This window comes from Procambarus clarkii, chromosome 4 (genome assembly GCF_040958095.1).
Source record: "Procambarus clarkii isolate CNS0578487 chromosome 4, FALCON_Pclarkii_2.0, whole genome shotgun sequence".
NCBI lineage: Eukaryota > Metazoa > Arthropoda > Malacostraca > Decapoda > Cambaridae > Procambarus > Procambarus clarkii.
The window spans coordinates 45,419,473-45,491,561 of NC_091153.1; the positions used below are offsets into that span (position 1 = coordinate 45,419,473).

Below are 72,089 nucleotides of genomic sequence, written 5' to 3' on the forward strand. Positions count from 1 at the left end.
TCCTTAGTCAGATGGTGATTGAGGGCCTTCTTCCTCTCCCACTTCCCTCTGACGTTTTCCTGGAACTCATCAGACCCTGTGTTGACTCTAACTCATTCTCTTTCAACTGTAAATACTTTTCTCAAACTTTTGGTGTCACTATGGGTTCTCCTCTCTCCCCTGTTCTTGCCAATCTCTACATGGAATACTTTGAAACGGTTCTTCTTCCCACTATTGATACTCGTCCTTTTCTCTGGGTTTGCTATGTTGATGACATTTTTGCTTTATGGACTCATAACCTTAGTCTTTTCCAGCCTTTCCTCTCCTCTCTTAATCAGATTCCTTCCATACATTTCAATGTTGGACCGGAATTTAATTCCCTCCTTCCTTTTCTTGACGTTCATGTTCACAGCTCTGTGTCTGGGTTCTCTTTCTCTGTCTACCACAAACCTATGCATAGTGGCATGTACATTCACTTTTTGTCCGACCATCCTCCTCCTGTTAAGAAAAGTGTCCTCGTCTCTCTTTCTCCGCGCTCTAAGCATCAGCAACCCTCAGTTTCTTGATTCTGAAATTTTCTTTATCTACCAATCCTTCCCTCGCCTTGGTTACCCTTTACATGTTATCAACTGTGCCTATTCTCAAGCTAAACGAAATTTCTTTCATCCAAAACCTGCTTCCAGACCTTTTAGCACTGTGCTCTGCCCTCCCTTCATGTCTGAACTCAAAACTCTAATACCTTTCGTCCTCTTGGCATAAAGCTCGCCCTTCGACACACTAACACTCTTCGTAGTAATCTGGTTCACACTTCACTTCTAATGCTGCTGGTGTCTACTCAATGTCCTGTTTGTCTTGTCCTCTCCAATGCTTTGGTGAAACTGGCCGCACACTTAAGGAACTCGATGACAAACTTAACACTTCTTTTAAGTCTGCAGACACTAACAATGCTCTCATCTGTCATGTTATGGATGCTGGTCATCCTATCGATTGGTCTTCCTCTAAAATAATCTTTCCTGCCTCAATACAGACACAGTCTTATTGATTCTGCTCCGATACACAACCTACCCAACATGAACCATTGTCCTGGCTTTGTTGCTGTTGACTAACCTTTCACAGTACATGCTCAAATGTTCTAAACTTTCTAACAAATGTGACCTAACATCAGCCTACCCCTCATTTTTTTCTTCTGTTTCTCATGTTCTCATTCTTACTCCTATTATTACACTATTACACCTTACCTTCCATACCTTTTGCCTTAAGATTAACTTCCTAAGATTTCCATCTCCTCACTACTTTTATACTTATTGCCCTTGCCTCCCTCATCTCACCCCATTCACAGTTACAGCCAGTAAATCCACTACGGGCTCACCATAGCCCATGCTACTTGAAACTTGTTTCCAGTAGCTGAATCTTAAACAATAAACCTCATTTATGGGCTAGTCATGCCCGTACAACCTCTAGGGTGGCTTAATTTCTATCAATCTTGTCTCATCACAATTTACTTGATAATGGTCCAGGATGGACCAAAACGTCATTATCTCTTCAATTTCTAGTGCGTGTGGTTTGGTAAACATTTTTCATCTGCATGGGTGATAAAATTTAATATATATTTTCTATCATTTGGACTACTGTATCCAAGCATGGAGACCATCTTCAGAAGGACAAATTTCTTAACTTTTATACTTAATACTTAACTTGACCTTAATATATAAATAATTTGAGAATTTATATTAAAGAGAACACCATGATTCTTAAAAAAATGAGATTAAATTATTATCAAAAGAAGGCACCAAACTAGGAAGGCTAATTATAGAAAACTAATTTAGTAGGGTAAACTACTACCCACAGGATGGTTATAATAATGCCAAGTCTCAAGGGACATGAAGCTCTAGTATTCATTCACTGTAGACTTACACCGAGGCCACTACCCCTCTCAAGGCCTTATTACTGACCCCGCCCAGGATGCAACCCCACAACAAGCTAACTCTTAGTACTTCCTTACTGCATTTAAAAGAGCAGCATTAGCTGAAAGGAAATGTGGCCATTCTTGTCCCGTCCAGGATTAGAACCTAGAAGTCACGATTGGCCATCTAGAACGAATCTGATTCTACAACCGGGAATGGGAACCAATACTTTTCACAGGATGGTTATGGTGTCCACAACACTCCCTAACCCCACTCCCAAGGGATGGAAATATAGACCCTTACACCCACAGGATTGTTTGGTTCAATACTTTATATACAAAAAGTACATTGGGTTTACAAGTACATAAATGTTTTTACATTCTTTTAAAGCCACTAACATGCATAGTGTTTTGGGCAGGTCCTTAATTTAACATGATTAAGTTGGTGATGTTTAGCAAAACTAATTTACAGGTATATTAAGTAGTTTATAGATTAATAGGTACAGTAAATTAAAATTTGAGGGTTAACAAGTGCATTGTAGCATAAATTTAGCATTTATAGGTGTAGTCGAGTAAAATGTGCATTAGTACAAGTGATACAAGGTGATATCAGTGATTACAATCATAGTTTTATGTTATGGCTTTGGTACATATTTGTGAATATCACCAGCACATACTATCAGGAAATATCAATTACCAGAACAATTACAGTTCGTGCATCTTTGGAATGGTCAGTTATTCGACCTTGTGGAACAGAGCACAGGACAGCAGGGAGACCTTGTGGGATTGAGCAGTGCTCAAAATTTAGCCAAATCATTTGCTTTTGAGGAAATTTGAGCCACAATATTGCTAGGAAATAAAATCAACTTTAGGCAAAGTTAAATTATTATTAAATTTAGTTTAACCAGTTTAGGTCTTGGGGAAAAATGTAGACATCCCCTGAAGGAAGACTTGCGATGAGAGGAGACAAACTTAATTAATCAGGTCCTCAGAAGACGAAGATCACCACCAGGGCACCGTCTGACTGCAGTGGTCCCCAGACACCACACCCACTAGTATTGTCAAGCAAAAGCAATCTGGAATCTGAAAAAGTAAAACCAATTTAAGACTCAAAAGTGTGCTTTAGACTTAACCTTTGTGCAAGAATATGGTTACTAAAGCAAACCAAGGTAAAAATTATGAAGTTACCATCTTTGAAATAATTACACTAAAGTTAAAATGTTCTCTTCAAAATTAAATTGAGATTATCTCTCAAGTTACTACTATTCAAGATTTTAAAACCATTTGTTAAGCTTCAGGCTAGAGGTTTGAGAACCTTAATGTTTGTAGATTACTTGCAAAATCAGAGGCTGAAACTATTTGGGAGAGGGGGGGAGGGGGCCAAGCAAAAATCTTATACAAGCATTAATGCTACAACTTTGTAGCAACAGTGACTGCCAGGAATAGTCTTATACTAAAGTAAAACTATCAACCGTTTACATTAAAAAGACTTGGTATTAACATTGTCCTTTAATCGACTAATACACGGTCAGTGTGCATGGCTATGCTGTAAATTACCAAACAAGTTTTTGAACTCTTAGAACAATCCACTGTTGGAAAGTGTCCCGAGATTAGCCTCTGAATTTTACTCGAGATGCGTTTGTTAAGCTCCCGATTGCCTTGTGTAGAACCCCCGAGTGGGGGGGGGGTTAACAACTGTACCACTACGAACCGGTAGTTAACTATCTGGTGCAGTGACCAGGACAAATTATTACATTAACTTTTTATATTATAGAACTTAAACTAAACTGAAATCAAATTAGATCTGAAATGCTACTTCAAGGCAATTTTACGATTAACAAAATTATATAAATAGTCACTGCTTTTCCCAAAAGCGGTGAAGTTCTGCAGGGAACGAAAACGTATTACCATGATTTTGTGTCTAACCTACTAAGTAGCGCGCGCATCGAGTGGGGTACTTAAACGCACGCACGCGCGCGCGGACTCTGCGACCTCTTGCTTGCCTCCTCGCCAGTACACTACAAAACGCTGGTGTTGTGTTTCCACACATCAGCATTAAGGTATAACCTTCATACAAACTGCGCCTTTCATAAAGGAGCATCACCATTGAGTGCCAAGTGCCCACGAAATTCTTCACAATCTGCACTTGTCACGAAGAAGGTGAAACTCCTAAGTGTCCAGGGTGTGGGAAGAGCTTCAGTCAGCTTGGAGGTATGAAGACTCGCATGTCGGTGCATTCGGGTGACAAACCTCACGAGTGTCCTGAGTGTGGGAGGAGATTCAGTCAGCGTGGAAATATGAAGACTCATGTTAGTGCATTCGGGGGAGACACCTTATAAGGAGACACCTTCAGCAGTCTCCGTGGTGTAGTGGTAAGACACTCGCCTGGCGCTCCGCGAGCGCTATGTCATGGGTTCGTATCCTGGCTGGGGAGGATTTACTGGGCGCAATTCCTTAACTGTAGCCTCTGTTTAACGCAACAGTAAAATGTGTACTTTGATGAAAAAACGATTCTTCGCGGCAGGGGATCGTATTCCAGGGACCGTAGGATTAAGGACTTGCCCGAAACGCTACACGTACTAGTGGCTGTACAAGAATGTAACAACTCTTGTATATATATCAAAAAAAAAAAAAAAAAAAAAAAAAATAAGTGCCTAGAGTGTGGGAAGAGGTTCAGGCATCTTCGAAGTATGACCACTCATATTTTATTACATTCGGCTCTAGCCTGCTGAATTTTAGTCATTAAAAAACTAATTAGTTACGAATTTGTAGTTTTAAAGTCTATTAACCCCCACTGTACACTTTGAAGAAATTAGCAATATATTTAACCGCATATTTAAGGTGGAAGCCAGACGTTAAGGGGCTAGCCTCTCGCATGATACGAGTAGAGGAACGAGATAGGCCAGTTTGGTCAGCTATAGTGCCACACGCAGTATTATGCGTACTTAACCCAAACTTTCGATTCAAGATAATTCTGAAATGATTGTAGTTCCCCCTCCCCCCACACTTGGTTCCCGGACGGGGAACCAAGGGAAAGGGAGGGAGACGCAACAAGGCAAAAGGGCAGCAGGGGGCGGGGGAAGGAGGAGGGGGGCACGCGGCAAAGGGGCGGGGGAAGGAGGAGGGGGGCACGCGGCAAAGGAGCGGGGGAAGGAGGAGGGGGGCACGCGGCAAAGGGGCGGGAGAAGGAGGAGGGGGGCACGCGGCAAAGGGGCGGGAGAAGGAGGAGGGGGGCACGCGGCAAAGGGGCGGGAGAAGGAGGAGGGGGGCACGCGGCAAAGGGGCGGGAGAAGGAGGAGGGGGGCACGCGGCAAAGGGGCGGGAGGAGGGGGGCACGCGGCAAAGGGGCGGGGAAAGGAGGGGGCACGCGGCAAAGGGGTCGGGGGTGAGAGGGAGGTTCCTCACCATACAGCGAATCTCAAAAGAGACGAAGCTAGAACTGTATACCAAAAGTGAGGTAAACCACACTGAAGTGCATTTTGTCACATCGTTCCTTTTATAACCAGCAGCCCACCAAACCCGGCCGCTGATTGGTTGACATTCACCCTAAAACTCACCCCATTGGTTAAAATTTTGCGAGTCTGAAGTGGCAATTAACAATGGCCAACAGCCACTCCTTCACTTCCCCAAATACGAACGAGTCTCTAATGAACCAATAATGATCCCCAGCTTGAATGTTTGAAGTTGTTAATTTCAAAATCTAATTCACAAACCAAATACAACATTCTATTGTAAATGTTGCAACAGAACAACATTTGCAATAGGCAGTGAAGTAGTAATCATCCGTCAGTCAAGAACTGTTAATGGCCGCTCCACAACTACAATATACAATATATACAATAACACACTAACAAACCCAACACCCAAAGTTCCTGACACAACACTGGATGATGTTAAATATTTGCTTTCAATTGACTTAAGATATTACTCGTTATTGACAAATAAAATGATTTTAAGTTATTGAAGTGTGGACTTTCATGCTTTATTATAACTATTAACGTCCAGAATGACATTGTTCAGAATATTATTTTTCACGAGTGACGTCCACCACCACCAACAGATGGTAGTGGACCTGGGGTTCACTATGGGGTCCATTATGGGGTCCACTATGGGGTCCACTACCACCAACAAGTGGTAGTGGACCCCCCATAAACATCGTGTCCTCCCTGACAGCACTCGGTACCCTTACTTAAATCTTTGAATATATTAGATATTAAGTCACTGCACATCCTCTCAAGTGTACTCTATATATTTAAAACTGAACTGTAATGCCAATCCCGACTTTAAACGCTACCTACAAGGTTGTAACATAACCCATTGGCACCACACTAGAAACAAATACTTATATGATATTCCAAGAGTACCTGAATAAACATTTGATTATGAATAATTATTATTATTATTCATTATTAAACTTTGCCTCAAGTTAACTAAATTTTCTTTATTTTCTGGGAATATTGCTGCCCTCAGGCTGCTTAGAGGCAATCAGAGATGGTAATTCATTCTCTCCTTACGAGCAAATGATGTGGTTAAATTTTTAGCACTCTGTGCTCAGTCCTACGAGGTCTCCGTGCCGTCCTCTGTGCTCAGTCCCACAAGGTCTCCGTGCCGTCCTCTGTGCTCAGTCCCACAAGGTCTCCGTGCCGTGCTCTGTGCTCAGTCCCACAAGGTCTCCGTGCCGTCCTCTGTGCTCAGTCCCACAAGGTCTCCGTGCCGTCCTCTGTGCTCAGTCCCACAAGGTCTCCGTGCCGTGCTCTGTGCTCAGTCCCACAAGGTCTCCGTGCCGTCCTCTGTGCTCAGTCCCACAAGGTCTCCGTGCCGTCCTTTGTATTCTACAAGGCCGAATTTCTGACCATTCCCAGGATACACAAACTGTATAATAAAGTGATTGCTTTAGTAATTATTAATTAATCATTTTTTGACATATATTACCCAATACCCATCGGCTGTTTGAGGGTGGAGTACAGAGTACACGTGGGGGCTACAGAGTGTATATGGGGGTAAAGAGTACATATGCGGATGCAGAGTACATATGAAGGTAAAAGAGTACATACAGGGTACATATGGGAGAATAGGGTTCACGTGGTGGTACAGAGTGCATGTGCATGTGAGTGCAGAGTGCATCTGGGCTGGTAGTATTGGACCCAATACCCATTCTGTGGATGTTATGGTCCCCATTTCCATCCCGTGTGGGGTTGTGGATCTCATCCCTATCATGTGAACGGTATTGGTCCCCATAACCATCCTGTGGGTGAACAAATCCACAAGGGCCGTGACGAGGATTCGAACCTGCGTCCAGGAGCATTCCAGACACTGCCTTAATCGACTGAGCTACGACAGGGTAAAAAGAGTTGAAACCGAATTTCTACTGAACTTACTGGATTTCGTAGCCTCTCAGAGGCACTAACCAGGGTTTTACACAACTCCCCCCTGCACCCGAGCTATGTCAATAGGCCGTTCTCCCTCTTCGCTCTTACATCATTACAACTGTGGGTGGTTAGTTTAGTGTACCCTACCATATCCGTTTTTTATAATATATAATGTACGATCAATTTTCTTTAATTTGTTTAAAGCATATTCTATTATATATATTATAATTTGGCGCCAAATACAATACAATACAATACAATTTTATTTAGGTAAGGTACATACATACAATAAATATTTACAAGGATTGTTTGACTTATAGGTAGAGCTAGTACATACAATGCCTAAAGCCACTATTACGCAAAGCGTTTCGGGCATGAAATACTTACAGATAATAATTCATGGAATAATTATTATAATTTACTGAGAACTACCAAAATTTCTCAGAACTAAACTACGAGCCTTCAATAGGATATGTACCTGATCTACGATATATGAATAGGATGGAAAATATTACGCCAATTTCTCCTTCAGAAACTTGCGTAAGGAATCATTCAGAACCTTGTATACCACATATGTCAGACCAATACTGGAATATGCAGCTCCAGCCTGGAGTCCACATCTAGGCAAACACAAAACGAAGTTAGAAAAGGTTCACAGGTCTGTCACCAGGCTAGTCCACGAGCAGACAGGTATGACCTACGAGGAAAGATTACTGGAATTAAGCCTCACGACACTGGAAGACAAAAAATTTAGGGAAGACATGATTACTACCTATAAAATTCTCAGAGGAATTGATAGGGTGATAGAGTAGATAAAGACAAACTGTTTAGCATTAGTGGGACACAAACAAGGGGACACAGGTGGAGATTGAGTACCCACATGAGCCACAGGGACGTTAGAAAGAACTTTTTCAGGGTCAGAGTAGTTAACGGATGGAATACATTAGGCAGTGATGTGGTGGAGGCTGACTCCATACACAGTTTCAAACGTAGATATGATAGAGCCCAGTAGGCTCAGGAACCTGTACACCAGTTGATTGACGGTTGAGAGGCGGGACCAAAGAGCCAAAGCTCAACCCCTGCAAGCACAACTAGTTGAGGACATCAGAAGTGGAATGAAAAATTACAATTATCGTTCAAAATTGAGCAAAAAGACTATTTTGCTGCCTACGACAATGGGACGAGTACTATATGGGACGGGTACTATACGGGACGTGAGGAAGGGTTGGTGCCTGGTGATGGCTAATAACTGTAACTCTACCCCAGGGTAAACTGTGAACATTAGCATCATAGGAACTATGAGCATTATGTGACATAAGTACTATGGTATACTGAGAACAGGTTGAGTTGTGAGGACGATATCAAGGTTGACTTCCCGTGAGACACACACTGCGCAGTGCTACAAGTTCTCAAGATTATCGAGACATACTTGAGTTATTCTCCACAAAGATCTTGCCAAATTATTGGGAAGTACATTGTTTCCGGTTCTGCTACTTCATAATTATTATCTGCCCGTCTAATATTATGTATTGTTGAGCTGGTTATGAGGTAGGACAAGACCACCCGGAAAGGGTAAGTCTCCAACATTAATTTAATACTTCTCATTGTCATATAGATGTCGTTTTGCATTGTTAATAAATTATAGCAGAATTGTGGCTCAGTGGACATATTTGGAGTTTGAAATTACGACTTTTTATACCGAAAATATGCCAATTAGTGAAAACGGCGATGGGTCAGATTTTGGCCAAATCCCCCTACAGTTTTTAAAATACGATGTCTATTGGAAATATGACTCTTGATCTTTATTTTTTTTAATTCATATTTACAATGGACATCGTATTTTGAAAATTGCAGGGAGATTTGTGCAAAAATATGACCAATCGCCGGATTTGACTAATTTGCATATTTTCGGTATAAAAAGTCGTAATTTAAAACTCCAAATATGTACAAATCACTCTAAATTAATGCTATTTTGTTGTTGGTTGAGGAAGCTATAGGAAGCTATAGGAAGCTTTGGGTTATTATAGGGAGCCGGAGGAGAAGGGAGCATCAGCTGGGCCTCTCTCACATGTAAACAAACCCAGCTGATCCACTTGTGTAAATATTGCTCAAATATTTATGCGTTATTCCCCTCTAAACTTAAATACACACACCTTTTACGCATTATATTACAAGTACAAGTTAACGTAATATCTATAACTATATATATATATATATATATATATATATATATATATATATATATATATATATATATGTGTGTGTAAAGTTAGCAGGTTATTGTTGTTGTAGATTGTGGTTGTGTTGTGAGGACCGTGAAGGTGGCCAGTGTCCCCCAGACCTGCCCTGCTGTACCTCCTGCTGTACCTGCTGCTGACTTCCTGCTGACCTCGTGACCTGCTGCTGCATGTGGTTGTTTGGGTAAGGCTTCCTCGTGTATAAGGTGTTCGTGTTGGTTACACGGGCAGGCCTTAAGACGAAGTCTGGGTCGGTCACCTTGACCTTTCCTCCTCTAATGTTATTCAGCTATATTGTTCATATTTAATATTCAGCTGTATTGTTCATATGCAATATTCACCTATATTGTTCATATTCAATATTCATCTATATTGTACTAAATCATTGTTGTTAATAAGGTTCGTAGGTTTGCTAATGAAAAATTAAAGTACAGTACAGTACTAAATACAGTACAATTTATAAGTTATTGCACTAAGCGCATTTTCTTACACCTTATGCCGCTGTTCACCTTGGCAGTATATAGGTACCTAGGAGTTAGGCAACTGTTGTGGGCTGTTTATTGTCCCTAATACAGTAATGGGACAATAAAATGGGTTGAAACCAGTTGGTTAAGGTTATCACGCATTAAAGGTTTGTGATTCTATTCACAAGATTACACCGAGTCAACCCATTTCCAACTCCCTCCACACTTTCAAGTACAAACCTAATTTAACATAGCCCCAACCTATCCTACCAGAATTCAATGTAACTTATCAGATAAATGTAATCCAATGGACCTCAATGTAAGCGATTAGATCTTGAAGTATTCTAGCGGACCTCTACATAACCTATCAGGCCTCAATCCAGAAAAGCATGACTTGCTGGAAGGAGCGAGTGGGAAAAAGGGCAACTCATTGTGATGTCCTGCATATCTTTTGAGAGTAAACCATATAAGAGAAAATGATAAGCTTTTCAAGAGTAATTGAGAAACTACTTGAAAAATTGTCTGAATAAGGAATTTTTGTTTAACATAAGGACTGTTGGAAATGGCCTGCAGACTTAGGGAAGCACTATGTTGTTTCAATGCAGGATAAACAAATATCGTTACACTGCTCATACAATGTGAATTATATTGTCTAGCATCCAAATAGTGCAGTTTATCATGTGTATGTATGGAAATAGTACAACACCCATGTTATCTTGGTTATTTTGAGATGATTTCGGGGCTTAGCGTCCCTGCGACCCAGTCCTCAACCAGGCCTCCTTTTTGTTACCCCCCCCCCCCCAGGAAGCCACCCGTAGCAGCTGTCTGACTCCCAGGTACCTATTTACTGTTAGGTGAACAGGAGCATCAGGGTGAAAGAAACTGCCCATTTATTTCTGCCTCCACCGGGGATCGAACCTGGAACCTTAAAACTATGAATTCTGAGCACTGTTCACTCAGCCGTCAGGTGCCCTGGGTCTGTATGGAAATAGCACAACACCTGTGGTTCTGTGTGTAACATATGACTGTGGGTGTGTGAGAAGAATAAATAAAACACAAAAGAAGTTGGAAGTGGCAAAAAGCTTTTAAAGAAAGCTTTGATCCTTCGTGTTAGGTTTATGTGAAATGAAGATAAAAGGAAATGAAAATGAGTGGAATTGAGTAAATGTTAAAAGAACCCAGATTGAAGAAAATTAAAATGATAAAGAGTATGATTTAATCCTTGGACAGCGGCTATGAAAACATGGCCATATCGCTTATACACAAAAAATATAAGAATTAAAAAATAATAATTTTTCATTCTAGAATTATTAATTTGTGTGCAAAATATAAGAAAAACATGAAAATAAGTGAATATTTATGGTTTTTACTCTAGCTATGTGTGTTATGCCTTGTACAAGTGGATGCAAGAGGTGGCAGTAGCAACGCAGCTCTTTGATTGGCTGCCAGCTGAGCCAGGTGAAGCAGTGCGATCTAATTATAGCCAGTGAAAGCTGTAGTCATCATTGTAGATATTACAGTTTAAATTTTGAGTATCTTATACATAGGATTTTTCCAAGATTGAACAATTTGTATTTGACAGAAACAATTTATTTTTCAGGAGATTCATGCGACCCAACGCTTCAAAAATGGGGGATCCAATGTATCCAATAATTCTATGTCATGGGCCCAATAAGCATGAAATTTTGGTCTGGGGGGCTATGACCCTTGGAGAACTAGCGAACAAGGTCAGTGGAAAGGATAAACTTTGCTGCAAGATGTTTTAATGGGTAACCTTTAATTTAAAAACAAAATTATTAATCAATTTAAAACCAAAACCAAAAAGTACCTAATTTTATCTTCGTAGTTTCCTACACTGAGCGTTAAATTTGCTCTGTATCTAGTGTTACCCAATCTTTATGTACTTAATCCAAACGACTTAATCATTGTGTTCATTGCTGTCTTCTTTTATGTGCTAGCCATATGCTGTATTGTGCCTACTAATTTTTGTTAAACTACCATTCAACCTGTCATTGCAATCAATCTGAGCTACCTATGTGCTTTAATATACCTACAATTTTCTCTCATCTTTTATTCTTTTTCTTGCCATGTAACTATTTCATTTTTATAAATTTTACAAGTATTTCCCTACTTAAAATTTTCTTAGATTAAGGACCTGCCCAAAACGCTGCGCGTACTAGTGGTTTTACAAGAATGTAATTACTATGCTATGTATCCTCACAATCCCAATGTACCTTCTTGTATACAGTATATATAAATAAATAAATAAATAAACCTATATTCTTTCTTGATTTTAGGAACTTTTCTGTAACTAATGGTAATTAATGTTTATGAAATAGGCCATGATAGCCCTAGAGTGCAATAAGTGAAAAGGTGTGTCCCACTTCCAAACTTATAGGTCTTTGCATGTCATATGCTTTCATTAAAGATCACTTTATCAATGTATTTCTTCACCTCTTATATGAATTTTTTTTCCTATTCTTTGTCTTCCACTTCACTTGTGCTGTCTTATCTTTCTATGTTTTTCCTTTCTGCAAAAGCTTACTTTGTGGCATGTGTTTGCTGAGGGCAGTTTTCATACCGTCTTGTTTCTTAGTACAAGCAAGTGGCAATTGCTGTGCTTTCATTGAGTTAATTTTGGTGGTTGAAGACTAGGTAAAGTACCACATTACTAGACAAAAGCAGAAATAGTGTAATAATAATGAATTCAGAAATTACAGTACCTGTAAAGGGTAGTAACTAGTCTGTTGAGCATACCAGGATTGTGCAAACGTGAAAACATTGTAGGAAAGGTACAATATAGAATATTTTTGCTGGTAAAGATAACAATTTATAAGAAAGAACTGTTGAGGTTGTAGTTCTGCTTTTTACTAGTGTTTCTATAATTTCTTGTTCCATTTTGTGCATCTTAAACTGCTTGTCCACACTCAAATGATGTGTGGAAAGGGAAGGGAATTATGAAGGGAAAAGAGCCAAGCCATTACGACTACATAGCACTTGGAAGGGGTCAGGATAAAGATTTGGGATGGGACAGAGGGAAAAGGAATGGTGTCCAACCACTTGGACGGTCGGGGATTGAACGCCGACCTGCATGAAGCGAGACCGTCGCTCTACCGTCCAGCCAAAGTGGTTGAAATGACGTGAGGGTGTTTGGTGTTTTGATGGCTTTCTTTGCTATTCTGTCCATGGCTAATATTCAGGCTCATTTCTTCTGGCTGTCCTCCTGTTGTTGGCCTCTCGGTTCTTATGGGATACCCCTTGGCATGTCCTCTTCCTAGCTCCCATGTATCTAATTCAGCCCTAAATCTTTGCCCTTCTCACTCAATGTCATCATTTTCTCTCTTGAGGCTTTGCCTTTCCTAGAGGATTGGCAGCACGACTTGTACGGGGAATCAGATGGCATCTTTGCTGTTGCATTTGATCATCCATGAGAAATGATCTGAACTTTATCAAGTCAATTCACAATTGACTTGATAATTGATTTCAAAACAATTGAAATTGTTTTCATGTTCTTATTTGTACATTACAAGAATAGTTACACTATACAACATATACAGTATAATATATTTTGGTTCTGAAAAGCTACTGATATTGTGAATGTCCCATATACAGTACAGTACTGTGTATATAGTGGATTCTCTCTCAAGTGGAACAACTAGTTTCGGACTCATCTAGTGTATTATCTGACCCTCGCCATACTTCATAAATATTTGCTAAAATTAATGTTTTTATTAGTGTAAATAATAGGACACACATCCAAATTTTAACAAAACCAAATGAAAAAAAAAGTACTGTACATATCAAATAGAAATCATGTTTTGTTTACATTTTGTTTACCAGCAACACAAATGTTGTCTAGCAGGAATTACCATATTATCTGGATTCCTTATTTAGAGTGTTGCATTCGACACTAACTGGATTAGAATCTTTCTGTTGCATATTTTTTTTATTGGCATGAAATCCACTGTACATTATCATTCCAGTTTATTGAGATGTGACTGTGATACATTTTATCAATATAATATTTGTAGGAATAATCTTTTAATTACCAATAAGGTGTCCAGTGTGCATTTTTCTTTATAATATCGTGCACATCAGTAAAACTTTCTTTAATACTGTATTTCAGATTGATGAAGTTACTCGTATTCCTCATTCCAATCAGAAAATCATATTTAAAGGAAGAAACTTAGCGGATCATGACATTACCTTAGCTACATATGGTATCTCGTCTGGGACTAAGGTGATGGTTCTGGGCAAGAAGTTTGATCCTGAGGAAGATGCCAACTTTCAGGCTGTCGTCCAGGTGAGTCACTCCGTAACTTGCTCAGTTGCTTGACTGTTTTACATTGATATTAAAAATTTTCTTATTTTGCTTCAAATTAAATGTTCACAGAACATTATTTTGCTCAGTATTTTGCAATCTTTTTCAGTTCTTGACAAATCTAGTGAGATGTCCTTTTAATAGTGACCAAACACACAAATAATTGGAAGCTGTTCAGTATTTATGGGGCATTGGTCCATTAATGTATAATGTGTGTGTTAGTTTTTTGTTACATTTAGTGATATGTAAGAGACCATCATTTAATACCATTATTCATGTACTTTATATTAAAAAAAATTGCAATATTAAGTGTTTTGTTTGATTACAAGTGTTTTTTGTAATATGGATAATATGTTTTAGTATGTACTGTGCAACTTCATTCAATATTTCTGAATATATTAATCTGTAGCAAACAGTTTCTATGAGCAGAAACTTGCAGCATGTATGCAGCTTGCTTTGAATATTTAGAGTATTTTTTACATTAGAATTATATATATTTAGCTTTCTTGGATGTAGCTGTGATTTTTGAGGACGTTTTAACATAGATTTACGTTTAATTGTTATACTCTCTGATGTGAGGAAATGCATTTATTTTGGAACTGTTCCAGCAATTCACTTCAAAGTCTTTCTTCTGTATACTCTTGAATGCTGACAGAGAGCACATGCTCAGTTTCTAATCGGGAAGAGACAGATGGCTGCAGACACAACTGCTATTCTGTGTTGTCAGTCACAACTTTCATAGTGTGTTTCCATAGGTGATTATCATATTCTAACATTTTTTCAGATTGACCATTCTTGTACCAGAGTAGAAAGAACCTTATTTGACATCATCCCTCAAGTTGATGGGATTTCTGGTGGATACCTTGAATCACGTTTGTGTGGAGAAACACTGGGTAGACTGAGGAAACAGCTTCTAGCAGTTAATGAAGAGTTTATGCGCCTCTTGGAGCAGCTTGATAGCATATGTTTTGAGGTCTGATATGTATAAAATGGTATTTTAAGAATAAATAACCGTAATGGTAGCAAATTCAGTTTTTCTATGATTTGTATAATGCACTCTCAATTTAAGAATTAAGTAATAAAAAAACCTAAGCCTGAAAGACTATTTAGCAATGTTTACAGAACTAAACAGTAAAAAATCTATCATTCAGGATGTCGGAGCAAAAAGACTATATTTTGGTCCTTCCTGGACCATTAGCAATTAACTTAATAGTGGTCCAGGATGGACCAAAATGTCGTCGTCTCTTCATCTTCTGGTGTGTGGTTTGGTCATTAAAGTATGTATTTTACAAAAGTTCTCGTTTCCATTCTAGTGATTAATTTACTCTTCCAGGAGACCCAGACCCCAGCAAGGCAAAAGCGCAAGTCGGTTGTCAAAAGAATCCAACAGTTGATGGAAAAATCTGACCAGCTTCACGAAAACATCAATCAGCTAAGACTTAAATATAATTAATAATAGCAAGAATGTATTTTGATTTATTTCCAGAAATATAAGAACAGGGAGCAAGTTTGCTTGACTTACAGACATAGCTAACAGTGTTTTTTCCTAAACAATTCTATGTTGGATCACAATCTCAGAATATTGGAGCAATCTACCGATATTTCACCTCAAGAAAAATAAATATTAATTTCCTGTGTTCAGTGTAGTTTATATATAACTGTTCATGTTCTACTTTTGTTTACATGATAATATACAAATATGTAAGTTAATGTACAATGCCAAAAAACATCTTTTTGAACTTCCCACCTATAAGATCAGATACTATTTTCAGGTGTTAAATCTTCTTGCGAGGATGTCCCAACAGCACGTGTTGCTGGCTCGAGTACCAGATACTGTATATTAAAAATACATAGTGAAAATATATTTTTCTGTTGTAATAAGTACCTGCAGATTATTATAATACTATATTAGTTATTATTTTTAGTTGTGGTAGGTGTAGTTTTGCCCTAAACAAATGAGAACAGTATCATATTGACTCCTTCATTATATACTTATTTTCTATTATTATTTTATAGTAAGGCCTAGTAGTCTACGCAACGTTCATTCATTCATTCCAGTCAAACGGTTTTCTTTCCCACAAATATTGCCATTCAGTAATACAATCAATTATTGTACTTTTGGTTAAATGTTGGTACCAGAAAAAATACAAGAGGTAAATACTATTTCAATGAATTATGTGCAATTTAAAGGCTGCTTCCTAGCCAGCATTGGTCCTGCCATATATATATATATATATAGACATATTTACATGTACGAGAGGGAGCTTACACACTACTGCTCCAGAGGGCACGACACGCTTCACAAGTGCTGCCCGACCTACACACTTACATTTACCTCAACTATAGGACAAAGATCTTGTTGCTGCTTTACTATTATGTATTTTTACAAGTGAAATTTGTACTGTTCATGTATATACGGAATTCAATCAAAGTCGAAGCTTTTATGTTATCATAATTTACTAGGTATGAATCACGATTCATGCATACTAATTTGCATATATGCTTACAAGTTTTGTTCACGAGTATAAAATGACCAGGCTTTAGCTGAACAGGCAACACGAAACATAGGTGGAAGTGGAGAAATGTTAGTGAGAATGATCACTAGTAAATATATTCATTAACTGATGCCATTATTTACAAATATTAAGTACTGACAAAAATACTGACTGTACATTTCAGTAAAGAAAGAGCCATAGATGAGCTATGGATGTAGTTAACAGAATCAGTACACGTGACGCGTGCGATATATGTAAGACAGTGGGAGGCCAAGAGAATGTGAAGCAAATTATAAATATGAATCAATTTATGTGCATAATGGTTGTGGAGGGTGTTATTCAATATGTAATACAGCTACATGCATTGCCTGTAATACAGTACATGTATGCATTATTCAGTAATGCATACAACAAAAACAACAATTGTTATGTATGTAGCAAATTCATCTGTGTGAATAACTTGGCATCAGCTCTCTGTGCATCACTCGAATACTGTATCAAGTTATGTCGAGTGAAGGCTTTTGGTATAATTTATAATGACAAATGAATATGAATTTGCTTTTTACGTTATTAATATTTGAGCGCCAATGACATATTTCATAAAACTACATACTATATATATATGCCAGACAATTGCCTATAAATCAGAAATTTGAGAGGAAGTACAGCACTGATTTATTCCATGAAGAAGATGCAAACTTTTGACCTTGCGTGAACAGTCTTCTCACCTGAAGAGTACCACCGAGAAGTAGTAGTTAAATACATTGTATTCTTTCATGAAGCTAATTTAAGTTTTTGTAAAAAAATTGTCATTCTATTCAAGCAAAGTAAGAGCCAGGTGTAGCGTATTTAAAAAAAAAATATGTAAATGTTTTACAGAACACTTCAGTATTCATGTAAGCAGAACATTATAATGTAAATTTTGCTCAAAATATTAAGGTATTTTTTCATAAGTTTTGTTTTGCATGAATGATGCAGAATATAAAATTACAGTACATTTTATTAATAATTAAATATAAATGTCATGTAGGTAAAATTGTGAGATATCTTTCCGAGGTGTGTTAGTAAATAGGACGACAGGAGTGTCAGACAAGATATCAAGTGAGTGAATGTGAGAGTTTCACTTTCGGGTCTACCGATTCTTGCTACAGTTATTGGTGTATTACTCCATTAGTTATTAGCGGCAAGCTTGAGCGCAACTCCATTGTCTCCTGAGACTGATGGATGCCTACTACTCCCCTCAAGCTCGAGCCTGCCACTAATACCCTCAAAACCACCACTGCTGAATACTTCATAAAAAAAATGAAATAAAAGGTAAATTGAACCAATTATTATTTAGTACAAGGCATGCAGGTTTCTTCCTGAAGTAAATGATTATGTACTGTATCTGATGCATTTATAAGAGGGTCAATGACTAAGACTTGGATTTTACTGTAAAAGTCTACCTCTGGCTTATAGGTAAATTGACTTGAGCATATATATAGTATGTCCATTCTTTTCTGGTCAGTTACATTTATATTACAGTATTTTGTTTTAATGCTACTTATATATATATATTATTCTATATATATCATTAATGCTATTCGTGTGTATGGTATTACTCTACAGTATGTCAATAATGCTAATTTCGTGTGTGGTATTACAGGAGATCCTCATTATACAAATACTCGTCTATCCGAACAGCCTCCCACATCCCTGATTTTGTATCTCAATCCACTAGATAAATATAAATCAATCAAAATGTTCACATGACTCACTAGTTTCATGCTGTAGCCCACATTACCCCAGTCAACAGTACGGTGATTACTCTCATAAAGAGAGAAGGGGCGCATCCGATCCCACGATCGTCGTCACCCCTAAATCAACAACAACTCTCATAAAGAGCTAATCCTTTACTCTCAAAGTTCTAATAGAGCAAGGTATTTCCACATGTAAGTGCCGGTACAATTAGTGTCGGCAGCAAATTAACTGTATTGTTGTTTACCTAAATGTTTGCCATCCACAGCCATTGGGTTTATGATCCTTATTGTTATTCCTTGATGTATTCCCCTGCCATTGCTGTTGGATAGCAGGCATAGGGAAAAAAAAGGCAGGCATTCTCAGTCAGTTAGGCAATCTCAGTAAGACATGGAGCCGAGTTAGGCAATCTCAGTAAGACATGGAGCCGAGTTAGGCAATCTCAGCAAGGCATTATAGGAGTTGCCTCGTATGGGTCAATAGGCCTTCTACAGTCACCTTTATTCTTATGTTCTTATGTTCATAGAGTTTTATCAGGCAGTCACAGTCAGTCTCGGTCATTATTCCACACCTAAGAGTCCACCCCAGGAAATGGTTGAGGGGATGGGGATGGGGATGGGTGGGTGTTAGTTGTGGGTACCAGTAGTCTTTATGAGAGTGAAGTTTCCGAGATGATAACGTTAAGAGTGGTGGTTCTCAGAAGTCCTCATTGACCCCCCAAACTCTTATGATTTGAACGAGACCAGATGGTGTTTACTCTGCTGGTTGGGTGGGGGTTTGTGGGTTGGTGGTTGGTAGGAGGAGGAAGAGGTTTGTTTTCTTGTGCATTGAATTAACAAATGGTTGACCCCCAGTACAGCAGCACATGCGTGTATTTTCATTTATTTATTCATGTAATTAGACCTCTGCACTCTTCAAAAATAGCTAACTTTGATAACTTGAATGATGGAGTTACCCAGCTTAATAATAGGATGTGTTTTTTGTATTTCCCAAAAATACTGATCTGTGAGGATTTTTGGTGATCCGGGAACGCAAACACCCAACTCATAGCATTGCGCATATAAGAAATCTATTCCCGCATTCAGAATAAATGTGTTAGGAATGCATTTTGTGAACATAACCCGTTTGTAGTAGGGGAGACTGCCTATACTCTGTACAGTATGTCACTAATGCTACTTGCGTGTATGGTATTATTCTGTATTTCATCCAAGAATGTCTTATATAAGTGATACTGATAGTACATTTTACCTTTAAATTGGGGTATAGTTGCATTTTTATTTTTATCTGATACTTCATTTTTAAAACCAAAGAATAACATTTACACCTTTGTGAAGGAATTAGGCATGTTTGGTTAGTTGTTTCACATGCGAGTTCTTATCTACACTGTTTTTGCAATGGAAATATTAGACTTTTTTGAGGCAGATTCAAAAATGATTTTGAATTCAGATTCAGAAATGAGGCAGATTTGGAGAGCATGGAATCTCTCATTCCCTTCTCCCCTCCGCAGTTTTGACACGGTTGATCATTAGGAAAGTAATTGAATAAATAAGGTAAGATTATGTAAAGGAAATACAGATGCAGGATAAAATTGGCCGAATTGACATGGTAAAATAATTTAGCATTTGATATTTTTTTTAGTTATATTTATCACCAGGTTGTGGCTTATAATTTTTGTATCTAAATGACTGTTAATTAGTCAAGCTGAGGTTAGGTGACTTGGCTGTAGTCTACATTATAACTAATATTCACTTTTAATAATGTTTTCTTTTGAAAAATGTTTACATTCACATTAGTCAAAACTCTTTGTACCCAAATTTTTCTGTTAATGAAAGCGATTGCAACAAAGGATACTCTGGTATATTATATAATTTGATGTTTTGCAAGGATACCAAAAATTATAGTTTTTGGTTTAAACCCAAGAAAACAGTGGGTAAGAATGCAACCTTTAATAGGCTGCTTGAGCTGTTTTCTGAAGAAGTAATTAATAACTGAAAAAAACAATGTAATTGTACTAATTGTTCATTAAGTACACCCTTAACTGTGTCAAGACTTATTTTGTATGATCAAGATATTTTTCCCAATAACCTTGTGGTATCAGCAATTTACATGATAGAAAATATTTATTTCTATATTCAAGGGTTCAGGTAGTACAGTCGGGTTCGTTCTCGACGCACAATCGAGAATTTCGGGTTAGAATTCCAGGCGGGACAGAAATGGCGGGGCACATTTCCTTTCACCTAATGCCTCTGCTCATCCAGCAGTGCGTAGGTACTCAGGAGTTAGTCAGCTTGTTGTGGGTTTGCATCCTGGGCAGGGTCAGTAATTCGGTCTTGGGGGAGGGGAGGGGAGGGGGGCCCTCGATGAAAGCCAAAACATGTGTGATTACACACTGGCTTCCTGTCCCCCGACACAATGAATTATTATTGTTATTATTTAATAATACAGTTGGTGAACATCTTTAATCTCCTACACTTAATTTGATGGAACACATTCCCTAATCTTCTGTAGCCTCTAATTCAACCACCCTCAACTGAACCGAGTGTGCTGCCTCAGCCAGAGGTGCTCCACATACCACAGTTCAGTGCTCATAACTCGTGCACGTATTTTCATCAGTTTGCAAGTAGAGACTTTGATGGGTGTTGGTAAGCAAGATGTATTTTTCAATCTTTTTTGCTGGTATATTTTTGTGAATGAACTATTATTTAGATTGTTTACCATCCTGTATTTGTTGGTGAACATTGTCATGCCACATTTCCTCACTCTTGACAGACGGGGTTGGGAATGTTAACTAATTTATGAGGCCGGGAGAAGGGACGAGTTATTCCTTTGATAGGCAATGTCACTATCATGGGAGGTCACTATCAACAGGAGCTGGTCGGGTGAGTGGACAGCACGCTGGACTTGTGAGCCTGTGGTCCCGGGTTCAATCCCGGGCGCCGGCGAGAAACAATGGGCAGAGTTTCTTTCACCCTATGCCCCTGTTACCTAGCAGTAAATAGGTACCTGAGTGTTAGTCAGCTGTCAAGGGCTGCTTCTTGGGGGTGGAGGCCCTGGTCGAGAACTGGGCCACGGGGACACTAAGCCCTGAAATCATCTCAAGATAACCAAGATCATGTACACTATTTTGGTACAAAGAGTTTTCACTGGATGTTTTCAATGTTATAAAATTCATGTTAAATTAGATATTTGTCATTTGACCAGTTTATATAAATACTCTATACTATACAAGTGTATTAGAGCTACAAAATTATTTGTTTGCACTTTATGCTATTAAAATTTCAAGAATACCTAAAACCTGTACAGTATTAATATTATCTGTGTGACTAAATTATATTCTGCATTTTGACACCTTCACAAAGTGTATCAGGTGGTGTTCAATGACTTATTGGTGTTCATATCTGTGTTTGTGTCGATATATTACAATATTATGTGTATTCATTATTACAATACAGTATTATGTGTATTTATTTTTGACATACATATTCAACATACAGATACTGTGCATTGTTGTTTCACTCAGGTCATTTTGTTCTGTGGCCTTTTGTTGCAGAAAAATAACAACAGTTTTATTGTTGTTGATACAATCAAAGGTATCGCCAGATCGATATTTGTGTTGCATTCTGATTTTCGTCGAGCCGAGTCTCGTTCATTTGAAACATCACTGTATCTATATGTATATTTAATTTTTATGCATAGTCCAACATCATGGCAAATGCATAAAAACTTCCAGATATACTGTGCCAATCAGATGACACTCTTACTGTTTAAAATGTATTTTTATATATACAGTATATAATGCCATGTATAAACATTTACAGTATAGCCACTCTATGTATATAAATAAGATCTGCATTTCTAAACATGAAAAAGATTAACCAAAGCTTAAATACATTTTAGCCATTTAGAAAACTAATTCAAAATGTCTATAACCGAGACAAAGTGTTCCATCAGCATGTAAAGAACGAGTGTTTGTGTGTACAAAGTGTCATGTAGGTTGGTAATTACTGAGCAGGTAAAAAAAAACGGCAGCTTGGGCTCACTGAAGAATGAATGATCATATAAATACACCATGTGTGTTATAAATGGTGTATGAATTTTGCAAACATTTGTGTACATACGTGAAATTTGCTTAAATTGTTAATATTGTCTGTTTCACAGCGTTAATGCTATTTTGGCCATTTTTTTCCTTCTTCAAAAATTAAGAAGTCTGAGAAATTACAAATTTCCTGTTGATTTGTATCGCTCAGGTTTTTTTCCGACATTCAGGTGGTGCCAACTGCTGCCAGTCAGTGGTGCCAACTGCTGCCGGTCAGTGGTGCCAACTGCTGCCAGTCAGTGGTGCCAACTGCTGCCAGTCAGTGGTGCCAACTGCTGCCAGTCAGTGGTGCCAACTGCTGCCAGTCAGTGGTGCCAACTGCTGCCAGTCAGTGGTGCCAACTGCTGCCAGTCAGTGGTGCCAACTGCTGCCAGTCAGTGGTGCCAACTGCTGCCAGTCAGTGGTGCCAACTGCTGCCAGTCAGTGGTGCCAACTGCTGCCAGTCAGTGGTGCCAACTGCTGCCAGTCAGTGGTGCCAACTGCTGCCAGTCAGTGGTGCCAACTGCTGCCAGTCAGTGGTGCCAACTGCTGCCAGTCAGTGGTGCCAACTGCTGCCAGTCAGTGGTGCCAACTGCTGCCAGTCAGTGGTGCCAACTGCTGCCAGTCAGTGGTGCCAACTGCTGCCAGTCAGTGGTGCCAACTGCTGCCAGTCAGTGGTGCCAACTGCTGCCAGTCAGTGGTGCCAACTGCTGCCAGTCAGTGGTGCCAACTGCTGCCAGTCAGTGGTGCCAACTGCTGCCAGTCAGTGGTGCCAACTGCTGCCAGTCAGTGGTGCCAACTGCTGCCAGTCAGTGGTGCCAACTGCTGCCAGTCAGTGGTGCCAACTGCTGCCAGTCAGTGGTGCCAACTGCTGCCAGTCAGTGGTGCCAACTGCTGCCAGTCAGTGGTGCCACCTACAAGTAATTATCCTTTCTTGTATTGGTGAACTAGCTAATGATTAGCACTATTGGGTGGACACACACCTAAAGAGGAAAAGTTCATTGATACTGTACTTGTATCTGTGGCCAGCCTCACTGGCTTTATTACAACTTATAAATAATGGGTTTCCTTATGAACTGACATTGCTGGCTGTCATGAAACTTGAAAATGCTGGCTATCTTGCATCATAACATTTGATAAGTCTCCTAAAACCTGACATTGCTGGCAATCCTACAGCATGAAAATGCTGTTTACCCTACAACTTAATATTGCTTGTTATCCTACAACCAATATTGCTTGTTATCCTACAACCTTGACATTGCTGGATGCCTTACAATGTGACCTTTCTGACTTTTGTGATAAAACCTGGTTTCCCTTCAGCCTTACTTGGTAGGCTTTCTTACAACCTCGTCCTGCTGGCTTCTTTACCAACTTGCCTATAGTCTGGCCGCGTTATTAGTAATAGTCCAACATAATCAAAACTCGGTGTATAAGCTGCTATAGTTTGTAGTATTAATCGAGGTGTGCAAGAAAGCAAGTTACTCATGTCAAGTATGTGACTGAAAATTCTATATAACCAAAGTGGATTATTTTTTTTTTTTTTTTGAGACTGATGAATTTCAAGCGTAAATTACACTTATCATCATTTTTATAAAGCTGCCTTTGTAAAAAGAGCATCTTTGCTTCAGATACTGCTATTGGCATAGCTTATTATTATATCAGTTCTGTCAACTTTTAGGATAAAGCAGCTAGGTGCATCTCTGTTTTAATGCAAAATGTGATATTCAGATAGGATGTCAAAAATGTAATTGCATTATTGCAATTTTCAAGGGTAAACACATAACAAAATGTAGTACAAATCAATTATTCACTGATATGTCCATCAAATAATTAGTTTTTGTCCGTGCCCAGATAAGAAGGTTGTAAATGAACAAATCCACAAGGGCCGTGACGAGGGTTCGAACCTATGTCCGAGAGGATCCCAGACGCTGCCTTAATCGACTGAGCTACGATATGGTTTTAACCATGCCGTAGCTTAGTTGATTAAGGCAGCGTCTGGGATCCTCTCGGACGTAGGTTCTAACCCTCAACACGGCCCTTGTGGATTTGTTCATTTGATGCATCACGCTATTGTGATTTCTGTGTGTAAAGAAGATTGTAAATGACAGATGTTATGGTTATTAAGGAACGTGTCCCTGTGTTGTAAAAAGGGAATCACTTTCTCTGGAAACGTTAATGAATTGTCTATTAGAAATAATGAAAATACTTTGCTATTTTTATGTATGAAAATATTTATAAATCAATTTGAATTAAACACTTTTTAGGTAATGACTTTGAAACATTCATTGTAATTTGTTTGCAGAACTGACATATAGGAGTCTGTGGCGGGATGAGACACACTGATCACATAATGTACTAAAGTGTACATTAATTATTATTGCAGCATTATTATTTTCTGTACTGTATTAAAAAAAAAAAGGGGGTCAACCAAATCTTTGAACAATATTCTTGTCCTTGTAATAGGCTCGTCAAGGCCGCCTGGTCATAACTAACGATGCCTGATGCCGCTTAGATTTTCAGAGTAAAATGTTACAATTTAATTTCTTATAACCCAACACTGACATGAAATGAACGTATTAATGTTTTGGTCTGTTTTGGACCCGTATCAAGTCCAGAAATGGACAGGCCAAATGGACTTCATTATGGTCCAGGACAGGCCAAATGCTGGTACGGTTTTCTCGTGTGTAGGGGGGGTAGGGGGGTGTAGTGTTATTTATTTCAGCTACATTATTGCAACATTTGCTGTACCGAATTTCATTTTTGTTTTTACTTTGTGACACGAATATTGATGTGAGGGAAGCAGTGCAAGCAAATGTTTTCTAAATGATTTGGAGAATTTTTTATATAAAGGAAAATGATGACCAAACCACACAACAGAAGATGGAGAAACGACGACGTTTCAGTCCGTCCTGGATCATAATCAAGTCTACGTGATAATTGTCCTGGACGGACCGAAACGTTGTCTTTTTTCCATCTTCTATTGTGTAGTTTGATAATCATATCCTCGGCCACGTTATTGTGACTCACGTCTGCATAAAGGAATACAATATATCGATTTATTGTGAGATACATAAATGTAAATAGTATAGAAGGTCAGTTACCACCTTATTATCTTAAATTATCTTTAAAAATAACAATACTTTTCCATTTTTCCTTGGAAGGTAGGAAATGGGGTAGTGATAAATACAATTTGATGAAGTTTATAATGTTCTGTTAGTTTTAGTGTTTAATAACTAATCAAAATATAATTACCATCTATTCTGCAATCTCCTACCGAAATAGAATTTTCTCCTCGCCAAAAAAGATAAGTTTATAGTTGAGAGTCTTACTGCTGTAAGAAAGTGGGAGAGATAACAAAAGTGTAGGTGAAGCATATTATGGGAGACTACAAATCTAAGAGTGCATTTATAATACTAATGTATAAAATCATTTGTAGAGCAAGAATGAAAAACTATTGTAACTTCCAAATTATACAATTCTTTTATCATGGTGATGCTTTCTTGGATGGTGTTGGCTCATAGGCATGTGTGGTGTGTGTGATACCTGCTTGATGGGGTTCTGGGAGTTCTTCTACTCCCTAAGCCCGGCCTGAGGCCAGGCTTGGTAAGGCATTACATACTCCACGTGGATCATTGGGAGGTTCTTGGATAATGTTATTTAATGGGTATACGAGGTGTGGATTATAAATACTACTCAGAACACTGAAGGTTTGATGACATGCGGTATATTTGTACTTCTGTATTGCTTAGTATTTTCACATGTAAAACATTCAAAATTGTGTTTTTACGAGGCTTACATTTAAGCCAAAATTAAACAAAAAGTACAGTACAGTATAATAGTTATGTCCAATGTCTTTTTTTGGGAAAAGTAAGCAAATTTGTAATAAATTACTGTATATATCAAAGGCTAATAATGTTTACAGTCTGAATTTACAACAATTATATACAGGTACTGTATAATTTATTTTCGACTGGTAATGTGTGCTATCCATAGGCCATATAAAATTCAGGAAATTTACAGCAGAATGACAAAAGTTTTCAAGTTCAAGAACAATAAAATGGAAGAAAAATGAGAAAATAAGCTACGAGAAAGTTGATGGTAGAATGCTGACGGTGCTACAACGAGCGAATGGGGCCAAAAAGTACAAGTGTCGGTGGAGAAAGAGCTTCCCGATGTATTGCGTCCACAGAGGCAATACTGACTAGTCTTCTAATTTGAAAGTCAAGTTTCTACCAAATTGTATGTTTGATGTTTTCTAAAAGGTCAAAATATTTTAGAGCTTTCTAGATTATCTACAACACAATGGTAAAGATGTATCTGAAACAAAAATATTTATGAATTTTGTATGAAAATGATTTTTAATTTCTAGTACAGTACAGGCCAAATATGAACAGATTTTCCATAAGGAAATGTGCATGTATTTTATTTTAATTTACTTAATATTTTCTAGAAATTTAAATTGTGTGGCTAAAGGCTACTAATTGTTTTGATCCTAAGAATTTTGGATAAGGATGTACATCAAGGCCTAGTGGTATTGTGTAACATAAATACATATGTAGGACAATAACTATTAGGCAGAGCAAAGAATCCTTGTTCATATATTTAGCATGCAGGATTTTGCTAACAAAAATTTATATATATAGACTTGTTCAAAAGTTAATGAAAATAATGACTTATAAAATAGTTTTTTCTTTATCCTGGTTTGCAAAGTTTGAAAAGGAAAAATGATGCACATGTAATTTTTGTCAAATCATGGCTGTCTTCATATCCAATCTTTGTCATTCTATTTACAAGCCGGTCTAAGGCAATGAATGGCATATCACTATTCCCTCTCCGAGCACATTTGTTTTGCCTTGAAGGCATTCAGCTTGTAAGTGACAGTAAAGTGTGACTTATATTGGTCCCCCAAAATGATCAGTACCTTAAAGTAGTGAGGAGCTACCAATGCTACCTGTATGTAGCATTATGTATGCTACCCTTGCATACCAATGAATGAATGAAATGCATTAATGTATGTACTGGCCCATAAGCGCCTGGTATTTATATCCAGTGAAATTCATTCATACAAGCCTGGGTGGATATAAATAGGAGCTGCCTTGTATGGGTCAATAGGTCTTCTATAGCTCCTATATGTTGAAATGATTGGTTAACCTGCTATACTTAATTACAACTGTATATAGTTGTGAAAACCATATGAACATAATTGGTATACATAATGTGTAATTATAATGGAATTTTATACCATGACAATTACTGCATTGGCATAATAACATTTACAACGATAGCTGCATTTACATAGTAAGTAATCTTTAAGTGATAGCAGGATTTATTTCATTGACCCAGGTAAATTCCAATATATCATACAGAGCATATATATCATTACATATTAGCATCATTGGTAAAAAAAACTGACAATAATAGTTTAAATCAACATATGCTGATAACTGCATAACCCTGTGAATCAACACAACTGCACTCCGAGGGTTAAAGCTGATCTTTTCCTTGGCCATCGTCCTTCCACCATAACAGGTGATGGGTGAGGGCTTTAGATAGTTTGCAAATCAATCACACCCACTTAACTCACGGTCACTTAATATTAAGATGTCCTGCTCCCTTTTGTCCAAACTGCATTATCCCACTTAGTCATGCGAGACAAAAAATTTCCCAAACACCCGTGAAAATGCCCAATAAAAACTCTAAAGATGTCCAATTGTCTGCGGGTATACACAAGTGAAGGCACGTGTTGGTAGAGTGTATGCTGTGCAGGTGCATATTTGCACAGGTGTGCTTGTTAGTTTTTACATTGTCTATCAAGTGACATCTGCGTCTTAGCCTGTTTCAGAGCTATTGGTACTTGGTGCTTTTACGTCTCTTGACGTTCTAGTTCTCTATTGTAATTACTCTTGAAACGGAACGGAAGTGGTATCAACAACTACAGTACTTCATTTAAATTTGTTACCCCATGTACTACATTGGTAAGTACTGTACATATAGTAGAATTTAGACTAATACCAAGCATGGGATTGTATATGCTGTAAATATCAACATCAATTTCATTTTCTTGGATCACCGCAGATTTGAACTCGGATGTCAGAAAGGTACCAAGTTTGAATCTGATGATGCAAACAAGTAAAATGTTATTACTTATACTATTGTGGACTGCATCGTAGAGTACTTAGTACTCTAAGTACATAGTACTACTTACTTAGTACTATAAGTACGTAGCGTACTTAAAATTAAATACAGTATTTAACTGAAAAAAATCCTTAGGAATAATTGGGGGGGGGGGGGAGTCTTTGACAAGCCACCGATATCATATTCCCACTGATGCTACGTCAGATGGTGGCCCTTGGTTGAATTCGGGTAAAACCTGACTTGTCTATTCTTCACAGTGTATTTATACATTCTGACCACATCTTCCCTGGCCTGCTAGGGATATTCAGTTAACCTGTGTTCATCGCTTTTACCCACAGCCTATGTTACAACACAAATTGTGTCTGATATACATAATGGTAAAGTTAAAACAGCTTTCTGCTTTTTGCATTTAGAGGATCACCATAATCAAGTTGTAGATACAGTACATATTATAGTTTTGTATACCTTGTATACAATGCCATCAAACAAATTAGTGGTTTCCAGTCACAGTTGACACAAGGACATTGCAAACACAGCAGAGTATTGGAAAACAAATTATTATTGCACATTTTGAGCAATGATTACCGTATGGGGAAAATAGCTGAATACAAAACGGTTGACAGCCATACCTGATGCTGACAAGTAAATGACCATCAACTGAATACTTCATTGTTGGACTTGTTTTTCTGTCCAAGTGTCGCAAACTTATGCTCTGCTGAACGAAGGCGATCTTCTACCTCGATTATCCTGGACAAAACAAATGACAACCTTAAGAAAATGACTGAAAAACAATCTAATGCTAATTAGATCTAATCACTAAATAAAAAACGAAACAATAATTCACAGGTGAATTATTTAAAGTGAGTATGGACAGTAAATCGAGCAAATAATTTGACAAGCATTAAATATGAAGTTGTTTAGCCTTACCAGATTCGTACAAACCAAGGCAAACACATTCGACTTAAGGTCGATGGACATTAATTAGTCCGAGGAACCATCACTTCCACAGTGCTTGTAATTTGACTAAAGTGCTGAATTTGTACAATGGTTGATAGCATCCAAACTGTTGCTCATTAAGTGTGAGGACAGGTGGTTAAATCAAGAATGCAAGACATCTATGACGACAGGAGCCAGTCGGCCGGGCGGACAGCACACTAGACTTGTGATCCTGTGGTCCTGGGTTCGATCCCAGGCGCCGGCGAGAAACAACGGGCAGAGTTTCTTTCATCCTATGCCCCTGTTACCTAGCAGTACAATAGGTACCTGGGTGTTAGTCAGCTGTCACGGGCTGCTTCCTGGGGGTGGAGGCCTGGTCGAGGACTGGGCCGCGGGGACACTAAAAAGCCCCAAAATCATCTCAAGATAACTTAAGATAACAAGATATGACAGTGTGTTAAATGTAGTGCGCTAGACACCTTTGAGGACAGATTGTTAAATCGAGAGTGCTAGACGTGTACTGTACCTGTCTTTGTACTGTGAGGCAACATTCTGGACAACAGCTAGGTTGGTGTTTGCTTCATGGAGGGAATGAACCATTTGTCGATTTTTTTCTCGACATTCTTCTATGCACCGAGTGAGTTCCGATATTCTCTCTTCATATTCCAATTTCTGGGCAGAAGCATGAGACTGTAACCTGTAATTAGTTGTATTGTATGCCATTACAGTGCTATTTCATACACATGAAGTATACATCATGACAGTTTAACCCTTGAAATGCACATCACTCATGACATTTGTGTTCCGATGATGCTAAAATGCACCATCTGAATGGTGCTTATAAACATTCAAAATATTCATTGCTGTTTTGCATAATCTATTATAAATACACTTTTGTTTTTGCATCTATTCCCTAGAGAGTTAGTTCATTAGTGAACCTATTAACACTTTGGTGGTCCTGTGCCTCCGAGTATTTCCGACCGTAAAATTTCTAGTCTCTTAGAGCGCCGAGTAACGAGTGGCTCAACAAGCCACTCGGCAAAGCGTAAAATGTTTACATTTATTTTAAGTATTCTCAGTTATTTGTTGGGTTACAACAAATTTGGTATTAAAATGTTTGCAAATTAATTGTCTAGAGAACTGATGCAAAAACGAGAGTGTATTTATAACAGATTCTGGTCCGCTTCGCGTGTTCCGAATGTAAATTTGGCATTCTCAGCGATGCTTAAAATGTTTACAATAATTTTACATTTTCTCAGTTTTTTGTTGGGTTTTACTCATGTACATTCAAGATATGATAAGGAATCATCCAGTGCCATCTTGAGTAAGCCATTGGAATTATTTACCTATACTGTACAAATAAACAGTGGTGTGTACATATTTTATGTTGCTTCCAATTTTTTTAATTGAACTAATAATTTTTTTATAAATATTCATTCTTCAGCTTCATCAAAGATCTTAATTGCTAATTGTTTACCGAGCACTTTTTCACAACCACTGCATGGGAGGAATGTGTATCATATTACACACATTAAGGCAAGCCTTAATTTACGTCACTCGGGAAGCAGCAAGAGAAGGTAATAGAGAAGGTAATAACCAAAGAGCCAGAGCTCAACCCCCCCAACAAGCACAACTAGGCGAGCACCAGTTCTAAAGACAGAATTCTAAAAATTGCTTTCTGGCTCCTATGTAAAGCAAGAAATTTTGTTTTGTATTCCCAAAATCAATTACTGGAGCACAACTATTGATGGTATTGCATCTAAATCATTAAATTAAAGATCCTTTTCATCAATTCTACAAGGAACTTCACTTAATCCAATTTTTATTTTAAATACTGAACTATATTGTACATCTATTAATCCTTCATGTATTTAACAAGGTTAATTTGATATGTTTATTAAAAAATCCAGCTTATATATTATATTGACAAATATGCCATAGACCACGTAATACAAGATGCTTTTCCCACAATTAGGGATAAATTTATAAATTCTTTCCCAAAGGTTTTCAGCATCTGACAAATTTATTTATGATCGTGTACATTACCACATTTCCTGCCATTTGATATACCCCAGCATCTGTAGCACAGTGGACTACATCATCGGCTCATAATAGAAGGACCTGGGTTCAAGTCCCCGAGCAGGGCAGACACAGATGTGCACATTTTTTTTTCACCTGATGCTCCTGTTCATCAAGCAGCACATTAGTATCTGGATGTACTCACCTAGTTGTGCTTGCAGAGGTCGAGCTTTGGCTCTTTGGTCCTGCCTCTCAACCGTCAATCAACTGGCGTACAGATTCCTGAACCTACTGGACTATCATATCTATATTTGAAACTGTGCATGAAGTCTGCCTCCACCACATCACTGCCTAATGCATTCCATCTATTAATTACTCTGACACTGAAAAAATTCTTTCTAATGTTCCTGTGGCTCATTTGGGTACTCGGTCTCCACCTGTGTCCCCTTATTCGCATACCACCCGTGTTAAACACTATCTTTATCTACCCTGTCAATTCCTCTGAGAATTTTAGAAGTAATCTTAGGCAGTTGTGTAGTTGCATCCAGAGAGAGGTCAATAGGTGACCTCAGGGTAAGGATAACCCTAAGTACAAGCTTCCTGTTTCAGACACCAGGCAATTATTTACTATCACATATTTATAGGGGCTTTAAAGAGACAAACTAAGGATCATCATGATAAGATTCATCAACTTTTAACCTCTTCAAGGAGACAGACAGATGACATATATAATTCAGATTCAAAATAATAGAATAATTTTTACTTACTTGGAAAAGTTCATCTGAATAGCTGAATTATTCTCATACAGCTGCGCAACAATTTCTCTGTGAGCAGCGTCGGCAGCCTCCAGACGAGCCTCACTCCTCGATAAACACTCTTCAACTTCCTCCGTTTTCACTCTTTATACATACAACAAAAACCAATTTAAATGCTCTTTTAATACCATTGTAAATAGTATGGTCAGGATAGTATAGTCAAGATAGTATGGTTAGCAAAGTGTGGTCTGAAGAGTATGATTAGAATAGTGTGGGTTAGGATAATGTGGTGAGAATAGTATGACGAGAATAGTATGACTAAGAGTGCTAAGAACATACAGTAGTATGGATAGTGAAACCAGCGACGCAACCACTACACGAGTATCAAGGCTGCCTCCAGTTGGCAGCTCTGCCAATTAGAGGGTTGGAGGACACCACCTTGATCTCTCTCTCTCCTAAGCTGTATGGGTGGACTGGTTTTAAAGGGCAGAAGTAATTAACTGCTGAGGTGCCAAGGGGCATTTCATTACCCCTTAATGCTCCTTTTCTTGTGGTAAGTCCCTTTGGTAGCTTCCCCAGCTTCCTTCTCATGGTGCTAATGAAAAGTTCCTGGAGAAGAGACAACAGTAACTTGAAGCGAGTTTTTCCGAAGAAACTAGCAGTCAGGAGCAGAAACCTCAGGGTCTAGCTGGCTGTGATCATCACCATACTATTAATTATCCCAGGTCATGCAGCATTACTGAAGGCAAGAAAGGTCTGGAAGGTATTTTGGGCTGGCACCAAATTAGACCTCGAGAAGCCCTCATGCCCTGATGCTTACTATGGATATGACGAAAGAAGGCCAGCAAGGCCCAGTATTTTCTCAAATCATGGGGTCAGTGGTCAACACATGGCTAGCCGAGCTTAAACCACTTGCATCATAATCTATGACAGACAGGCTTGTGTGTAAGCATAGTGAGAGGATTAAGATTATAAAGGAAACGAAGCAACACCCCTGGTAGAGCACAAGTAACAAGTGTATGTGATAAATCTCTCGCACACAAATCATGTCTGTCACTAAAGCAAACCAGCACAGGTCCACAAGGAAATACTTAACAAGGATTGTAAAGAGCAGTCTACAGACTTAAACAATCTCTGACCATTTTATAAGGTTTCTAAAACCAGCCACTTGGGAGCTGCTTGACCTAATAACAATAAGAATATTCCTTACAGCTCAATACATATAAACATTTCAAGTTAATATGGAAAGGTAAAGTTCAAATATTACAGGCATACCACAACTTTTAATAATAATATATTAGTAATAATAATAATAATAATAACAATAATAACAATAATATTAGTAATACAGTACTGTAATAATAATACTGTACATGTGACAATGTCATCACCATCTGTTGAGCACACCCGACCGTCATCTGGTGGATGGCTGTGATCATATTGACACCTGTGTAGTTTCTTTCTTACTAATCAACATTTACTCCTTAGAAGTGATGTGGGTAGTACCTTGGTCGACAGGAATCGGTTCACCTAGGGCAGTCCTGAATTCAAGACGTGTTCCAGTGGAAACATGTGGCCGAGTCAGTGTAGACTGTGATTTGCCTGTGATACTTAGTGAAGTATTGGTGATTGGATTGATGTATCCCAGTCATGGCCAAGTTGAGTTACGAGATGGAATTAATGTCTGTCTGTTAAGGCTTGTTATAATGAAGCCTATGTGGAAGCCTGCCAGCATGTTTCAGGAGATCCTGCCAGCATGTTGCAGGAGAGTAAACTTGGCGTTTTGACACTGTGACGATACTGTAGAGGACTGGCTCATGATTTACTAAGAAAGGTGAACTCGCCGGAATGAGGACCATAAGAGAAACTCAGGAAGGGAATATTGAGTGGTGTACAATAGAAGATAGAAATGAACCCACCGGGAAAGAAGATTGCAGAAGTTCTTTTCTAGTGTCCTGTGTGAAAGTGACACCTGCTGTGTTATGTGTGTGTGTATGTATGTATGTGTGTGTATATATATATATATATTATATAATATATATATATATAATATATATATATATAATATATATATATATAATATATAATATATATATATATAATATATAATATATAATATATAATATATAATATATAATATATAATATATAATATATAATATATAATATATATATATAATATATATATATAATATATATATATAATATATATATATAATATATATATATAATATATATATATATATAATATATATATATAATATATATATATATATATATATATATATATATATATATATATATATATATATATATATATATATATATATATATATATATATATATATATATATATATATATATATATATATATATATATATATATATATATATATATATATATATATATATATATATATATATATATATATATATATATATATATATATATATATATATATATATATATATATATATATATATATATATATATATATATATATATATATATATATATATATATATATATATATATATATATATATATATATATATATATATATATATATATATATATATATATATATATATATATATATATATATATATATATATATATATATATATATATATATATATATATATGTCGTACCTAGTAGCCAGAACGCACTTCTCAGCCTAAAATGCAAGGCCCGATTTGCCTAATAAGCCAAGTTTTCCTGAAATAATATATTTTCTCTAATTTTTTTCTCATGAAATGATAAAGCTACCCATTTCATTATGTATGAGGCCAATTTTTTTTATTGCAGTTAAAATTAACGTAGATATATGACCGAACCTAACCAACCCTACCTAACCTAACCTAACCTATCTTTATAGGTTAGGTTCGGTTAGGTAGCCGAAAAAGTTAGGTTAGGTTAGGTTAGGTAGGTTAGGTAGTCGAAAAAACATTAATTCATGAAAACTAGGCTTATTAGGCAAATCGGGCCTTGCATAGTAGGCTGAGAAGTGCGTTCTGGCTATTAGGTACGACATATATATATATATATATATATATATATATATATATAGAAAGTACACTTGGTGATGGTTCTGTTTAGTGTTGTTTACACGCTTTTCCTTTAGATTGATTATTACTGCCAGTTTTTGATAACTTACCTATGACTCGGGGTTGGATCAAGTAAGACGACACTGAAGCCCCATGTAGAGTTTGATATGAAAAGAACCTGGTTACTGCCTAAGTGAGGCCATAACAGTACAGGTAATAGTAATTTTGGCAAAATCACAAGGCATCCCCTGCCTGGGATATATATAGAAAACAGTTAACAAAACACTAACCTTAGCTGCATTTTCAAATATTTCTCAGTATTTTGAGTTTCCTCCTTAAATTTATCCAGCAGGGTTGAGATATAGTTATGATTTCTTTTCACCTCTTCATACTCAATTCTAAGTGCAGCACATTCCTCCCACGAGGCTGTTAGTCTTTCTTCCAACTCATGGATTCTAGTTAATAGTTCTTCTCTCTGCTGTTCATTTCTGTGAAAGGAATACATTTTACCCGAGTGTTTCCCAAATCACTAAAGCTATTACACTGTTGACATGCAATGTGTATAGCTGAAAAGGGAATGCCAGCAAGATACTTGTAACAATATGTTGGGATTTATACCTGGGGGCCAGGTACTGAAACTGGCTAGTTTATTCAGAGCTGTGTGTATGTGTATTATTTTCACAAGTATGGGTGTGTATTCTAGATGTTGTATGTGTGGCAAACAATAAGAAGCCTCTGATTACAAATCTTTTCCATGTTAAATATTTTGTGCACAAGCTGCCCTTTTAAAATGGTACCAACTGAATGAAACAAAATATAAGTTATACTCTATATATATATATATATGTAATATCTCAGAAGCTAAACTAATGACAAAACTTCAGCAAAGTTTCAAGGATAGGTAGGATATTCCTACCTAATATTCCAAGTCAAGGAATATTTCTCACGTGGTAAGTAAATGGAAATCATTTATTCTAGAAACAAGCACTATTGATGCACTGTCAAGTGTCAAAGTTATTAACCAATAGCATTAACAATGACCTAACTTTGAAGGTTCTTGGGACACTGACCTAATTTCATGCTACTTGTTGGAAAAAGTTGGCAATTTGTGTGGACGAGGTTAATTGCCAATTAATGAGGATCAATTTTATAAAAATGCCTATTTATACTAGAAAACTTGGGAAAATATTTATAGTCTGTTAATCCAGTGATTGCTTAACATTGGTAGAATAAAGGAGACAATAGGGTCAATCTACAGGCTGAAAAATAATGATGTTGGTTATTCACTTCAGTAAATGGCTGATCTCTGATGCCACATACTCCACCCCAGAGCAGCAAGACATTTGTACAAGATCCTTGATACCAGTTGGCAGGTATAGTCATCAGAGAGTCAAGAGAACCAGAAAATCTACAGCTTTAGTAGTGAAACTCCGTGGTGTAGTGGCAAGACACCCGCCTGGCGTTCCGCAAACGCTTTGTCATGGGTTCGTATCCTGGCCGGGGAGGATTTACTGGGCGCAAATCCTTAACTGTAGCCTCTGTTTAACTCAACAGTAAAATGGGTACTTGGTTGTAAAAAAGATTCTTCGCGGCAGGGATCGTATTCCAGGGACTTGCCTGAAACGCTATGCGTACAAGAATGTAACAACTTGTATATATCTTAAAAAAAAAAATTAGTGTATGTACTCTCATCTACGTATTACATGCACTTACTCCTGAACATTTTGTAGACCCACTGTGGATATTTTGCTCTTTTCTGCAGAGAGCAATACAAGTTTAACCTCCAAAGAGTTGATACGTTCCTGGAAGCGGAGTGTGTCTTGCTGCTGCTGCTCCTTTCTACGATTCAAATCATCTTGGGCCTGCTCAGCCTCTTTTGTAACCTTTTTCAGTTCTCGAAAGCACCGGTCACACTCCAGTTGCTTCTCGTTTAATGCCTGTAAATAGAGAAATTGAACAATTTTACATATACAGTACAGTACTTTGTAGCACCTGCTCTTTGTCAATATTTGTGCTTGTATTGCCTCTTGAATTTCAATGTAGTAACATTGAAAGTAGTCAATAGTAGTTGGTAGTACTACTGCCCTGAATTATTTTATATTATTGTAATTGCTTAGTGCTGTAATATGACTGACACACAGAAATCACAATAGCGTGATGCATCAAATGAACAAATCCACAAGGGCCGTGATGAGGATTTGAACCTGCGTCCGAGAGCATCCCAGACGCTTCCCTAATCGACTGAGCAACCAACATGGTGTAAAAGAAAAAAGAAAAAAGAAAAAAAAAAAAAAAAAAAGGAGTTGAAACCAAAGTTCTACTGAACTTACTGGATCCTGCAGCCTCTCTGAGACATCATCCCATGTTCAATATGACCGAGTTTGAAGTATTAACACACAGAAATAAATGTTAACACTAGACTGTAAGCATTTACACATGCTGGAAGACATAAATCTTTGAGTGCGTATGACAAACACTTTTTAAAAGTATTAGGTTTTATATGGCAATGGTCAGTCAAAAAAGTAAATAAACAACCAGGAGGTCCTAAAATCAATTTCGTCAGTAGGATACATGTTTGGGCATGTTTCCTTTCACTTGATGGCTCTGTTCACGTAGCATTCACTCAGGAATTAGGAAACTTTTGGGATTGCATCCTGAAAGGGAAAGGGAACTATCAGGGAAAGTGCCACGCCATTACGACTATACAGCACTTGGAAGGTGTCAGGATAAGGATTTGGGATGGGACGGAGGGAAGGAATGGTGGAAAAAGTCAGTAGTTGGCCTTGATAAACCTAACAGACTTCCTGTCTACAATACCGGCACAAGAGAAAATCATCTTGCCTTGGTGCATGCGGTCTGTGTGATGCTGCCGACCTGCCTTTCTCCAACTCCTTGCTACTTCCTTGAGTAAGTCCCTCTTAGGTTTATTTGAATGCACTCATTGATTCACACAATGAGGACTGGCCGAGAGGGCTTGCTCTGAAACGTCTCAAGTGGTTTGCAGTTACCTGGAGTTGCCAGTTAGAGGTCTCAATGACCAATTGGAGATACTGTAAGTGGTTTGAAATGTATTTTGATGTTATAGCAAGCAGTTTCCTTTGTTGGTGGACCGAGATGCTCTCCACTGTACTTCTGAACTACAGGACAAGGCCATTTGAATATTACTTCTCTCAGTGGAGTTCACATTCACATTTTCAGCGACATGGTGGGTCTACAATTCTCTCTCAGAGGAGTAACGAAGGTGCCATTATGAAAGGAAAACGACTTGCTGCTCTAGTTACTTCAGATTACAGTACTGTACATTATAACATACCACTTGATGAATAATAATAATGCATACTTCACAGGACAAGTGTTGAGATGCCCTACACTAGAGGAAATTGCACTTATAGAATAGTTTTAAAAACTCACCATTTCAAGATCCATGACTTCCTGAGACATTTTTTGTATACTAATGTTATAGTCATCCTTTATTTTGGACACCTCTGCTTGAGCCTTTCTTCCAGCTTCTTCCGTGAGTGATGACACTGTCTTCTCCAAGCGACTCACTTCATCTGTGAATGCAGATCATCCACGTTAAAAAGATTCATTTAGAAATAACGTACAAAGTATCATTCACTTCTCTCTTGTAGACTTGCAGTTTGAGAAAGTATTGAGGACTGCTGAACAATTACTGTACTTTAAATCTTTACCATATCTTTTCATGTCCTAATTTTGCTTATAAGTGAATCGGTTGTTACTTGCATTGAAACAAGAATGTTAATGGAATGAGGACAAAGAAAATAAAGAAAAGAACAGATGACTGAAGAACAGAAAAGAAGAGAGACATGAACAAGTAAGGGAAATGCAGAAAAACCAAAGATTGTGTACGTTCTCAGCAAGGACAATGTGAAGTTAGAGGAAAATAGAAGTACACAACACTGAATATACTGCAGTCCTCCATAAATGGACCTGTTTCTAACAGATGTTTCTACAAAAAAAAAAAAAAAAAAAAAGAGGCAAAGTCTTTGCTCAGGTAAAGAAACATTGTACAATGTAATAGTGTAAGGACTACCAAATACCCTAACCCACACATGTGGATTGAAATGTATGTACTTTACCCGAATAAATATTTGTATTTGTATAATTAAATGTGACAATGTTTCGGTCCGTCCTGGACCCTTATCAAGTGATGACCTTGCAAAAGTTGGAGTGTCTCGATATAAGGCAAGAGAGTTGGGTTACTGGTTTTCAGAAACATTACTGTAACCTGTTCTCTGCAAAGAAGACCAACTTCTCATTTTATTGCATGTTAAAATCATAAATACACACTAGTGACCTAATTTGAATGCCTGCACATCAAATATGAACCTGGGGGCCAGATTCACAAAAGCACTTACGAACCTGTACATCTTTTCTCAATCTTTGGCGGCTTTGTTTACAATTATTAAACAGTTAATGAGCTCCGAAACACCAGGAGGCTGTTTATAAGAATGACAACAGTTGATTGGCAAATTTTCATGCTTGTAAACTGTTTAATAAATGTAACCAAAGCCATCAAAGAGTGAGGAAAGATGTACACGTTCGTAAGTGCTTGCGTAAGTGCTTTCGTGAATCTGGACCCTGGATTCTTGAATGCTATAAAAAGATTATTTTTCCATGGCTGAATAACTTACTCATAGCATGTTTTTCTCGTAGAAGAGCAGCATCCTTTTCCAAAAGAGCATCTTCAGCAATGCGTACACTCTCCGCTACTCGTGTTTGGGCTTCTTTTAGTTTGCATTTCACATTCATAAGAATGTTTGTCAAATTATCCTGAAAAAATGTTTCACTAAGCTTAACTTCATATGTATATACTGTACTGTATAACGTTTATTAGAATCGAGCTCTACCCTAGTAATTTGCATGCAGATATATACAGTATATATACATATACACAGTATATAAAACTGAACTTTATCAGGTTGTGTAAAATGTTTACAACTTCAGAAATTATGAACTCTTAATTAGTTCTCTGCATTAGGCAACAGAAATCTGTATAATTATCATACTCCAACTTATCTAATACAGTATAACAAACACTTCATTACTTTGCTTTTCTGAAGAGCTTCAGTTTGGGCCAAGATAGTCTGGAGGTCTTCACTTTGCTCCATGAACTTGGAATTGAGATCTGTAAAAGATGCTTTTACCTCCTGTAAAGCTGTGTCTTTATCATCCATTTCAGATCTGAAAATAAGATTCTTCTGCCTTTCCTGCTCAAAGTTGCCCTCAAGAAAGGAAACCTGGAAAGAGAAACTTACATTAAAGTGTACTGAAACAGGACAGCCAACTCTCGTTTGCAGGGGAAAAAGATTATTCTCCCACAGCTCATCTGAAGCCATAATTTACTAGTTTTCCCCAGAACACAATCCAAGAATTGCTCTACAATCAGGTCTCCAATTACTGCTGGATGCACAGTATCACACAGCAAAGACATGGTGCCCGGTCATCCTACATGTCTACGACTCAAACATGGCGGGCATTGTAAATATTATTCAAACTAAGGCATTTATATTTCAGAATTATTTTACAAAGCTTACACAGTGTATTATAAATTAGAATTTATAATATAATTACTGTTGACCAGACCACACACTGGAAGGTGAAGGGACGACGACGTTTTGGTCCGTCCTGGACCATTCTCAAGTCGGAACATTCTCCTGGAATGCCTGGAACATTCTCAAGTCACAATCGACTTGAGAATGGTCCAGGACGGACTGAAACGTCGTTATTCCTTCACCTTCTAGTGTGTGGTCTGGTCGACATACTTTAGCCACGTTATTGTGACTCATCACCTGAATATCATTACTGTAATGTACACGACTTGCCTTTTTCTTCAATTCAACGTTAGATTTGAGTATTTGCAATTTTTCATCATCTAATTTTCCCAGTTCAGCACGTAGTCTTTCTGTCTCCTCTTCTAGTACTTGTACAACTCTTAAATACTCCTCGTGTGACTGTAAACAGATAGAGAATATTAATAAAGTGACAAATTATAATCATTTTCTATATTAAGGTTAACAACTAGATATTTTTAAATCATAATTGATCAAAGGTCTCTATAGTACTCAATAACATGCCCATCTCACAATACATACAATTATTATTAAAATTACACATGCCATTTAATTCTGCTCATCCGTTACAAAGTATGGACATTGTATTGTACAGTATATACAATGTGCGAATCATATCTTAATATATTCTTACATACATTACCCAATTTTTCACTTTCATGGGGTTAGTAGACTAAGCCGTGGAGTAAAATAAAGCACCAAGAGTAATTTTTTTTTTTTTTTTATTATTATTTTCTACCACAGACGTGGCCACACATTTACAATGCTAACCAGCATATATACACTTTCTTCTGTCCTCCATGGACAGGGTTAGAGAAGTGTTAAACATATAGTTCAAGGGTTTATTGAACACTCAACCACAGAAGGTGATTCGGTGCTTTTAAAATGCTAAGCTAACCTACATACGTAAATACAAAGATACACAGATTTACGTACGCCCTACATAAAGTATTAGATGTGTCTTTTACATAGTGTCATTAATGTACATTCACAAAGGTGAAATGTAATTCTGATCAGCTTCCATATTTGCTTTATACCCATACATATACATACATACACACACATACACATACATATATACACACATACATGCATTCACATACATTTGTCTCATTTACCCTGACAGGGTGAGGTAGCTGATAAAGAAACTAGTGTGCAATTAAGCACTTAATCACTGAAGGTGATGAAGGTGCTTTTACAAGCTCAGGTTATATAGTTACATCACATACATACATTGTATGATTGATACATTACATGGTCAATTTTGGATACAAGTCCAATATATCATCAAGTGTTCCAGTACTCATATAGTAACTACAGAGTTCAGCATACCTTAGCCCAGGAGGGCAAAAGTCAGTCAGTATGGGACATTCTACAATATAATGTTCAAGAGAGTGCATGTTTTCTCTTTCACAAAGTTGACACATTGTGTACTCGACATTTGGGTTTTGAGAAAGCTGCCAGATACGTCTATATCCCAGGCGTATTCTGGCCACTATAACATCACATTGCCGGGTTCTTGTTCTATTAGTCCCATATGTGAATGTCTCCTCACGATATCTATCATAATACTGTATTTAATGCTACAACTTTCAGGTCTTTGAGAATTTGTTAGGTCGGTGAGATTTTCATTAGATATTTGTTTAAGTATTCTCTTTGTCACTGCTAATGAAACACCCATATCAATTTCTACCACTGGTTTTCTGCAAGCTGACTTAGCAAGCATATCAACAGTGTCATGCCTTGAGATGCCAACATGTGATGGTATCCATAGGAATTTAATCTCAAATCTGTTTTCTTTGGCAGCTAAAACATTCATTCGAATATCACTGACTATTTTCTGGGTGTCACTACTATGTGCGTTCAATGCCAGGAGTGCACTCTGCGAGTCACAGTATATAAGTCCACCACCAAGAGTAATGAAATGCAGCTTCCCTCAGCTTATGTCACTAGCGCACATAGGACGCCGAGAAAATGTCAGCATCTAGTAAAAAATTTTGTACACCGAGGACAATCGCCTTTTTCACGCGTCTGGTCCCCCTCCATGTGGAGGGAAGCTAGCGGACATCAGCGATTAACCCACTACAGGTACTTCCACAAGATGAAATACCCTTGAACCAAGGGAAGCTTCAAAACACTCAACTGTCCAAGAAATGTTTGGAAACTTCAAACCTCTAAACAACTCTTGTAATTATGTGGTAACCAAGCCAACATCAGATCGGGAAAAGGAAGCCACCTCACACAAGCCACAGTCCAAGACACGGGCAAACTTGGAAACAAGAGTGGGAATTGGCCACTATGAAGTTTCAGCCCAGAAAGGACATTTTATTGCACTCTGTAGTTTATTTCAGGACTTGCATCTCTCTCTGTAGCTTATCTCAGCTTCCTTCCCATGGTGCTTCCAAGAAAAATGTACCATTCTACTAACATTCTATATAACAAGAGCACTTGCCCATGACAGAAGTAGCACTGATGAGAGGTGCAATAAATTGCAGACACGACAGGAACTAAGTGCCAGAGAGCCCCACCAATGATAATGTAGATCTAAGAGAGCCTCAACCACAAAGACCTTGAGAGAGCTTATGTTTTCGATCTTGGGTCAGTGGACAGAGACGGAGGCAGATAAAGCAGCAACATTTTCCAGATTGTGTGCATTAAAAGCAAATAAATGGTGGCTGATGAAGCCTGATGTCCCTACAAATCACGTTGCAGAGGACACGTGACGCCTTTCATGTATGGCATCACAGAGTGAGGATATGAAAGTGTAACATCAACAGAACCCCTTGTTACCCCCGCAAAGATTGCAGTTCTCTACTACTGGACAGAGTGCAATACATAAGCCCTATAATGATGCCTAAATCACAAGAGGTGATTGAACATGAAAAGTTCATCAGTGGCCTCTTTTTTTTTTTTTTTTTTTTTTCTTCATGAAGGGGTAGAATAAAAGAAGTCATTCTCTTATTCTTCCTTCATGAAGACTCAGTCTTCATTAAGAAGGAAGAATGTGCTGATATCCTAACAAATTGATTCCCAAGATAGAAAACCAGAAGACTTACCAGTTAAAGGTAACTCATGATCCTGATGATCAAACAATAAGGCAAACACCTAACCGAGTTTAATCCTTCAGGAAGGGAAATACCCAATAGAAGAGCAAAGGCTATAAATTTTGATCTAATGTCCACAGCAGCTCAAGTGAGGGGTAGGTTGGCAAGTGATGAAATAAAGCTCTTGTAAGATTTATGAAACTAATGACAAATCAAAACCAAAACGTAAAAATAAAGTTGACTTGTACGAGGCAATAGTAATAGGCACAAAGTTGTGCTCTCCAAAGCAACTATTTTGGTTGTAACTGAATGCGAGGAAAAATTAAAACCTTCAAAAATTTCTCTACATTCTAATTTTTCCATGATGTGAGTGTTGCAATGCAAGTCATTAGTAATGAGAGTGAAGAAATTCAATAGGTGAAGAAATTCAACAGGCCATCATAACTGAAGTTTTATGGGACTTACATTAACAAAAACACACACACAAATGTATACTGTACTATACACCAAATTACAAAGCACTTCAGACTAACCTTGCCAAGTGGTGGAGCATGAACACCATCGGTTCCTGTCTGCAAAATTGCCACTTCTTGATGTAGACGCTGAACCTCTAAAGCTTGTCTCCTACTTTCTGCTTGGCTTAACTCCTTCTCCTAATGATTAGTAGTAAAATAGAAGACATTACACTAGAGCTTGGATATAACTTGTGTGCACACACTTAAGAATGCACGGGAAGAACAACAAAGAAATTTTTATAGAAAAATTAGGCTATTAAAAAAATTGCCATACTAAGCAGATCATTTTACTACTTCCTGAGGCATGTCCTATGTTCATTGGTCAGGCTCATGCACAGTGAGGCAGAATGACATGTTTTGATGATGTTTGTGGGAAATTTGAGTTTTTCTCAAGTAAGAACAGTACTGTATTTGACCATCCATTCCTCGGGATGCGACCCACAATAGTCAACCAACCAGGTACTGTACCCGTTTCCTACGAGGTGAACAGAGACAAGAGACGTAAGGAGACTTGCCCAGCTGATTTGCTCTGACCAGGATATTGCACCTTTGCCACAGGGAACATTTCAAAGATCTATGAGTGATTATGAAAGGTACTTTAACATTTTTCAGTTCAACCAAGAATGACCAATGTAGGATCTGTTCATAAGCTCAAGCCCCCTCCCCCCTTCCCTCAACATCACAGGGTAACTGCCAAGGAATGACCCTGGTTAGCTACCGACTGTCTTGATTAATATCTTTGCTGTCACCAGGTGGCATTACCTTCCCCATCTGTGCATTCTTCCTGACTCAAAGAGCTTGCCTCTTAAGCACAGAGGAAGCAGGGAAGGATGGTAAGGAAACTGATGTTCAATGCTATATGGTAGAGCATAGTTATATAGGTTCACTTTCAGAGTCTATGTAAATAGAGTCTGATATCTGCCCGATTTGCCAATCTTTAAACAAAATAAGATTTATACACCTGTGACCTTCCTGTGTTCTGTTGGAATCAAGTGGTGTTTGGATGCAGTTCTCAACTATATATTTACTTTGGTTCGAGTTCCTCAGTTTCTACAAATTTTAAAGTGATGACACTTCCTAGTGGTATTAATGACTGGCAATTAGTTGACAGCTGCACTCTCCTCTCAGGTAAGGGTGACCAATGACAATCTGTCCCTATTGAGGCCACTTGAGATGGCAGCGCTCAGGTAAATTCAGATCTGAGAGGCAATCCTCCTTGGTCCTCATCCTCATACCTTGTTTGTGTGACAGCACCCAAACCCTTGGTTAGTGGCCAAGAATGAGACTAGCATATTCTGGCAAAGACTATTAAGGATTGGAAGTGGAAGATGGCCTCAGGAGTTCACCAATTGTTACTTCTGGTGGCAGTCTTATGAAAGACTTAGGAGTAATGTATTAAAGGATTACAGTAACACAAAACAACTTTTTCTGAATGCAAGGACTGTAATCTGTATTAAAGCTATTGTGACAGCTGATCAAGTTATGTCAACCACAGGTGTGCACTAAATTTCATGATATTCATGACATTAAGTATTAGGAGCAGTGTAGGGCTACAGGCCTAACACTGCAAACCAGGCTTGACAGGGCAGACTTAATTTAAACTTTTAAAATACCAAACAAGTTGGAGGATGTTGATCCTGACAATTTCTTCAAAAGGTCAGATGTAACCAACAAGGAGCAGCAGTTTCAAGTTCAACAAACTTTAATGTAGGACTGAGAACAGGAGATACTTTTTCACCCACAGGGTTATAAACCCATGGAACCGCCTACATGCCAGAGCCGCAAACATCAAAACTGTTAGGTTTTAAAATCCATCTGGAGAGGATCAAGACAAATGGGAGGATAGGGAGGGGGGGTAGGGCAGTGTAAGCCTTCAACATGCTGCCGGCTTCCTGTTCTTATCAAGGCCACTAGTGTTAGTGGCCCTCAGGTAAATCAGGTATGTAACCCACACATATGAAAAGAAAGTAATGACTTTTTGGTATGTTCTTGACCCTTATTAAATCATGACTTCAATTGTGGGATGGATTACTAAATTTTTAGCTATGTTATTATGACATTATCCACAACCAATTTATTTAAGGTGCAGCATATGCATGCAGTACAGTATATATTTTGGAAAGTCAACATAATGCAGCTCAGAAATGTATATTTATACAGTACTTCAAAATAAAGGATAATTAAATATATCAAACCTTTAATGCAGTTTCTAGCTCTTGTTTCAGTAACTGAACCTCTTCTGAAAACTCCTGTACGGCTGCAGTCTGAGTCTGCTGAACCAATGATTCGATCCTGCTTTTATGATGCTTACTGGCTGAGGCTAATTTGTGCTGTTCAGACAACAGCTCTCCCTGAAGGTTGTCAATTGTTACCTGTGGTGGTATATATGACATTCTAGTTTATTATTATATTAAATAAAGAAACCAAATACAGTATATTAACTTCATTAAGAGCAAGAGGACAAAGTGTTCCAAGTGACAGCATGCATAAAACTCAATCGTTAGTGTCTAAACTTAAAATCATGCAGTTGTTTTCAAAGAAATATTATGAATAACACCTGCTGCCTTTGCAAGAGAGCTGCTTGCTTCTGTATGGTTTCTTCATACTCCTGAAACAGGCGGTCCCTGAAAGAGGTTTTAGAGTTAAATTTTACTTGTAAAATCAGCAAACAATTAAGCAAGTCAACCCCTGCTATGCATGATGAAAATCGATGGCATAAAAGAATTTGAATGAAATGTACTAAAGGTTATATTGCAAGTTCCAAACTCACGACAGGGATGTGTTCATAATTTTCCATTGTAAGTCGACTGGTCAGAACTCTAAACACAATTTTGCCGAGGCAATATGCTATAAATGGGAGACAAGAACTAAAATTTGGTATACAATGGTTTACACATTTTGAAATATAAATAATATTTAAACAAAAACCAGTTTTATTTACTTTGAATGCTTGATTTGCCATGTTAACTGGATTTGATAATTGAGGAAACAGTAGTTAAATTAATAGAGGATAAGGAGGTACAGTAGGAGGTAACAATCCCAGCATTTCCATTTAAAAAATAATAATACAGTACTGTACTACACTTTTGGTTACATGGTTGTATTTTGCAGAAAAAATCTGAATTCTGGAGGGTCCAAGGTCCAATCAGGAATGACAAATAATTTCCAGTACAGTACTGTAGATCTTTTTTTTTCATAATTTTTTGCATTTTAAAATTGTATTTATTAAAAAAAAATTATTGTAGAAATATATAACCGTTTTTACTGTACAGTACTATTTACACACACATTTTGTACAAAAGAGATATTTCATGCTCTCATTGCCTCTGCGAGCACATGAAATTATAGTCTGGGTAATCGCTAAGCCTGAGCAAGTTCAGAGGTCAGATAGTTTTGTGGATGTCTCTGATACCAGAAACAATGCACTGGGAAACTGCCAAAGACCAGCATAGAAATGTACATAAAATGTAACAAAATCTATGAGAACTCATGTCTAGCAAATCACACACATCTGTATTAAATTTTGTTGATAAATAATATATTTTAAATTTTGTGATAGGAGAATCAATCCAGGACACCCCATGCAAAAGACTTAAGAAAATAATGTATTGTAGCATTGTAAATGACTTGCTGATTTAGTATGCCATAAAAATAATGCCCCCCCCCCCCCCCCATCAACTATGCATTGAATAAAAGGTATAAACTTCTTGTTAGGTTGGGATATGATATAAACTCGTGTATTTTATCACAAATACATCAAACAACAAACAAAAAGATTTTTGAAAATGTAGAACAGTGTGAAACACATGCATGAACCTCACCTCTCCATCTTCTTAATGGCCTCCCTTGCTCAACTTCTACAGCCCTGAAACATTAAAAGTACTGTATGGTAATGTAATCCAGAATCTAAACAACAGTGTTAATTTATACATGTAATTTCCAATTGCAGCATTTTACACTCGTGATTTATACCCAAACTATGAACTAGACTTACCATTAGTGAGGACAAGAAACCTGTATTTAGCCATATTGTGGTCCTCCTAGGTCAAGGGACGAGTATGATAAATGCAATGAAACATGCCTGAAGTTTATTAAAAAGGCAGCTGCAGTGGCAAGGACAGCTAAAGCAAAGACCCCGTAATACTTGGAAATTCTAAGCACAGGGAAATAGACTGGTCAATAAAGGATCATCACAGGAGATGAAACATGGAGAGCAAAATTTGTTGACACTTCAGACAAACACTTTCTCTGGCAACATATCAAGAAGCAGAAAGAGGTGGTGACCTACCAGTTACTCTTTTTTTTCAGTGTTTACGCAAAATTAAAAAGATAGAGAACTTAAAATGTGAGGTGCCACTAGTAGCCAGTGACCACTGTGTTTTTGTGTTCAATAGTATCAGTTTTTTTTTTTTTTAAAGACGAATGCCTTAAAGCTTTTCAGGCTATCCCAAGTTTAGCAGGAGTCAGACCTATGTTCAGCTTTAGGGTTAAACCATGAAGTTCTTCTTAGCAATACGTACTGTTTGCATGGATGTCGTAGTCGAGTCAAGGGTGACAAGAGTACTATCCATGTACAACCTGTCAACACAGCGTCCAGACTGAAAACAAACCAGCTTGCAGGGTTAGTGTTGACGTCGCTTACACTCCAAGCAACCCCGTCCATTCTCTTTCTCGTCATGAACTAAATTGTTTTTATTTAAATGTTAAAAAAGAACAATCTTTTGTTAAATGGGGGGGGGGTCAGAGACAGAAAAGGATTTGGGAGTGGATATATAATTATAACACTATCTCTACAGGAACACATAAACAGATGGAGAAGCAAATTGGGATAATTGGGAAACACTATACGACCCGTTACACAACTTGATAATTAATGGTCCAAGATGGGCCGAAACCTCTTCGTTTCCTCATTTCAGTTATATTTATGTATTTATTTATATATATACAAGAGTTCTTACATTCTTGTACAGCCACCAGCACGCATAGCGTTTCGGACATGTCCTTAATCCTAATATTCCCCGGAATACGACCGCCAAATCGTTCAACAACCAGGGTACCCATTTTACTGTTGGGTAAACAGAGGCTACAGTTAAGGATTGGCACCCAGTCAATCCTCCCCGGCCAGGATAGGAACTTAGGCCAAAGGGCTCGCGAGGCGCCGGGCGAGGGTTTTACCACTGCGCCACGGAGAATACTTTTTTGTCTGGATATGTGGCTTTTAAATACTTTCGTATTTAAAAGATTGTCCTTCTGAAGATAAATTATATATTATAAGATGACAAATTATATATTATATATATATATATATATATATATATATATATATATATATATATATATATATATATATATATATATATATATATATATATATATATATATATTGAGAAAGGGAAAGATATATATCAGGCTAAAAACAGGTCTACATAAAGCACAAAGCAAAATTTATACAATCGCCGGAAACAGAAAACAATATGCAAATTAAGCTTGTGCAATGAGTCATCTCGCTTGGCATTCAGAAAGCGGGATCCCCTGTGCAAAACTGTGTTGAATAAGCCACTCTGCACTCTGCAATGATTACTGGCCGGTCCTGCAACAAAGGGGGATGTCACTCCCGGTTCTGTTATCTTGTGAGGGTGATGGTGGTGGTGGTAGTGTGGGTTGGCTGTTTAATGTCGTGGTGGTGGTGATTGGTTGTAAGTGGTCATGGTGGTTGGTTGTGGCTTTGGACGAGTTGGTTGTGGTTCTGGTTTGGTGATGTTAGTTGTGATATAGTTGTGGCACTGATGATAGGTAAGTAGGCAACATTAGCGATGGTGGTGGCTACATTAGCTGGGTCATGGTAATGCTTATGATAGTGGTAGTGATGACGACGATTGTGACACAGGGATTCGATCCGGCACCACAGTTCGAGGGGCCCCTGTCTGCCCACTGTCTCTGGCCCTCGGTCTCATATTATTAAAAATTTGCAATCTCGTTATGCAGTGATCATGAACGAAAACATTTGAGTTTCCCCCATAAAATATTCGCTCAGATTCGCGCCGCTTCGACTGCGAACAACACTATTTTCCCCGACAAATTCCCTACATCGAAAAAAATATCGTTACACAGAGTTTTCAATGATTTATTGGAATGCAATAATTTCGAGTTGACGATTGGCATAAGACAGTGTTAGATGAAATTACAAGTCTAACTGCGACAATTTTGTTTTTGCATACTGTCAGTGCAACAAAAGGGTAATTACACTTAGACATCAATAATTTACAATTATAGTGATTGCAAATTTAGCCCGAGACAGACCAATGCCGTAACACGATTAATTCGTGGTTTGTAGAACAAACTGGTATCCATAACAACTGTTCATTATAGCGACGCATGTCGATAATTAACACAACAATACTCTCTAAATTATCGATAGTTCCTCGCTATTGCCTTGCCTAACCACTTGAGCTGAACGGTAGAGCGACGGTCTCGTTTCATGCAAGTTGGCGTTCAATCCCCGACCGTCCACAAATGGTTGGACACCATTCCTTTCCCCCCGTCCCATCCCAAATCCTTATCCTGACCCCTTCCCAGTGCTATATAGTCGTAATGGCTTGGCGCTTTCCCCCTGATAGTTCAATTCGCTGCTGCCTTGTGCGGACAACACAAACTACACCAAGATATAATTACCTCACAATTCCTTAACCGCTCCAATTGCAACCAGCACAATTATTTCAATGATCGAAACAACTCAAATTGTAATTCTGAGATTATTGAAACTTACAATCATTATTATCAACTCACATTGCAGTAACTGAATAGACACGCTTTCGGACCATGGGATGAGAGGACAAAGAGGTGGGGGAGTGAGAGGGGAAGACCATGGTACTGAGGGAGAGGGAAGGACCTGGGGTGAGAGAGGGAGGAGGACCAGGGAAGAGTGGGATAGAAGAGGAACATGAGTGGGGTGAGAAAGAGGGGAAGGATCTTGGAAGGTGAGATAGATAGAGGGGGAAGCATCTTAGAAAAAGAGGGGAAGAGGGAGGACCAGAAAGTGAGAGTTAATCCGTCCTTTGGAATAGTACATCGTATTTTAACGTATAAATCCCCTAAGGCCAAAATTATTTGTACTAAAAATCACAGCGACTCGCAAAATGATCGCGATGCCCTCGTTTTCTACTCCTGTGTCCTCGATAAGGTTAGGTTCAGGCACTTTAGTGCATTTTAGTGACGCCGTGAAGGCTCAAGAGGACAAACTACTTAAACAATAAATAATAAGATAACTTCTGAATACCAAATCGTGATCCACACAGCAAGCGGGCAGAAAATATACCAAAGGTTATATATTCATCACACGTGGTCCGCCTCTCGCTACACAAAGGTCAGAAATCTGAATAAAAGCGAAACAATTACAAGTATTAAAATTCATTCTGTAAACTCTCGCACCATAGCCAGTTGAAGTCCATTGAGCGTGGCAACCTATTTTGTGTGCATTTTTCTGCTGCAATATTTCCATGTATTTTGCGAAGGATAAATCACGAATGCATGTTAAGAGAGCTTGCGAATTCTAAAAGCCATTGTTGAAATGTTTCACAGTAGATTAATTTCGACGGGAATCTGTTAAATAATTTTTTGGGGAAGGTTTATTTTAAATAAGTTTTCTGGCAATTTTCCATTAAAATTGAAAACGAAGCTATTTTGTTAAGCCCCTCGGTACTGATGACTGTTTTCTCGTCGAATTTGGGGCAAAAAGGTCCTGCTATACACGACTGAGTATTAATTGTGCCAATACTCTCTTGTTGATTTTTTTAAATAGGGTCAAAGTCAAAGGGAAATTCCATTAGCGATAACAAAGAGGACGGGAAATATTGCTGCTCACCTTCTCTGGTAACACCTCGAACGATCGTATATGATAAAAACGAACGCTAGAAAAAAACTATATTTTCATATTATCTAATCCGGGAATTAGTTTTGCAAATTTCTTTTAGAATTGTTTATTTTATTTGATATTAAATATAATAAAATAAAATGGTTATTTTGTTGCCAGACAATCTGTTAAACAAATGTGATACATTCCAAATATTGATCGACATTTTGAGTGAATATACGGAATACTGGACGACATTTTAAGTGAATATACTGAATACTGAATGACATTTTAAGTGAATATACTGAATACTGAATGACATTTTAAGTGAATATACTGAATACTGAACGACATTTTAAGTGAATATACTGAATACTGAACGACATTTTAAGTGAATATACTGAATACTGAACGACATTTTAAGTGAATATACTGAATACTGAACGACATTTTGAGTCAACAAATCCAGTCAATAGATAATGATAGTGGAGTGCTGAGTTGGGAAGTTTGTCTATGAGAAAAGAGGAAAATTTGTCAGTGTGGACTGAAAACTTAAGGATAAGCTGAAATTTTTAGTGTTGTAGGGGGTCAATTTAAGAACATAAGGTACAATAAAACTTAGGAGCAATGTAAAACAATTAGAAGTGAGGGATGTTGAATTTTAAGAACATGATGAATTTATTTTAATCATTCGTGAAATATTGTAATTAGGTATGAGGGGAGCATGTGAGGAAAAATGTGATATATTTTGTGGCAATTGGGTAGGAAAAAATCTGAGGAGCATCTATAATAATACTTTTAACACTTGATATTTTTTTGACAATCGACGGTATTGATATGATCGTACTTAATATATACCCACTAAAGTTATTAAAAATAATTATATATATTTTACCAAAAATTATAAAATATAAATTATACAAATATATGTTGGCATCTTTTCCCTTCCATTTACTGACTCCACCTCTAATCTATATAGAATTTCCTGGCATATTCTTAGACCCTAGACAACACTAACCCATAGGCTGCTAACCATTTCCCGGGCGCATCCGATCCCACGATCGTCGTCGCCCCTAAATCAACACAACAACAACCATTTCCCGGTTACAAATCCCCAATATATGTCCCAGTTTGTCCTGTCACCCCTTCGTTAAACTGTCGAAATCATCATCGTTATCATATATACAACAACCAGATCTGTTACGACCCGGTATGACTTCAATGTCAATAGCTTGGTTTCACTTTACATACAGGTAGTTAGGAATACAACAGATGAAAGAATATCATAGGAATTTTATCATATGTATATTTATAGAAAAACGGTAAATGACAGATACACAAGTCAGTTGCAACTAGTGAGATTTTTACCATTGTTTTTGTGCAATCAGAACATAGCATCGAGATACAGTTACTGATGGTGAGAGTTAATTCTAATATAACTACAGCTTTTGAATTTAACTGTTGAGAGATCAAGTTCCATATCCCCAGCATTTAGTTTCCATGCCTCTCCTTATCATACCCCCCATTATTTGGCTTCCTCACCCCAATTATTTGCTTTCTATACTACATTATACTTGGCTTCCATACCTCCCGGATAACACCCATGCTGCTGTACCATCCTATCCCTCTTCAGTATTATCCAAATACACTGTAATACGTTTCCAGCACACATCTCTAAATCCTCACTCGCTCGTCCAACCACTTGGGCTGGACGGTAGAGCTTCATGCAGGTCGGCGTTCAATCCCCGATCGTCCAAGTGATTAGGCACCATTCCTTCCGTCCCGTCCTAAATCCTTATCCCGATCCTGTCCAAAGTGCTATATAGTCGTAATGGCTTGGCGCTTTTCCCTGATAACTTCCCACCTTCCCCACTCACTTAAGAGCGCCCAATTCCCCCCATTTAACAACTCTCATTCCCCTCACTGTAAGTAAGGTTTACAGTGTTCTCCTGACACGTTTCGCACTTAATATAATTTATACATATAAATGCCTGTATTTACTTATTATAATTTAATATTTTCTAATACCTCGTTGTTGTTGTTGTTAAAGATTTAGCTACTCAGGACGAAGTGTCCATGTAGCACGGGCTATGGTGAGCTCTAATACCTCCTTACTGCTTCTCTTCATCTGTGTACCCCATTGACTGTCCAGTCACGTGAAGACTTTAGACTGATAGAGGATCATGTTTGTACCTCTGACAGCTCCCACTTCGCCACTCAACTTTCGTAATTGAATTTTGACAAATATCTAACAATAAATCGAAAGAATAGTTGATGCAACCTATTTCCCTTCCTCCCATTTCGCTGTTACAAGTCCTAGTTTTCTTTTCCTGAAGTTCATTCATTTTGTTGTTGTTGATGTGTGGTGTTGGGCTAAGGCCAACAATATATGAAGGCCATCACAATTGCTTTCAGATTAGCTAACAAGAAAGTACAAATCCTGAACAATGTCTTAGACAAATTAGTCTCCATATGAATTTACTAAGAAATCCGATACACTTCTTGCTGTATATACACTGTATATCTTATTATTTATTTATTTATATATAAACAAGAAGGTATATTGGGATTGTGAGGATACATAGCATAGTAATTACATTCGTGTAAAGCCACTAGTACGCGCAGCGTTTCGGGCAGAATATTGTATGATTCTTATGCACTAATCCAACAATGAATGAAAATGTTAGCTGCAAAACAGCAGTTTATAGAATTTGCGTGCAAATCTTGGCGTTTCCTGCTGGGGTGGAGAGGAAGGCAGGCAGGGAAGGCAGCAGTTATTAACTTACCCAGAGAGGAAAACATCATATAACACAATTTACCCAAAACCTGACGTGTCAGGGGGGGAAACTATTATATTTACCACTGCTGTAGGCAAGGTGGGGGAAGGCTAATGTGCATTTTTCTGTACAAAATGTAGATTTATGGAATGGTTTTTAGTGTATTTTTTTATTATGATTAAGAAGATTGATTGATTGATGAAGATTAAGCCACCCAAAAGGTGGCACGGGCATGAATAGCCCGTAAGTGGTGGCCCTTTGGAGCCATTACCAGTATCATTTGCTGATATTGGAGATCTGTGGAGGTGCGACTGCACCCTGCGTGACGGGAGATGTCTCCCGCGTGATGATTAAGAAGATTGGTTGAGGAAGATTAAGCCGTCCAAGAGATAGCACGGGCATGAATATCCCGTAAATATGATTAAGAAAATAATAGGGGCGATAAGATAGCTAATCACTGCTGGTTCAACACGACTCAATTACAAATGACAATTAAATGTAACTTATGTTACTACCCCGATGTTTAGAAGATATATTCTTAAAATTAATAATTCAAATACAAACACAAATTACAAAGATATTAATAAAGGAAGACCATTTGAAAGACTTGAGTTAATAATATGTGTTATTCTGTGATACGATATTGTAACTTGAAAATATTGAACATGAGACATGGTAGAGACAAAGAAGTATTGCTCCATTATTGCCCTCCTTTTCCCTTCCTCTTATTCCCTCTCTCCTGTCTTACAAATATCTGGAAAAAGAAAAACCTAAAAGCTTCCTCTGTCGTCTGACAACTCAGGATATGAAAGTTTGATAAAAATTTCCTCTATTTTGTCTCACTATTTTTCGAGAGACTTATTTCCTGCATTTGTTGCGGTAAATATATGCGAATCGCTCGAAAGTTCATGAACAATTTTCTCGACAAATTGTGTACTTGGGAATCGACTTCGCCTGATGAAATGACGCGTACATTCTCCGGACAACATTTCCGGAAACACTGACAATCCCGTTTTCTTTTACTGGTTACTTCCGACAGTGGGAACGAAGCAAATTCTTTTTACTGTGAACTTGTCTCTAACTTTATAAACTGATGCCTCTGTGTTAACTGTCACATTTTAACAAACATAAATAAACAGGTATTAAATAAATTCGAAACAAATTATGCTGTGGTGTACTTACAAAGAGCTGTATTATTATTGACATGTTCACAAACGATTTCATCATAATTTTGTTTAATATTTTTAATATTAATTTAACAGCCACTCTCACTAAATGACTAATTCTGTAGTGATTACGTTCCAATTTATCTCGCAAGATTCATGTCTGAGGATCAGTATTTACAATGGGAAGCTTTTCTGATGGACCAATCTGGGTTTGTTTTTTGAGTATTCCATATATATATAGATATACAGACTAATTACATTTGTTAAACCCTTTTACAGACTTCATTTAATTGTCATTACTGATTAAGTCGGGTCTAATTATATATCGTCTTTATGAAATCTGATTAGGACTGAAGCTTAGTACTCACCTAGTTGTGCTTGCGGGGGTTGAGCTCTGGCTCTTTGGGCCCCACTAAAAGTACGTTCTACCACATGTCAGAATGTTGCCACATTCTGATAGCATGTGATAGAACAAATCACTATTTATCACAATCACACGCACAGTGTCTGCATACACCACACTTTCTACTAATTTTTGGTAAATCTCACTTTCTTTTTTAATCCCAGCTAGCATAAAAAATACAGTTTCGATGGGTCTGGATTCGACACATGATAATCCTATCACGGTGACACAATAAATTCTCCCTCAAGTGTGGAGGAGCCAATGGTCCCAACATTTGCCTGCAGGAGGGGGCCGCTTGCCAGCCTATGCCAGCATTCTTTGTTATAATCTGGATTATATCTAAACAAAAAAACCATCCGTGTTTTTTTGCCCTACAATGCACGCGCATGGCGGAATTAAAGCCGTTGTGCAAATTTGTTATATAACTTTTTTATTTCAAGCGAAATAAAATATAACGCTTCGTTTGGATTAAAATTTGAAGATTATCCATTTTTTTTACGTGTCACTTCAGCGCCCATTCTAGTTTTTTGTCCTCGAGGTATATTTAATGTGAGTTTCCCACCAGATACCACAAATAGTTTTTTGTCGGTATTGATTTTTTCAGGAGTGGGGATGCATAGTACGGTCGCACGTTGACCGTGAGATCATTAGTAAGCCTTATGACCGTTGTTAAGTATTGATCTTTAATTGTTTAGTAAAGTAAAAAGCAATATTGAGCAATAAAATACTTTAAACAAATAGTTTTAAGTTCTATCCAACAATAGGTTATCATATATATCGATTCCCCACAAGCTCCAAATATTTCTTCTGTTCATATTACGGAAAAAAAAACAGGAAAAGGACGCCATTTCTTTTGAGAAAGTCATTATTTCTCCCTACAATAAACGTAGCCTACACAATGGGGCTCAGGTGTCCACCTTCACCTCAATAGGAACCCTTACGAGGAGATGACCCAACGAGACTGTTTGCCAAACAACTTTGGATAATACAGACCAGACCAATTTTTCCTCTTTATCAGTGTGTGTGCTTCTACGTTATTATTTTTTTCCTGGGGTAAATGTTTATTGCCCTACCTCTCCCATTTTGGAGTGAGTATATATAGAAAATATATTCACTAACTTTATAATATATCTGTTGTTGTTTTAGATTTAGCTACTTGGAACAAAAAGTTCCAAGTAGCACGGGTTAAGAGTTCCATTGTGAGCCCGTATATATATTTTATCTAGGTACCTAACCTACCCCGGTACTGTAACCAGGAGACACAGCAAAAATATAAAATTGCCTTTTAAGTGTGATATATTATTGATCAAACTCTATCCTAGCAATTAGTTATAAAGTTATTTTACAGAAAATCATACATTTGGAGAGTTACATTTTCAGCACACTTTTCAAAGTGGTAAACTTTGATGTAGTTATAAGGTTATAAGTTATAAAGAGTTATAAAGAAATTTATAAGTTATATAGTTATTTGTTATAAAGAGTTACAGTAATAAAGAGATTTGTAGTGTATTAAATATTAAAGTTTCAGGTCCACACAGGTTAAAGTACTCTTTTCACCCACTCTCTCTTCACTAGGATTTGACCTCACCCAAATGCAACCTCTCACCAACATTGCAGTTAATGTGAACGAGGGACTGGCATAATTGACAGTATCAAACTAGAAGTGTGTGAAGCACAAACACGGCAATAAGTGCACGAACGTAAGAGTAGAAGAGGAGGGAATGAGACCAGGAGAGAAAGAGAAGGAGAATTTAAGGCAGAAATGAGACGACAGGATATATTGGATGAGAGGAGAAAAACAGGTAAGAGAACAAAAGAGAAATTTAAAGAAGGAAATAAGACGCCAGGATATGTTGAATGAGAGGAGAAAAAGAGGTAAGATAACAAAAGAGAATTTGATGAAGACACGAGGATATGTTGGATGAGAGGAGAAAAAGAGGTAAGAGAACAAAAGAGAAGACACAAACAGAATCTGGTTATAAAATGGTAAGAAAGTCTGCATCTGCATCCATCCCCTCACACAGACACACACAGCATCAGGTTTCCACTCTCCTGGTCAGGAAGAATGACACAAATCACGACAAAGAAATTGGTAAACACCAGAAAACTTCCGCCATATCATCAGTCTCTACCACCAGATACGAAGAGCTACATTAAATATATTTCAATATTCCTTTGTAGATATAACTGTCATGAATATATTAAGGTTATATACTTTAATATATAAAATATATAATTCAAATTTACTTAACTTTCAATATTATAAATAAAATCATTTTTTTTAGATAGTACTTACAGGCTACGAATTACATTCCACTTTTGACTTTCCCGAAGGGATACTTATTATGTAAATTGAACCCTATGTATAGATAAAATTACTAGCTGCTGTTCGCGTTCGCTTTCCAATATACGTAAAAAATATATGTTTACTATAAAATGTAATTCAAATATAATATAATTACCTTAAAAGCCACTATCCGCGAATTTATATGATTTGCATGTATGCAGTAAGATAGAATATATTATTATTCGTCATAGTGTTTCTACTAGTCAAAACAAAATATTTAAAAAATTTTGGCTAATTAAATTATTATATAATCTTGTCTACCACAACTTGACATAAATCAGCTTTATTACAGATTAGCTGCACGTATAAATAAGCTAGCATTTGTCATTAAAGGAAAATTCAAATTCTCAGGGTAAATACAGAACGAAATCACTAGGATGATCAAGAGGTCGATAGAGCATATTCACTCGACATTTGTATTCTCTATTCAAGGCTGTTAGCCTCAGTGAGCCTAATACGGACCTCGCAGTGCTTTTCAGATCCATACTATTAAACAATAGTTCAACACCTATTCCACCGGGGAACCTGTGTAAATTCTCAAGCGTGTGTATAACTTACTAATTCACTAAATAGTGCTTCAGGGGTCAGATTCACGAAGCAGTTACGCAAGCACTTACGAACCTGTACATCTTTGGCGGCTTTGTTTACAATTATTAAACAGTTAATGAGCTCCGAAGCACCAGGAGGCTGTTTATAACAATAACAACAGTTAATTGACAAGTTTTCATGCTTGCAAACTGTTTGATAAACGTAACCAAAGCCGTCAAAGATTGAGGAAAGATGTACACGTTCGTAAGTACTTGCGTAGCTGCTTCGTGAATCTGGCCCCAGGCTAGTTGCCTTGTTTTGACCATTGTGATATTACCGGCAAGAAGGCAGATTTCGCCTGCATCCTTACGGGCTCACCATAGCCCGTGCTACATGGACACTTCGTTCTGAGTAGCTAAATCTAAAACAATAGCCTGCATCCTTTCCTACCACATGTATAACTGAAATGAATGGTTGTGACACATTGTGAAGAGGCGACTTGGGAGTCTGAATCTCTTCATTCACTCTGCCTGGGTGTGTGGACGCAACCCGTTCTCGCAAATTTAATAAGTCAATATTGACTTATTAAATATGTGCATAGGTGACATACTTAACATAATAGATACCCTTAAAAAGATTCATAGAAAACACCGACCTTACCTAACCTTGTTAGTATCTTAAGATAAGCATCTTATTGCTTCGTAATTACAATTATTACCTAACCTATAATAGGTATAGGTTAAGTAATAATTGTAATTACGAAGCAATAAGATGCTTATCTTAATATACTAACAAGGTTAGGTAAGGTCGGTGTTTTCTATGAATCTTTTTAGGGGTATCTATTATGTTTAGTATATCACCTATGCACGTCAGGACGGGAAATAAATAAAGCAGTTTAGAAACAAAGCAAACTCAATGCACAATTTTCTTTAAATATAAGAAATAATATAAAATGGTAATTGCATCAAACATATAATGATTCGAAAGTTACGACAGCAAAACTAGATGAGAACACACACACACGCTTTACACAGGTGGAAACCGAGTACCCACATGAGCCACAGGGACGTTAGCAAGAACTTTTTCAGTGTCAGAGTAGTTAACAAGTTGAATGCATTAGGCAGTGATGTGGTGGAGGCTGACTCCATACACAGTTTCAAATGTAGATATGATAGAGCCCAATAGGCTCAGGAACCTGTACACCAGTTGATTGACAGTTGAGAGGCGGGACCAAAGAGCCAGAGCTCAACCCTCCCAAGCTCAACTAGGTGAGTACACACACGCGCGCGCGCACGCAGCGCGTGTGGACGTTTTTACTGTTATGCTCAAAACAAAGCTGGAAAAAGTACAGTTATATTACTATAATACTCCCAGAACTATGATGTATGAGTTACGAGGAAATAATAAAGAAATTATATTCACGTCATTGGAAGATATATGAATTAAGTCACATGATTACCGCATAAAACATTTTTAGAATTGACACGATGGATAAAAGGTGGGAAATTAAGCATCCAAAGGCGCTACAGACTCATTAGAAAGAACTTTTTCAGTGTCGCAATAAAGAAATGGCGTGTGTTAGTGTAGATATAACAAGAGGCTGTGGAACAAATACACTGAACACAGAGAACTGAAACAAATACCCGCAAGGACACACACAGACGAGCATATTCACAGACTCATAAAAGGTAAATCATTAATAATCTTAACTAGATTGACGAGAATAAAAGCCCCGGTACCAGCAACAACCGAACTAAGCACAAAAGGCTCGACATTCCGGGGGAAAATTCCCAGATTCCTTTATCATGTCATGGAGCCCAGATTTGTGGATTTTTTTAATTAAAAAGATCAAATGATGGACGAATGATTTACCAAAAAGTACTGAGGTCTCTCAGGTAAAATATATTGATTTGGGTATGGGCGTTGGTGTGGGTATTGGTGTAAGTACTGGAATTGGTCTGTACTCACCTAGTTGTGTTTGCGGGGGTTGAGCTCTGGCTCTTTGGTCCCGCCTCTCAACCGTCAATCAACAGGTGTACAGATTCCTGAGCCTATTGGGCTCTATCATATCTACACTTGAAACTGTGTATGGAGTCAGCCTCCACCACATCACCCCCTAATGCATTCCATTTGTCAACCACTCTGACACTAAAAAAGTTCTTTCTAATATCTCTGTGGCTCATTTGGGCACTCAGTTTCCACCTGTGTCCCCTTGTGCGTGTCTTTATCTACCCTATCAATTCCCTTCAGAATCTTGAATGTGGTGATCATGTCCCCCCTAACTCTTCTGTCTTCCAGCGAAGTGAGGTTTAATTCCCGTAGTCTCTCCTCGTAGCTCATACCTCTCAGCTCGGGTACTAGTCTGGTGGCAAACCTTTGAACCTTTTCCAGTTTAGTCTTATCCTTGACTAGATATGGACTCCATGCTGGGGCTGCATACTCCAGGATTGGCCTGACATATGTGGTATACAAGGTTCTGAATGATTCTTTACACAAGTTTCTGAATGCCGTTCGTATGTTGGCCAGCCTGGCATATGCCGCTGATGTTATCCGCTTGATATGTGCTGCAGGAGACAGGTCTGGCGTGATATCAACCCCCAAGTCTTTTTCCTTCTCTGACTCCTGAAGAATGTTCCTGATGAATCTGTAGGCTAGTGAGGATGCTATCAGGAACAAGTCTTGCGAAATTGCACTTGAAATTGCACTTGGTACTTGGGTTCATTTTGCGACATTTACTGTGATCATAGTCTACCCATCTTTACCTTTCCTATGTGATGCGAGTAACAAAGTCATAATTGTATGTTGGAAAAGATTTGTCCTTCCAAAACCCGTTTGTATCTACGTGTTCGCTTGTGTCTCTTCACACACGTGTGAGAGTGTGTGGTTGTGAATGTGTGTGCGTGTGTGTGTGAGATCCTGTTATCATTGCGTGTGAACACGCGCGCGTGTGTGTGTGTGTGTGTGCAGCGTTCAACGGGGTGTAGGAGAAACAGACAAAGCTGCGATTGGATAAAAAATATTTCTTATTAAATTCCTGATTTGATTCACAAGTTGCCTGATAGAATTAAGTGATTAAACTTTTATCATTGGTGTAATTACATACATATATATATATATATATATATATATATATATATATATATATATATATATATATATATATATATATATATATGTATATATATATATATATATATATATATATATATATATATATATATATATATATATATATATATATATATATATATATGATTCTTCAGCACGAGCATACATCACAAACATTTCTGATGAAAAGGCCCTGCTCAAACTGGACTTTAAGAATGCCTTCAACATGGTAAGAAGAGATGCAGTACTTTGTGCCGTACATCGCCATTTCCGGCCCCTCTACCCGTTCATACTATCGTGCTACAGTGGCGAGTCAAAACTGCTCTTTGGTGAACATGAAATCAGATCATGTGAAGGTGTTCAGCAAGGTGATCCTCTTGCTCCCCTTCTTTTCTGCTTAGTCTTAAAAGAAATCACCGAAAGCTTGTCCAGCGAGTTCAACATCTGGTTTTTGGATGATGGCACTATAGCTGGCACCGTAGACCACCTCTTGTCAGATATCAGGAAAATAAGGGAGCAAGAAGTAAGCCTGGGTCTCGTCCTGAACCCTTCCAAGTGTGAAGTAGTCTCCTCCAACCCAGACATCGTAGCTAGAATAAGGTCTGCCTTGCCTGGAGCCCATGTCATTAGGGCCGAGAACAGCACCCTCCTTGGAGCTCCCCTCGGGTCTAACGCCATTGAGGAGATCCTCGACAAGAAAATCGCAGACCTTAGGAGGATGGAAGACAGAATAGGTGACATCGATGCCCACGATGCTTTTTATCTCCTCACCAAATGCCTATCCCTTCCGAGGCTAACCTACTTTCTGAGGTGCGCCCCATCTTACAACAACCCAAAGCTTGAAGAGTATGACCTCCTACTGAAGACCATGCTGGAAAAAGTTGTTAACCTCTCCCTCAACGAATGCCAGTGGAAACAAGCCACTCTTCCTGTCAGGCTCGGTGGCTTGGGTGTCCGCACCGCCACCCAAATTGCTGTCCCAGCCTTCCTGTCTTCCTCCTCAGCATCAGATGACCTGGTTAAGGAAATTCTACCTGACACCCTGAGTGATGTAGCGGGGATACAGGACCCCCACTACACGGAATGCGACACGAAATGGGGTGCCATGACAGACCCAGCACTCAGACCAGCCATGCCGAAAGCCAAGAAACAATCCAGTTGGGACAGCCCCATTGTAGACAAAGAAGCCACAGCTTTGCTGGAGGCAGCAACAACCCCCAGTGATCGTGCACGCCTCACAGCTGTGCAGGCTCCCCATGCAGGGGACTTCCTTCTGGCAGTCCCTATGTCTGCGACAGGCACACGTCTTGATCCGCAGGAGCTCCGTATTGCAGTCGCTCTCCGCCTTGCTGCCCCTATCCACACTGTTCACAGGTGTATTTGCGGCGAGGCAGATGCTGACGAATATGGATTGCATGGCCTGCACTGTGGAAAATCGGGTGGTTGGCACACTAGACACGACGAAGTCAACGACATCATTAAAAGAAGCCTTGCCTCTGCTCAGTGTCCAGCGGAGAGAGAGCCCCGCAACCTACTGAACCGTGACTCTGTTAGCTTTGCCGGCCGACCAGACGGAATCACACTGCGTCCGTGGAAGGGTGGCAGGCAGTTAGCATGGGACTATACTTGCGTATCCACCCTGGCAACGACATACATCACCCTCTCTGCCGGCACGGCAGGAGCCGCAGCGACACACAGAGAAAAACAAAAGTCAGTCAAGTACAGGCAATTAGATCAAAGGTACAATTTCGTTCCAATAGGGTCTGAGACCCTAGGCCCATGGGGTGAGAGTGCAAGAAGGTTTCTTAAGGATCTTGGTTCCAAGCTCATTGACACCACAAGAGACCCTAGAGCAGCAAGTTTTCTCTTTCAGCGCCTCAGTGTCGCGATCCAGAGGGGGAATGCTCGCTGCATCCTCGGTTCCTGCCCGGCGTCGGAGGAGTTCGAGGAAATCTACAGCCTCTAGGAAGCGAACTTTTTCTTGTGTCCTCTTAATGTTTATTTTTTGTATAAAATCAGATATGTAACTGTATAACCTTGCATAATAAAGTGTACATCATAATAAAAAAAAAGGGGGTGGTAGGAGAAGTGAACACTCTTTCGTATTCAGAGTTAAATGTCAAGTTTTTCCCTGAGTGCTCTGTGTTCCCTTCTCTGAGGCTGTGGGTCCCTATAATTGCACCAGTGGTGGTACCCCCCTATATATATATATATATATATATATATATATATATATATATATATATATATATATATATATATATATATATATATATATATATATTTTCAATGATATTAAATACTATATATTTACAGGAATTCCGGTAAATATTTGTTTATTTTTGAAAAATAATAATGTCACCTTTCTCTGGCAACGATGAAATTCTCTTTTGTGATTGGTCAGCGAGGCGCGACACTTCAGCCTGTTAGATAATTAATGTTTCACTTTGGGGGTTATAATTGGTCCACGAGGCTGATGTTATTACTGGCGCTGCTCTCTTTATCTTCCTGATGGGACGGATGGGAAGGTACGGGAGGGGGGAGGGAAGGAAGGGGGGGTTGTTAGTTGGGAAGTGGGTGGGAGGGAAAGTTGATGAACAGGTAAACATAAGTTGATGAACGGGGGAGTTGATGAGGGGAATTAGGAGGAATAACGTTGAGAAACCTTAGAAGGACGGACTGGTTCCGTCGTTGGCGTCAGGTAACAGCCTAGTCCAGATTGCAAAACATGCTTTGGTAACGTTTAATCAACTTTTTAACGTTAATTCATTGTTTCGTTATCATTTTCTCATAAATCCCTCGGGGTAAATCTAGGTAAAAACGGTGATGTAACAATAAAACAATGTTTATAACATTGTTTTAACATTATTCAAGCTTGTTGTGGCTGCTAGGCTTCCCGAAGGGCTGATTAAGGCATATTGTATAGTTCTGACTACTGCATAACGTATATAGTACTGACTAAGGTATAATGCATAGTACTTTGCTGACTACTGACCAAGATCAGATATTCACTGACCTTGGAAGACACTGCAGTTCGAAATATTATCGTTCATTGCTGACACTGAGAACTGCTGATTTCCACTGCTGCCAGAGACCACAGTGGACGTACACACTGCTGACAGAGACCACAGTGGACGTACACACTGCTGCCAGAGACCATAGTGGACGTACACACTGCTGCCAGAGACCACAGCGGACGTACACACTGCTGCCAGAGACCACAGCGGACGTACACACTGCTGCCAGAGACCACAGCGGACGTACACACTGCTGCCAGAGACCACAGCGGACGTACACACTGCTGCCAGAGACCACAATGGACGTACACACTGCTGCCAGAGACCACAGTGGACGTACACACTGCTGCCAGAGACCACAGTGGACGTACACACTGCTGCCAGAGACCACAATGGACGTACACACTGCTGCCAGAGACCACAATGGACGTACACACTGCTGCCAGAGCCCACAGTGGACGTACACACTGCTGCCAGAGACCACAGTGGACGTATACACTGCTGACAGTGTTCCAGGCTGGCCATGACCACTGAGGACACACACACACACCACTGAACATAGTAGCCAGAATGGTCAATAATAGCCTCGCGTCCGGGCCAAGGGTCCGCCGCGCGCTTTACAAGAGACATTGATGTTTCTCTGTTATGTGTTCCCTACAGCTGCTTGTTATGGGATCCTAGACGTATAGGAGAGAAGGGAGAGGAGAGAGCAGGAAGGAAGAGGGTGTCTATGGATGACCGAGATGGACGAGAGATGAGGAAGAATGAATTGAGAATCAGAAGGAAATGTAAGCAGGAAGAGAGGATAAAGGAAAGAGTGGAAAAGGGGGGATAGAAAATAAGAGAAGAGGACGAACAAGGGGAATAGGGCGAGAGGGGAGACAGCGAGGGGGGAAAATATGTAATGGTCATTCTATTCATGTACTGATTGAGGCATGAAAAATTAGGAGCAAATTTTCGGACACTTTTGTTGAGGGCTTTGTGGTAGGCTTGAGGAGGGGGGGGGGTCACAGTTATTATGGACCCCACTACTGCTGCTGCAGTTAGTATGGACCCCACTACTGGCTGCTACAGTTAGTATAGACCCCACTACTGGCTGCTACAGTTAGTATGGACCCCACTACTGCTGCTACAGTTAGTATGGACCCCACTACTGGCTGCTACAGTTAGTATAGACCCCACTACTGGCTGCTACAGTTATTATGGACCCCACTACTGCTGCTACAGTTAGTATGGACCCCACTACTGCTGCTACAGTTAGTATGGACCCCACTACTGGCTGCTACAGTTAGCATGGACCCCACTACTGCTGCTACAGTTAGTATGGACCCCACTACTGGCTGCTACAGTTAGTATGGTTCCCACTACTGCTGCTACAGTTAGTATGGACCCCACTACTGGCTGCTACAGTTAGCATGGACCCCACTACTGGCTGCTACAGTTAGTATGGACCCCACTACTGCTGCTACAGTTAGTATGGACCCCACTACTGGCTGCTACAGTTAGCATGGACCCCACTACTGGCTGCTACAGTTAGTATGGACCCCACTACTGCTGCTACAGTTATTTTGAACCCCACTACTGCTGCTACAGTTATTATGGACCCCACTACTGCTGCTACAGTTAGTATGGACCCCACTACTGCTGCTACAGTTAGTATGGACTGGCTGATAAAGTTTTTTATGAAATTTCTGGAGCGGTGACTTTCCAGACAGTCAGAGTGTTGACTGTGACTGAGTGGGAAGTGAAGGAGAGATGTGGGCCCCGGGCGGCGGGTCTGAGAGTGGTCTCAAGTCTTGCTTTGAGGCTGTGTTCCTTAATGAGCCGTCTGGGGCCTTTGTTGAGAGCACACACACACACACACACACACACACACACACACACACACACACACATACCTACTCTTTCGGTTCGTCCCTTGAGAGAGAGAGAGAGAGAGAGAGAGAGAGAGAGAGAGAGAGAGAGAGAGAGAGAGAGAGAGAGAGAGAGAGAGAGAGAGAGAGAGAGATGAGAAAGATGAGAAAGATGAGAGAGAGAGAGAGAGAGAGAGAGAGAGAGAGAGAGAGAGAGAGAGAGAGAGAGAGAGAGAGAGAGAGAGAGAGAGAGAGAGAGAGAGAGAGAGAGAGAGAGAGAGAGAGAGATGAGAGAGAGTAGGGAGGGAATGGCAGGGGAAAAGAGAGAGAAAGATTAATTGAGAGAAACATATACGCCAACAAGGAGCACACACACATTCCCTTAGGCTGTTCTCCAACTCAATGAGCCTCAAACTTTTCTGCTGACGGACCTCCTATATAAAATTATTTTCGTTAGACCACACACTGAAGTAAATTTGACAAACGCAAACGTTGCCATACTAAGAAGTCACCACGAAATCGCATATCTCCGCTCTAAGTCGATGACTACGTTGTTGTTGTTATAGATTCAGCTACTTGGAACAAGTTCCAAGTAGCACGGGCTATGGTGAGCCCGTAACTTACCTGGCACAGGAGCGGTGCTGTGAGCTATGCTGCGATGATTAAACTTGCTGTTGTAAACAAAGGTTTGTGAAAACCGGTGAAATTCCAGTTAGAGTAATGCTTAGGCCAGATTAAGCATTCATCCTACCTCTGTATTTGGGGCGTGGTGCTACAAGTGATAAAAAAATCTTACTCCATTCAAGTACGTAGTTGAATTTACTTGATAAGTAACGAATAAGTTATTTATAAATTTGTACTGAGGTCCTCGGTGTATATACACTCAGTTATATTAAAACTGGATTAATGAACACTTATTAGTTGGTCACTAAGCTATGTCGGTGGCTTCGACTCATTCACGATTGGTAAGCCTTTTCCCCAACACCGGAGCTACCGATCAAAATCAGGCTATTGTTAAAGTCTTGGTCTCTTAGTACTCACTTTGACTTAATAAACAAACGCAGCCAAGCACCATACATACGGGCTCACCATAGCCCGTGCTACTTGGAACCTTTTGTTCCGAGTAGCTGAATCTCAAAGCACCATACAGTGGAACAGTGTGATGTCCCGGCGCACACACACACACACACACACACACCTAGCTGAGTGGACAGCGCTTGGGATTCGTAATCCTGTGGTCCGGGGATCGATCCCAGGCGGAAACAAATAGGCAGAGTTTCTTTCCCTCTGATGCCCCTTTTCACCTAGCAGTAAATAGGTACCTGGGAGTTAGACAGCTGCTACGGGCTGCTTCCTCTCTGTGTGTGTAACAAAAAAGAAGGCATGGTTGAGGACCGGGCCGCGGGGACGTTAAGCCCCGATATCATCTCAAGATAGCCTTCTGTTATGATAGGACTTTTTTGCAAGTTTGTGGACTATCGTTCAGACACTGACGTAATTAACAATTAGAAAGTAGAATTTGGTACTATTCTCTTTATAGACCGAAAAAATATAGCTAAAACCAAACTTACATATTCCTAGGCCTATTATAGCACATATGTACTATATTAGGCCTCAGATAGCGTGCATTAGGTCCAGGAAGGTAAGTTTAGGCTTGGTTATGTTTTCTTTACAAATTCAGTACAAAATAATTCTGATTTTGTCCACATTCAATAGTAGTTTTCTACTTTCTAATTGCCTTTTAGGTCAATACATGTACTATAGTGGTGGTGTGTTCAAGAGAGAACTGGATAAACACCTCCAAAGGATACTTGATCAACTAGGCTGTGACTCATACGTCAGGCTGCGAGCAGCCGCGTCCAACAGTCTCAACAACAAGATCAACAACCAGGTATCAGTCTGGTTGACCAGTCCAGCAACCAGGAGGCCTGGTCGACGACCGGGCCGCGGGGACGCTAAGCCCCGGAACAACTCCAAGGTATGGTCCTCATCGTTACTATAAGTACTACCAAAACAGGAAGATGGGCTGAATATTTGCATAAAAGCTGATTTTTCAAATGTCACAAAAATATTAATTAGTATTACATTGCTTATAATATATCCCAAAATTCACAGGAAAACACAAACGGGTTAAAATTATCATAGATATATATATATAGGCTAGATTAGCATATTTTGGTAGCAGTCTTTTCTGTAGACATATATTATTAAATAAGATCGAAAAAGTAAGATTAATAATTCTAACACAAATTTTCTCTATGTTTCTTATATTTCTTTTCACTGTTGTATATTGATGTATGTTGGCTAGATATATACCAAGATGTATATTGTCGATTAAGGCGCGTCTGGGGATCCTTTCGGACGTAGGTTCGAACCCTCATCACGGCCCTTGTGGATTTGTTCATGTATATTGTCTGTTGGATTATTAGTAATTTTCAATTTGTTTGAGTGCTCCTTGCGTTGTTAGTGTCATTTATATCAGAGAATTAATCTCGAGGTTCAGCATGGCGACAGTTCTGAATACCATAATACAACAAGGCTTGCCTAGAGCGTGGTGAAGCTGTCGAACAAACTTACTAGTTCTTTTATTATTTTTATTGTTATAAAATGAAGAATTTTACTGGAAACACTGCAGATTCACTTACTTCTCTCGCTCTTCTTTACATAGACCAGATGGCCACTTATTAATACAATTATTTTAAATTCTTTAAATTTATATATTTTTAAATAAATGTGCCCTTTTAGAACTCATATTGGTCTACTTCAGTGTTATCCGTGCGACTGCATTGGAACCATCACTACAAATATCAGGTATAGGTTACGTAAGTGTAAAAAATTTTCAAGCCATTAATTTGGTCTTAAATTCATCCATTTGTCGCCAGCGTTCCTAACGTCAATAATCAATCGTACTAAAGTGCCCTAACCTAACCAAGCAGAGGACCCACGAACAGAAAATGGGACATTATGTCAATTTCTTGAGCCGATACTATTTTCTTGTATATCAGTTTTTTGCCTTATGAGTCGGTCAAAATCCGACATGCTATAGAAAAAACAGGTTGCCATATCACCTAATGCACCTGTTCACCTAGCAGTAAATAAGCACCCAGGAGTTATAGTCAGCTTGTTGACTTTTGGGAAGACTTCGGAATAAGCCTAATATCTATATATACTGGCTGCCTGTCCCCCGACAATAAATTATTATGCTGTATACCTAGAGGTTTAACCAACTTCTACACATATACATATACACTGAGATTGTTTTGATTAATTGTTGCCGCCGGAGGAGGCTAGTTTATTGTGCACCCCATACCCATCCTGTGAGCGGTAGCGCAAAAAGCATTACCGTTGATTGACGGTTGAGAGGCGGGACCAAAGAGTCAGAGCTCAACCCCCGCAAACACAACTAGGTGAGTACAACTAGGTGAGTAGAGGGCACAAAAGGTCTTTATTAGACCTTTCTAATAGACCTTAGACCTTAGATAATCTTTCTTAGATTATTACATAAACAATTTCATCTGAGAGTTTACTTGACTCCTGGACTATATTCAGGACTAAAATATACTTGCTGGTTGGTCAGTAATCAATTGTGGTGATTTTATTAACCCACCAAAGGTTGATAGGCCTTAAGCCCAGTACCAAACCAAATCAGGCAAGTTACAGCACTGCTCCTGTGCCAGGTAAGTCCACTACGGGCTCACCATAGCCCGTGCTACTTGCAACTTTTCGTTCCGAGTAGCTGAATCTAACTATTACTTTTATTCTCCTATTGCTTCTAACTATTACTTCCCTTATTACTGTTTATTCTTATAAAATGAAGAATTTTACTGAAAATGCTGCAGATTCACTTACTTCTCTCTCTCTTGTTAATAGAGACCAGATGGCCAGTTATTAATATAATTATTTTAACTTTAAATTTATATATTTTTAAATAAATGTGCCCTTTTAGAAGTCATATTGATCTACTTTAGTGTTATCCGTGCGACTGCATTGGAACCATCACTTCCTTATATAAACTACGAGTTTTTACCTAGTTTAAAATTTTTAAAGCCATTAATTTGGTATTAAATTCATCCAGTTGTCGCCAGCGTTCCTAACGTCAATAATTTATCGTACTTAAGTGCCCTAACCTAACCAAGCAGAGGACCCACGAACAGAAAATGGGACATTATGTCAATTTCTCGAGCTGCTACCATTTTCTTGTATATCAGTTTTTTTGCCTTAAGAGTCGGTTAAACTCCGACGTGCTATAAAAGAAAACAGGTTTTCATATCACCTAATGCTTCTGTTCACCTAGCAGTAAATAAGCACCCAGAAGTTAGTAGACTTTGGGGAAGACTTCAATATAAGCCTAGGGAAGGGAACTAACGGGAAAAGCGCCAAGCCATTACGACAATATAGCACTGGGAAGGGGTCAG

At 38.5% G+C, this 72,089-nt stretch overlaps 2 protein-coding genes and 1 long non-coding RNA gene across 6 annotated transcripts; 1 reads left to right on the forward strand and 2 right to left on the reverse strand.

The window, feature by feature from the left end:
* Positions 1-2,196: 2,196 nt before the first annotated feature.
* Positions 2,197-5,339, reverse strand: LOC138372052 (uncharacterized). Its single transcript, XR_011230659.1, has 2 exons — positions 5,288-5,339; positions 2,197-2,965 (listed from the first exon to the last, which is right to left on the reverse strand). It is a non-coding gene; the product is annotated as an uncharacterized lncRNA (long non-coding RNA).
* A 3,184-nt stretch (positions 5,340-8,523) lies between these two features.
* On the forward strand, positions 8,524-17,362 carry LOC123749722 (BAG family molecular chaperone regulator 1). Of its 4 annotated transcripts, XM_069334297.1 has the most exons (7): positions 8,524-8,823; positions 9,544-9,672; positions 11,328-11,410; positions 11,553-11,679; positions 14,079-14,255; positions 15,058-15,246; positions 15,607-17,362. In XM_069334297.1, exons 4-7 carry the CDS (start codon positions 11,560-11,562, stop codon positions 15,724-15,726), a joined length of 606 nt encoding a protein of 201 aa, XP_069190398.1. In that variant the 5' UTR covers positions 8,524-8,823; positions 9,544-9,672; positions 11,328-11,410; positions 11,553-11,559; the 3' UTR covers positions 15,727-17,362. The 4 variants fall into 4 exon arrangements, with proteins under 4 accessions (XP_069190398.1, XP_045587811.1, XP_045587803.1 ...); XM_045731855.2 differs by lacking the exon at positions 11,328-11,410 and having other exon boundaries at positions 8,640-8,823; XM_045731847.2 differs by lacking the exons at positions 8,524-8,823; positions 11,328-11,410 and adding an exon at positions 9,269-9,348.
* An 11,894-nt stretch (positions 17,363-29,256) lies between these two features.
* On the reverse strand, positions 29,257-49,272 carry LOC123749713 (sodium channel and clathrin linker 1). The gene is made up of 14 exons (XM_045731836.2): positions 49,147-49,272; positions 48,448-48,491; positions 47,184-47,250; positions 46,822-46,998; positions 44,645-44,764; positions 41,320-41,448; positions 40,543-40,734; positions 40,129-40,267; positions 38,885-39,027; positions 37,187-37,410; positions 35,764-35,961; positions 32,438-32,569; positions 30,178-30,348; positions 29,257-29,462 (listed from the first exon to the last, which is right to left on the reverse strand). Exons 2-14 carry the CDS (start codon positions 48,453-48,455, stop codon positions 29,369-29,371), a joined length of 1,794 nt encoding a protein of 597 aa, XP_045587792.1. The 5' UTR covers positions 48,456-48,491; positions 49,147-49,272; the 3' UTR covers positions 29,257-29,368.
* Positions 49,273-72,089: the final 22,817 nt, after the last annotated feature.

Coding starts and splice junctions, on each gene's coding strand:
- LOC123749722 (XM_045731855.2), top strand. Junction 11,680..14,078: donor TTGGAGAACTAGCGAACAAG/GTCAGTGGAAAG, acceptor ACTGTATTTCAG/ATTGATGAAGTTACTCGTAT. Junction 15,247..15,606: donor TTGATAGCATATGTTTTGAG/GTCTGATATGTA, acceptor TTACTCTTCCAG/GAGACCCAGACCCCAGCAAG.
- LOC123749713 (XM_045731836.2), bottom strand. Junction 41,449..44,644: donor ATGCTCCACCACTTGGCAAG/GTTAGTCTGAAG, acceptor ATCTGTTTACAG/TCACACGAGGAGTATTTAAG. Junction 40,735..41,319: donor ACGTTGAATTGAAGAAAAAG/GCAAGTCGTGTA, acceptor TTCTCTTTCCAG/GTTTCCTTTCTTGAGGGCAA.